The following is a 70,526-nucleotide window of genomic DNA, read 5'->3' as shown; positions in this document are numbered from 1 at the left end:
GCTTTCCTTCGTCTCCCGGCAACTATGGACTGACTCGCCCTGCCGCTTGCGGGGGGGGGGAAGGGAGCGGGTTTCATTCCTTTCCCTAAAAAAACTCCGCCGATCTCGTCCAGGAGAAAAAAAAACCCTTTAAAGCAAAATACACAACTCTAGGGAGCCTCTAAAATGTATTCAGCCTGAAGTAAAAGATCTACCACCACCAAGGAAAAGAGTAAGCAAGATTCCTTTTAATTCTTTTTTCTATCTTTTCTCCTTTTGCAGACTTACATGAATTCTCGCATTTCTAATTTGCACGCTTCCCAACACCACTGGTTATTCTCTAATGCATTCCAATTCACCTTTGGTAATTTCTGTTTTGCTCTACTGTCTAGCTTAAATTTTTACGGGAATGCTTCTTTTTCCCCATTTTTCCTCCCGGGCCGTTCTTGCTCTCACACTAACTGTCCTACCCTGAATCTCTCCCGGGTTCTTCAAGATCTCCTTCGGGGGTCCTGGTTTTAGCCAGGGCTCTAACTGGTGTATACTTGTCTGGTTTATTCTTCCACTCTTCGTTTTTCTTACCTTTCTTCTCTTTTTCTCCATAGTTTAGCATCGGTGGCCGAGGTGCGGGGTCAGGACCAGAAACGGGGGCAGGATTCCCTCTCGGGAATCTCCTTGAACGGGAGGGAGGTTTCTGGAGTGGCCGCTGAGCTCGGGGCTTGGATGGCAGTGCTAACGCTGCCCCTGAGAAGGCCGGGGAGGAGGAAGGGGTAGGGGTAGGGGCTGACAGGATGTGGGCCACTGAGCTGTGAGAGAAGTTTATCCCGTAGTCCAGTTCATTCCGTGTTTCCCTTTCTTCAGAATACAGCTTTACTCGTACCCCATACCATAACAGAACATATGCCAATTCCTCAAATTCTCTCTTTTGCTACATGTTCTCACAGAGCTTCCCACGCCCATTCGTCAAAAGTACCAAACACAGGCCATATAAGATTAGGTCCTATCTCTTTTCTTCCCCAAACATTCATACACGAATAAATCATCTGATCTTTAGATGCTCCTCTCCTAATTGGGCATTCTTGCCAACTTTGCAACAACTTTCCTAATGGACTTTTCCGAGGGATTTCAAGAGCAGCCCCCGCTGAGGTTTCTCTTAAGGAATCCTCCCGATCTCTACTGAGATCTGATCCCATACTCCCCGTGGCACAGAAGTTATGGGATACTAAAAAATTAAATCCCGAGTTTCCGAACTCGGTGCCGTTAACTTAATGATCCAACGGATGACTGTTCCGTGGATGTTCAGTTAACCGCGGGGCTCTGTAACTGCCACCGAAAAAATTGACAGACCCCACTCCATCGCGGTCAAGAAGGCTTACTCATCTCCGAACTCAAAAAGGGACGTCCTCTTTCCTCCAGGACCCCTGGTGACCCCCACACCCCATCGGGTAACACTCACACACGAAGCGAAATATCACGCGTTCTAATCGCTTCCCTGTCGGTTGGCTGTGTCCCCCGCAGGAGCAGCGGAAATGCAACCTTAAGGTCTGCTCTCGCTTCGTGATAAATCACGTCTCATTCACACACACTCACACGCACATACACGTTCTCAAGCACTTGGTCACTTCTACTCAACCACGCTATACTTACGGTCTTTTTCCTGCGTGGATTCTTCGTGCACTTAGATTTTTACGAGTGAAACAATACCGCGGTTCCAGGGGAAAACCCCTGCTGAGTTCCCGAGCCCCCCCCCAAGCTAGCTTGTCTTAATGCTTAATACTTTCGCTGTTGTGGGTTCTGGGTTCGTAAAGCCAGTTCGTTCTTCCGGACTTACCCGCTCTGCCAGGCCGCTTTTTACGGCGAGGCGCTCCCCGGTCAGAAGCAGGGATCCGTAGAATATTCAAAACTGGCCCCACGTTGGGCACCAAAATTGTTATAAATGCCAGGACAAATTTATTGCCAAATTCAATAATTTGGTTTATTAAAATTCAAATCACAAAATTTGGAATCAAATTATAACAATTTTAAGCAATAAAAACAAAACAATACGAACTCCACAAACAGCGAAACTTACTTGACCGAAGTTCTCCCGGGAAAAGTTGAGCTAAGGGTGACCCCAGATACACAGGACCTGGCAGTCGGTGTATCTAACCGGGTTCACACCTTTGCTCACCTAAAAGCCCAACTTAAATACCCTTAACTTCCCCCTCGGCAACCTTCCTCCCATTGTTTCTCTAATCATCGGCCATTAACTTTGTTTACACTAAATCCCAAAAGGGTCTCCGAGCACATTCAAATGCTAATGTCCAGAGTTAGTCCTTGCTTTGAGTAACTGTCGTAGAAGTGTGTGATGATCTTGTTGGCACGTCCTTGCTGGCATGTAACATTTGATCGTTGCAAGTCTTTGCTGGCACGTAGCATTTGATCGTTGCAAGTCCCGATGAGTTTAGCTGCACGTAGGCAGGGGTAAGTCATCAGTGCTTCATGTTCTCACCTTTTATTTTTGGAACCCGGAAGATCAGGAGAGGTGCTTTACAGAAGTTCGTGAAACATGCGGGTTGAGCAGACACACATACCTTTATACAATATATATTACAGTTCTCAATCTATAATTATTTATAGAACATGAATTAAATAACCATATTTCCCACAGGGATAATTTGTGTTTATAATGTATGTATAATATAAATCAAGTTGTTCCTTTTGAAATGGTAAAATCATATGGGACTGGGGGTGGACAGATTCGGGAATCAGAGAACGACCCCTGCCGGGATACTGGAGAACGACCGAATTTACAAGAGAAAAAGAGAGGGGATCCGAGGAAGATGGGTCCCATCTGGAGATGGGATTGCCAACGACCCAACCATTACCACCAAGATGGGCCTTGCCATCGGGGACATGCATCTCAATACGCAGTTCCCAGAAGTCCAATATTCATCTCCCCGCTGACAGCGAGGATGAATCTCCATGAATATGAAGGAAAACTGAAGGGACAAAAAAAGCATGAAGTAATGCTCGGTCCTGCTAAAGAAACTGTATGAAAATTGGACTCACAGAACCAAAAGCGTGAACAGGGGGAGCTGCGGTGCGATAGAGGCCGTAGCTAAGGTTCACCCAGTGCCAATCCTGGGACTCGACACTGATTCTTTGATTGTTGGCTTACCCGAAATTCTGTCCAATTTTTTTTTCTAAAATTAATAAAATCATTTATTAACTTGGAATAGGCTCAGCATTTATTACAATTTGGGGCCCAATGTGAGGCCAGTTTTGGGGTCTGCGGTCCCCCCTTTTCCGTCCGGGAGGCGCCCTGCTGATTCAGCGGCTCAGAGGAACGGGGAGATTTCGTAGGACCAACTGGCCAATGAACCAAATTAAATACAAGCCACAATCAAAGGGGTCAGGAAAAGCTAGCCTGGGGGGGAGCTCTTGGGAACTCAGGAAAGATCCAGGTAAGGGATCTTCGGGAACCGCGGTAAATTTTCACTCATAAAACTCGACGTGCACAAAGAATCCATGCAGGAAAAAGGAACTGGAAGTGCTGTGTGGTTGAGTGGGTTGTGACCGGGTGTGAATGAGACGTGATATTATCACGAAGCGAGTGAGGACCCTGAGATCGCAGTTCCACTCTCCCGCGAGGGAAGTGGTCAGTCGACGGGGAAGCAATTGTTGTATGTTTGTGTGAAACACCGAACCGTGGTCGGTCAACCAGGAAGCAATTGTCGTATGTTTGTGTGAAATACCGAACCTTGGTCTGTCGGGGAATCGGTCACAGAGAGGCTAAAAGGGAGGGTACGTCCTTAGGAGTTCGGGACTGGTAAACCTTTTAGCCTGCCACCAGGTAAGGTCCAGGAAAAGCAAGGGAATTGAGAGTTCATCGCCAGACGAAACCCCACTGGTCGGTCCCCTGCTGGGCTAGTTATCTGGCAATACCAAAGTTGCAACTTGAAGAATAGGGTTTTGACCAACCTCTAAGTTGTCCAGGACAAGGACAAGCCATTTCTCAGCAGTCTGGGAAAATGGGGCTGTACCAGAGCAAGGAGCAGGAAAAAGCTGCAGGAGAAACTGCGGAAGGAGGCATTCCCAAAATTCCATGGAGAAGCCCCCTGGGGTGGCTGTTGGAATGTTGGGAGGAGTGTCCCATAAAGAGGAGAAAGTCTAAGGAGAGGATGGTTAATTTTTGCAAGGAAATCTAGGGGGGGAAGGAGATAAGGAAGCATGTAACTTGGCCTGTATTTGGCACATTAGAGCAGTGGACGTGTCAGGCCTTGTGTGCTTATGTGGCAAAGAGACACAGGAGTATGAGGAATATGAGTCTACTCAGATATGGGGGTGAATATCAGGCTGTACCCAATAAGAACTGACAATCCCATAGAAACTCAGGGGGATGAATAGGATCCCCTAGATAACCTCCTTCCACTAGATTTGATACTTATGCCCTAGCCTGCACCAGCCCCGGCCCCTCCCCAGGTATCTTCAGGAGACCCACCTCAACCCTTGCAGGCAGCTCAAGCTCCTCTGGTGGCAGCCTTGGCACCGCTGCTTGAGTACTAGCCTACACAGACAGGTTTCCAACCCCCACTCATGCCCCCTCCTCCACCCAGAGATCCCCTGCCCTTGGAAAAGCCACCTCCCGGGAGGGATTCGGTATCCCTTCCCAGCCCTAGCACCTGCATGTTGTGGTGTGGATTTTTGCTTTGAGTCTTCAGGCTAGCTTTCTATTTCATTTGTGTGTTATGATTTAAATTATACATGCCGTTATGTGTCAATTCTCTGTATCCCTGCCTCTGTTTCTAGAACCTTCCTTGCCAATCTTCCTTAGCTCGATATATCATTTGCTGTTTTGTATCATTACACTGCTTCTGCTATTCCCATTGGATTTAGTTCTGTATTCCCTGCCCTAGACTCCTCCCTGAGTGCATTCTCATTGGTTGTTTGCTTTGTATCGCCCTGTCTATAAAACCCACGGCAGGACATGTGCTCCCGGTCTTTGGGGTCCAGCTTTTAGTTGTTATGCTTCAGTTATACCTGTAATAAATCTCCTTAGTTTACCCCAAGACCCGTCTCGCCTCTGATACATCTCTGCGCCCCAAAAGCAACTGCCGAGACCACCGAAGTCCAGGGCGGGGAGGAAAAGTCTCCCCAGGGGGAAATGTGTCGCATCCCATTGCTGCCTTGTGCATCCTGGGAAACGCATACTGCAACATTCTGGCGCACCAACGTGGAGCAAGAAGACCACCAAAGATCCTGAGACTACTGCACCATCAGCTCAGCACAGAAAATCGCAAAACACCGCTTTGGTACCTTCTCCGCCAGAGCGGCTGTCCTGGACCGGGGCGGACCCTCCCGAGCCACCGCGCGGAGACACCGCTCCACAAAGCCACATGCCATCACCGCCAGCCAGTGCGGGCTGCACGGCACGGCGCGACCCAAGCGGCTCCGGCGCGGCGAAGACCCGGTGGCAGCACGGCCCTGGCCCGGTAACATCGGTGCGGGGCAGCTCCAGCGCGGGGCGGCTCCAGCACGGGGTGGCGGCAGCGCAGGGCGGCCCTGGCTTGGCGCTGCACGGCGCGAGCCACAGCATCTGGAGAAGCCAGGCGAAACACCCCCCGCCCGATGGCAGCGGCGGCAAGGAGAGCCCCGCGAAAGAGGGGCTCCCTACCTCTTCGCAGCACGCGAAGAAGAAGGGAGTGAAGAACACCAGCGACACGGGACTTCTGACTCCAGAGAGGAACCGAAGCAGGAACGGTTCCAGGACTCTCTTGCGCCCGCTCCCAGGGGGAGCGTGTACCCGGGGCCGAAAGAGAAAGCTCGTCGAAAAGGCCCTCTTCAAGACGTGGAACCCTTGGAGGGAAGGTGCAAGGGCACACTGCGACGGATTGCGGAAGGGGCAAGTCGAGAAGAGAAAGGAGTCCTCGGCAAGTCTTCTGTTCATCAACACCTGCTACCCAACCAGCTGTGGGAGTCGTGGTGAGCCGAAGAGTGCTAGATTCAGCACCAGGGTGGTCCACCTGGGGGAACTAGCGTCAGCTGGACCTGCGAGAAGCCGAGGTGCTTTGAGGACCAAGCACCGGGAACGGGTAAAGCTTTGGTGTCGCGCCCCTATCTACGCAGGCATTTAGGTTCCCTATCAGCCAGGCTGGTAGGGATTCCCTTTTCCAGAAGAAAAGAGGGTGGTCGGTAGCTTGCTGTTCAGACCCTATGGGAGTCCCGTGGCAGATCAGCAGCAGCTTGAGTGACATTTAGGTCCTCACTGCCCCTGCTCGGCCCCAGTGGGGGAACTGCAGTAAGCCACGCGAGAGAAAGCTTTTGGAGGGGGAGGGTAGGCTCACCATTCCTTTCACTCTCACCCCCTGTAACCAGGAGTAAGTCGAAGGTCGCATCTCTGGGGGGAAGAGGGAGAGTGAAAGGGACAAATAAGATGGGACAGAGACTGTTAAGCAGACAGCGAGAGGTTTATGTTAGATTTAAATTAATTTTAGTTACTTGTGGGAGAGAATTTAAGAAAAAGGGATTTTTAAAAAAAGGATAATTTTGATTTTTGGGGTTTTCCCAGGGACCCCAATTGAGAATTTCTTTTAGACTGAGTTTTGGGATTTGATTTGGAAAGATAAGTTAAAGTTTGTTTGTGTTATAAGCAAAGAGACCCTTCAACACCACGCATCTCGTCGAAATTCGAGCATCGGGTCCCTCTCCCATGAATTTTCCGTTGGCTTCTGTGAAGCTCCCCTCACCCTCAGCCCCTCGGACTTTCCCAAACCCCTGCCTATCCTTTTTGCCGGCCGCCATTAACTTGGAGCGTGCAGGCTTTTCCTTCCAAGATGGCAATGCGCACACTGCTTGGAGCCCTCTTTCCCGCGCCTCTCCTTCTTTTCCGGTCCCCAGTCTGTCCCTGGTTCCACGCCTCCTTTCAGAAGCCCTGCCTTCCGTCGCTCTGAGGGTTCAGAGGGAAGAGGTAGCCCAATGTGGTCTCTCCCAAAAAGGGCCCTCCGGGGTCGGAAGAGCAAGGGGTCAGCCCCTTTGAAGGGATCCCGAACCGTCAATCCAATTCCTTCTTCCGGTCCTACAGCCCCCTCCTCTAAGGAGGGACGCTGCTCCTCAGATGGCGGAGGTAGAGCTGGAAACCCAGGCTCAGGGTTGTCGTCTTGCTCCCCCCAAGATGGCTGCGCCCAGGTCGCACCTTTTACCGATCCCCGAAACTGATTGTGACAGTTACCCAATTCCTTATTTCTTTTCTGCTTCTAATAATTCACTCATTATTCCGAATGTTTTTGCTTTTCTTTTTGAAAGGAATTTTCCCCGATTTAAAGCATCAAATTAATTTGCTTGTCTTTGCTATATTATTTCTTAAATTTAGTCATTGAAAGAACAGACTTCAGCATATGCTGCAATTACTTCATTTGTGGTAACTACACAAACCCCTATCCATTTCCTGGTCATTTCTTACCCAGTGTCCCTTTTAATTTCTTACTATTGTCATATTTATTTTTATTATGTTTATATTTGTTGTATTTTGTTATCTTCACTATATTATATTATGTTTATTAATTTAAAAATATAGACTCATTGGTCTACTCACTAAACCCTGTCCATTGTCTTTTTGCAAGGGCCCAGCAGAAAGTAAATGTCCACAGTTTGGTGATGAAAAACATTCAAAACAAGTGATACTTAGTTAATTAATTGTTTAATGACAATTAATTTCTTTTGCAACAAATTTAACTATAAAGCAATTTATTTTTATTTCTTAGAATTAGTATTTGTTTTCCAGACCAAAAGGAAGCGATTTAAATTAGATGCCTTATTTCGTAAGCTTGCAAAAATTGTTTAATTTCCCTATCCCAATTTGTTTTTCCTGTGTTGCTTTTAAACTCGAGTGTTCTCTGTGTTCCAGATAATTTTGAAATAATTTATCAAGTTGTGTATTATAGAAGGAAAGTCATGCTGTCACACCTGCACCTGCCACCTTGCACTCTGATGTTTTCATCTAAGGATTTGAGACTGCTGAGAACCTTTCTAACCAGCTGACAGTGAGAACAGCCATCAATCAGATCTGTCAAAAGAGAAGTTTGCTGCAACCTGCTTTGACTCAGCAAGTTTGTGTGTTTGTGTTGTAACTGTCAGCATCATAGATTTGTTAATTAAGAGAACTGATTCAGAGACTGAACATCTTTGTAGTTATGCTGTTCCTCAACATTCAAAGAGCAGATCTTCAGCTGTCCAGAAGAAGATCCAACACTGAGTGATTGCAGAGCAAGGGGCATGACCAATACTTCTGTTGTTTTATTTTAGTTATAAACATGATTTATTATTACCTTAATAAAGAAAACTTTACTTTGTGAAAATACAGTAACCAGGAACCCATTAACCACAAATTAAATTTGGATTTTAAAACTTAAACTTTAAGATTATCAGCTCGAACTCTAACCTCGAGACAGAGATCCCTGAAGTTTTAATTGGCCAAAAGTAAAATTTTGCAATGATGAATGCAGTTCCTGGATGCTGTAAATGCCAGTTTCCTTTAAATTTGTTTTTCCCTTTTCTTCCTTAGTAAACATTATTCTAGACATCACACTCTCTTTCTTTTAGAAAAGAAAAGGATATGTTGTGGTGTGGATTTTTGCTTTTGAGTCTTCAGGCTAGCTTTCTATTTCATATGTGTGTTATGATTTAAATTATACATGCCGTTATGTGTCAATTCTCTGTATCCCTGCCTCTGTTTCTAGAACCTTCCTTGCCAATCTTCCTTAGCTCGATATATCATTTGCTGTTTTGTATCATTACACTGCTTCTGCTATTCCCATTGGATTTAGTTCTGTATTCCCTGCCCTAGACTCCTCCCTGAGTGCATTCTCATTGGTTGTTTGCTTTGTATCGCCCTGTCTATAAAACCCACGGCAGGACATGTGCTCCCGGTCTTTGGGGTCCAGCTTTTAGTTGTTATGCTTCAGTTATACCTGTAATAAATCTCCTTAGTTTACCCCAAGACCCGTCTCGCCTCTGATACATCTCTGCGCCCCAAAAGCAACTGCCGAGACCACCGAAGTCCAGGGCGGGGAGGAAAAGTCTCCCCAGGGGGAAATGTGTCGCATCCCAATGCTGCCTTGTGCGTCCTGGGAAACGCATACCGCAACACCTGCACATGTGCTGACTTGCCTAAACCAGCTGCCACCCCCCCAGTTTAGAGGATGCGTCAGAAAGGGAGAAAAGTAAGCGAGGGAGATAGTGAAAGTTAGGAAGATAGGCATAATTTACTCCCTTTAAGGGAGGTACTGACTGCCCCTGGTATTATTGGATATGTGAATGTGCCTATTAATACCACGGATGTAAGAGCATTTAAGAAAGAGATGGGGAGGTTAATGGATGACCCTCTGGGAGTCTCCGAGAGGCTTGATGAATTCCTAGGCAAAAGCATCTACTCGTATGATGACATAATGGCAATATTACGATCATTATTTAATCATGAAGAGAGGGAGATGATCAGGCAAGCAGGGATACAGGAGTGGGAACACCAAAACCCCCAAGCCTCACCAGGAAGCTTGAAATGGCCAAGCCAAAACCCAGGATGGAACGCCCAAACTGATGATGGAATATGAGGGATCTGAGGAACATGGTGATTCAGGGTATACAGGAGGCTGTCCCAAGGGGACAAAATATTAGCAAGGCGTTCAGCGAGTATCAAAGAAGGGATGAAACACCTTCAGAATGGCTGGACCATTAAGGAAGAGCCTGCAGATGTACTCAGGGACGGACTCGAATTCCCCCGTGGGAGAAGTATTATTGAAAACACAATTCGTAGCGAAATCTTCAGAGGACATATGGAGGAAATTGGAAAAGATAGAGGATTGGCAAGAAAAAGGGTTGCAGGAACTGCTCAGGAAGGCTCAGAAAGTCTATATGATGAGGGAGAAGGCACAGCAGAAAGTACAAGCAATGGTGCTGGTAGCGGCCGTCAGGGAGATGCAGAAGCGGGAGCAGCCTCACGAGTTCGGGAGGACTGGGAGGAGCTGTACTAAAAGAGGATAGTCGCCTCCGCCGAGAAGGGACTCGGGAAAGTTGAGGGAAAACCCTAAGTGTTATTATTGTGGAAACCGGGGGCACATCAAAAGGGACTGTCAGAGAAGGATTAAAGATGAAAAGATATTTCACAACGAGGCATAGAGGTATCTGGGGATCTTTATTTTGGGGTCGAGAACATCTACGGAGCCCTTGATAAAGTTAAAAATAGGACCCCATAGGGAGGAAATATGTCCTGGTGGACACGGGAGCCGAACGCTGCACCGTCCAGAAATTACCAAAGGGATGTACAAAAAGCTGGGATACCATGACGGTGCTAGGGGCTAAAGGGGAACCCTTCAAAGTTCCAATTATTAAAAATGTAGAAATAGAATCAGAAACTAAGATTCGCTTGGGGAATTTTTTACTGGTGGAAGAGGCAGATTACAATTTGTTGGGAAAGGATTTAATTGTGGTCCTCAGGATAAACTTAATCATTCAGGGACTGAACTTAGGGGTAAGCTTATACCGGTTAACAGAGGAGGATGAAAATAAGGTAGACCCGATAGTCTGGCACACCCAAGGAGAAGGGGGGAGGATAGAAATGGAACCGATTTCTATCGAAATCCAGAGATCGGAGGAACCCATTAGAATAAAACAGTACTCTGTTTCCATGGAGGGAAGAAAAGGACTGAAACCCATAATTGATGACCTAGTGAAACGGGGAATTTTAGAACCGTGTCTGTCCAGGCATAACACCCCGATTTTAGCAGTAAGAAAGACTGAAGGAAGTTTTAGGTTGGTTCAGGATTTGAGGGCGGTGAATCAAAGGACAAAAACCAGCTTCCCCGTAGTTGCTAACCCCTGTACCCTCCTGAATCAGATCTCCCCTGAGGACACGTGGTACAACGTAATAGACCTCAAAGATGCGTTCTGGACTTGCCCCTTAGCAGAGGATAGCCGGGACTATTTCGCTTTTCAGTGGGAAGACCCAGAGACAAATAGGAAACAGCAGTTCCGATGGACATCCCTGCCCCAGGGGTTCATCGATTCCCCCAATCTATTCGGGCAAGCCTTAGGGCAGTTGCTGAGTCAGTTCGCTCTGGCAAAGGGAACAAAGCTGTTGCAGTATGTGGACGATCTATTGATCACCAGTCCCAGGGAGGAGGACATGTAGAAAGCACGATAACACTGTTGAATTTCCTAGGATGGAAGGGGTTAAAGGTGTCAAAATCGAAACTTCAGTTCACAGAACAGGAGGTAAAATACTTAGGACATTGGTTAACAAAAGGAAAAAAGAAATTGGATTCTGACAGAATTGCAGGGATTGTTGCATTGCCTTCTCCGCAGTCAAAGAGGGAAGTGAGGCAGCTGCTGAGACTCCTGGGTTACTGCAGGCAATGGATTGAGGGATATAGTGAGAAGGTGAAATTCTTATATGAGAAGTTGACTACAGATAAAGTGGACCGAGCAGGACGAGGCTCAATATGAAGGATTAAAAGGAGCTTTGGTAACAGCCCCGGTATTGAGTCTCCCTGATGTAAGGAAGCAGTTTCAGTTGTTTGTAGATGTTAGCAACCACACGGCATACTGAGTGTTAACACAAGACTGGGCAGGAATCAGGAAGCCAGTGGGGTATGTGTCAAAACTCCTAGGCCCTGTGAGCCAAGGCTGGCCCACTTGCTTGCAAGCTATAGTTGCAGTGGCACTAATGGTGGAGGAAGCTAAAAAGGTCACTTTCAGGGCACCGTTGGTGGTATACACCCCACACAATGTTAGAACTATCTTGCAGCAGAAGGCAGATAAGTGGCTCACTGATGCCAGGTTGCTAAAATATGAGGCAATACTGATCCACTCACCCGAGTTGGAGCTTCGGACAGCTGCTGCCCGAAATCCAGCTCAGTTCTTGTTTGGCGAGACATCAGAGGAATGTAACCATGATTGTGCAGAGGTGGTAGAATTACACAAAAAGATAAGACCAGCCTTGGAAAAGGAGGAATTAAGGGATGGCGAGAAATGGTTTGTAGACGGGTCCGCGAGGGTCATAGAAGGGAAAAGAAAATCGGGGTATGCAATAGTGGACGGGAAATCAGGGGCAGTCATAGAGTCAGGACCCTTAAGCGCGAGGTGCTTGGCACAGGCTTGTGAATTGTACACTGTGTTGCAAGCGCTCAGGCGGCTAAAAGGGAAGCAAGGAACAATTTACACCTACTCGAGATACGCCTTCAGGGTGGTTCACGCATTCGGAAAAAATCTGGGAGGAGGGAGAGCTGGTTAGCACCCAAGGGAAAGGGTTGGTTCACCAGGAATTAATGAGACAAATCTTGGAAGCAATAAGGGGGCCTGAGGCCATTGCTGCTGTGCATCTAAAAGGGCACCAAGTGGGTATACAACTCAGAACTTGGGGAAACAATTTGGCAGATAAGGAAGCAAAAAGGGCAGCCCTCCTCGTGGTGAGCACCCCGGAAATCAGAGAAGAAAATACGCAAGAATACCCCTCCCGTTTTTCCCCAAAGGAGATTGAGGAGTACAAGAAATTAGGAAGCCAGGGGGAGGAAGGAAAGTGGAAATTGCCAGATGGAAGAGAATTATTATCAAGGGAATACGTGAGGAAGGTTCTGAACCAGCTTCATCAGCAGACACACTGGGGAGCACAGGCACTGGCAGAACAGTTCTTGAAGTTCTTTGGATGCAAGGGGATTTATGAGTTAGCAAAACAGGAAGTGCTGGGTTGTATGATATGCCAGAGAATAAACCGAACAAGATCACGGCAGACTCCCTTAGGGGGTCGGCCCCTGGCATATTGACCATTTGGGAGAATTCAGATAGATTTTACTTAATTGCCCAAGGTAGGGAGGTATAGGTTTCTACTGGTAATGGTAGATCAGTTAACACACTGGGTAGAAGCCTTCCCTAACACTAGGGCAACAGCTCGAACAGTAGCTAAAATTTTATTAGAAGAAATTATCCCTCACTACGGGATAATAGATCACATTGACTCCGACCAAGGGACCCATTTCACCTCAAAGATTATTGGGCAATTAGCAGACACCTTAGGAATTAGGTGGGATTATCACACTCCTTGGCACCCTCAGAGCTCAGGGCGAGTAGAAAGAATGAACCAGACACTGAAGGCACAATTATCAAAGCTGATGCTGGAGACAAAGATGTCCTGGGTTAAGTCTCCCTTTAGCCTTGCTAAATGTGAGGACCATGCCCCACTCCAAGACCAGTTTATCCCCCTTCGAGATGTTGCACGGAATGCCGTACGAACATGGAATGCCTGTCGGGCACCCAAGGCTGGAGGATGGGCAAATCCAGCCTTATTTAATAGCAATAAATAAGAACCTACAGGAGCTGAGAAAGAAGGGAATAGTTATGCAAAATACCCCCCCCAGGGTTCGCAATTCACAAAATAAAACCGGGGGATGAAGTGTTAAAAAAAACCTGGAAGGGAGTTTCCCTAGCACCACAGTGGGAGGGCCCGTTTCTTGTTCTCTTGACCACAGACACAGCCATGAAGATAGTTGAGAAAGGTTGGACACACGCCTCTCGAGCAAAGAGAATTGAGAGACAAGAAGAGATGCCTGAGTGGAAAGTCACCTCCTCCCCTGGAGACCTGAAGATAAAGCTGCACCGACGCGATAAATGACTGAGGAGAACTGGATAAGGTGTTCACAACCGGGGTGTCCATGCTTTCCATGTATTAATTTTAAATGTGGTTACTGTCAGGAGATTTGGGTGGTGCATTGTAGACTGGGGCATAGACCTAGTGGATTTTGTGTTAAGTGTTAAGAAATAGAGCAAGAACTGATCAGTTTGATCTTAAGAGCTTGCCACAGATTTGGGGGTACTGGAATTAGATTCGATTGAGTGGTTTTGCATATTTCAAAAAGGGATAGGGGGAAAATTGGATTCGAGAGCCCAGGTCCTAGCAATCGAGTGCAGAAGGACCAATAAGGTACCCTGCAGCACCGATATGGTAAAGCTATCCAGGTGGGGGACCTTTAAGAGGAGGTATGCAGCTCGGCCACATTACGGAACCCCAGAAAAATTTCCCTGCTGCCTAGAAGATGGATTACCTCCCCGCTGGTGGCAACCCAGTGGGCAGAGACGTAGGCAGAGGGATACACCTATGGGGGATCCTAGTGGTCCTGAGCCTAGTCGTCTGCCCGATGGTGGGTCAGCCTCTGGGAGCTCAGCTTAGCATCCAGAAGGAGCAAAAAGCTGCGAAACCACGGCATACCAAGCCCCAGATAGCTGCCAGAGGGACGAGAGATATGAGTACTATGCCTTTAACGGCACTCAGCACCAAATGCTCACATCAGGCGGGAAAATAGCTAACCACGGCCCAAAGGCAATGCCTAAGAATGAGCGGTCAGACTTGCAACCGAAACAAAGAGACAATGCGAACCCCTTGGGAGATAACAACGAAGGAATGTGTGGCTTATCAGTTGATAAGGAATTAAAACAGGGGACCCAACAAGGGGATAGAACTCAACATTGGGGTAGCAAGGATTGGCTAACAGAAAAAATGTTACCTGCAACTTGGGTTCGAGATGGAAATGGGAAATATGAAACCTCGATCCATCTGAAAGATAGGCTCCTGAGGTTGCAAGCTGTAGCAGAAATCATTTCAAATCTTACTCTGGGTGTCCTTGAGTTACTGGCTCAACAGCATCGCAATTGGGGGTTTTTATATATCAGCACCAAGCAGCACTAAATTACTTGTTGGCTGAAGAAAGGGCTCCTAGAAAATTAAAAAGAATTAAATACCAGACAGGTGTTGGAGTCCATGTTTCCATGGATCCTCCACAGAGAGTGAAAGGTGAAGGGAATAAAACTTTTAGAAAAATTAGAATATATAAAGCCATATATGCATAAAGTAGAAATCTAAGCCTCAGTTTTAAGCTTCACATGCCCTAAGTGCCTAATTGTTAGTGTAGAAGTACAGAGCTTCAGGCCTAGTGATAGTTTAGACACAACAAAAATAGAGTACTGTTTATAATTTTTGGTATGAATTTTGCGCAAATAAGATAGTTTTTTACGTATGTTAAGATAAGAGTTTTTCACATAACAAGATAGAATTTTTACACACAATAAGATAGAACTTTTACGCTACTAAGATAGAGTTTTTGCACTGATAGATATGCCATATGCGTAGGTTTTTGATGCTGCTTTTCGTAGTTTTTCGTAGTTTTACGAACTTAGAAAATTGCACCTAGATTGGGTAGTGTGCAGATAAAGATATGAATATGCATTTGTAACTTATGGATAAAAAGCCTCTGGGTTGGAAGTGAAGGTATCGATTGATCAATCCGATCTATCGATCCAACCTCCACCTTCTGCAGCCTGAGGAAGGAGCCCTGCCAGGGAGCCGAATGGGATTCTAAAAGTACCATCTATTGTAGTCTTTGTCGCTCATGATCACGGCCCTGGGGTCCCATCCCTTCCCTTTCCCCCTGCGGCGTTTGCCCCGGAACTCTGTTCGGGGCTGCCGGGGACTCTGCGAGGGTTTGGGACCCCGGGACCCCCTTTCTGCCACTGTGACCCTGTGGCCAGGAACTCTGCCAGGTTCGGAACCCCTTTTTGCCTCTGCGATCCCCGTGGCCGGGACTCTGGAATTCGGGACCCCGGGACCCCCTTCCTGTCCCTGTGATCCCTGCAGCCGGGAACTCTGCATGGGATTTGGGACCTTAGGACCCCCTCACTGCCATCGCGACCCTGCGGCCGGGAACTCTGTGCGGGTTCTGAATCTCGGGACCTTTTCTGTCACTGTGATCCCCGCAGCCGGGACCCCTGTCTGGGATTTGTGATCTCGTGATCCCTTTCTGTTATTGCGACCCCACGGCCGGAAACCCTGCTTGGGGTCAGCAGATTGGAGGTTGTTGTTACCTGGAGGCTGTTATGTTCAATTCTATGTTTTGATTATTGCTTTACTGGAATTTGCTTGCTAAGACTTTATGTTTATAACCGATTGTAAGACTCTAAGACAGCTCATTTAAGACTCTTGCACCTTCAGATACATGCTTTCATATAATAAACAACTCTGTTTAAGACCTTAAAATGTTCTTAGACCTTTAAGACCTATAACCCGTAGAAACAGCCTCGGCAGACAGGGATTGATGGTTACAGGGTAATTGTAAGGGACCAAGCCGCGGGAATTAAAAAGGTATCAAGGTCACAGACCTTGTGGTGGGAACAACTACTTGGGGAAAGAACTTGGTGGGAGAAAATAGGACTTTTTATACTATGCCCCATTACCGGAATAATAATCTTGCCTTACATAACACCTGGCCTCACCCAAGGAATACAGGTACTAAGGATAATGAATTTAAAGGGAAAAAAGGAAAGCAGAGCAGTAACTGCATTGACTAACTTTGAGGCACGGGCAAGGACAAAAAGGAGTAACCATAGGGGTGACATTCAGCCAGGATTTTGACAATTGGGAATGGTAAGGGAAAGAGAAACACGAATTATGTGTTGAAATTATAAGGGAGGGAATTGTGATAAATTATGTGGGATAATTTGTGTTTATATTGTATGTATAATATAAATCAAGTTGTGCCCTTTGAAATAAATGGTAAAATCATACCAGACTGGGGGTAGACAGATTTGGGAATCGGAGAATGACGCTTGCTGGGAACTGGGGAATGACCGAATTTACAAGAGAAAAGGAGAGGAGATCCGAGGAAGATGGGTCCTCTCCAGAGATGGGATTGCGAACGACCCAACCATTACCACCAAGATGGGACTTGCTCTGCCATCGGGGACATGCATCTCAATACGCAGTTGCAGTTCCCAGAAGTCGCATCCAATATTCATCTCCCCGCGGAAGAACTATTCAACCGACCAAACAGTGAGGATGAATCTCCATGAATATGAAGGAAAACTGAAGGGACAAAAAAAGCATGAAGTAATGAATGATCCTGCTAAAGAAACTGTATAAAAATTGGACTCACAGAACCAAAAGCGTGAACAGGGGGAGCTGCGGTGCGATAGAGGCCGCAGCTAAGGTTCATCCAGTGCCGATCCCAGGACTCAACACTGATTCTTTGATTGTTGGCTTACCCGAAATTCTGGTCATTGATTTTTCTAAAATTAATAAAATCATTTATTAATTTGGAATTGGCTTGGCATTTATTACACACTTGTCAACTTTTAGAAGTACCAGAAGGAGTTCAAGTTTAGTCCAATGCATCTTGCAGTCCCTCAAATTCCAAGCAATACTCATAAAGTTGTTGTATGGAATTAATTAAGCTTTAGTATTTAAATAAAAACTCACAAGTTTTAGGTACATTATTTCATCATAGTAATTGCATAAATGAACCCAGAACTTAGTCTGACGCAGACAGATTGGTATGTTTCTGGTGACCAGAAAGGTAACATCTAGATAAAATATCTAGAGAGCTGGTCAAATTCTGAATGGCAATCAGAAACATTTATGATGGAAAATTCTGTGAAAACAGAGACATTGAGGAAGAAAAATAAATAGGGAGGGGGAGAAACATAAATATGAAAGTCAGTCTTATGCAATTTATAAAAACATTGCAAGATTACTACATTTCTTCTGTCCATTAGTCTGTCTGTAGTGGACAATGTTTTCCTAGTTTCAAGCTTTCATATTCAGGAAGGAAATAAATGTATAAAAATGGCTTTTGAGCCATTTGTAAGGTCTTGATTCAGGACACTTTTCATCAGAGCTGACAAAGAGCTATGACTATCTCACAACTCAGCAGAAATGTTTGCATGCAACTTGCAATACTACATATTCTGAAGAGCCAGACTTTGCTCATTGCAAAGATTTTTTTTAATGGCCACAGGTTTTCTTGTTTGTTTTGGGTTGGGGGGACAGAGGCCTTTGTGGGTAAGTTTGAGGGGGAGGGCCTTTTGGTTTTTTTTCTTGTTTGGGGTTTGTTTGTTATTAAATACATATGACAGTGTTGCAACCCAAATGGTTGAAGCCTCCATTGAAGATTCTCTGGTTCAAACTTCTAACATCTCTTAGCTTTTTTCTTTATTGATTTCATTGGTAACTCAAAAACATAATTCTGTTCCAGGCAATTACAGGCTCCATAAATAAACCTTATAAATTCCAACAACTACAGAGCCAGTTATGACAAGTGTCACTTCTATATTTCCCTCTCTGTATTTCCTGGATTTCAATCACAAAAGCTATCTGTATGGTTAAAAAATATTAACATAAGAATACTACTGCAAGAAGGCTCTAAAAAAAAGCCTTGCTACAAAGTGTTTTCTGAAAGTTAAGCTAATGAGATTCACTGGAGAAGTGATAAGGAAAAATTCTCTAATAAGGAGACCACCTCTGCTGAAAACACATCAATGCTGCATCTACATCGAGGGAGACAATTAAGATCCAAAAGTTCTAAAATTCTTAAGTTTTGCAGTGACTGAGTCCTCTTCTTTTACAAAGTGGGCCTCCTAAACTTCCCCAGTAGAATTTGTAAGAAGTCTTACCTAAAGCAGAAAAGTCCTATCCTGTTTTAATCCCTTTTTTTTTTCCAATCCTTTTCAAGGCTGAATTGAGATAGTTATAGCCTTCTTCCTACGGTTACAAAGCACCGATACAAAAATGCAAGTCCTACATCTCTGATTTAAGGTTACTATAATCCAGTCTATTTTAAAATTCAAGAAAACTCAAAAAGGAAATAAAGATATCAATAGTATTCAGATATTTCTACAGTTTTTCTTTTCCTTTGTAGGGAGATAGTAACATCCATCCCCCAACAGAATAAAACCAACCAAAAACTTAAGAATGATCTATTCAGAAATGTACAGTGAAAAATCAAACAAAAGGCTACAAAATATCCCTCTAAGGGTCCGAATTTTCTCAGGGTAGTGATGGTGAAGAAGACAACAGAAATGAATAACCTGTCAAAATAAGATGTTCTGGAATAATTGTGCAGATCACATTTAAATAAAGCTCTGTGTATTTTACCTCAAAGGCCTTATCTATACTGCAGCCACTGCAGGATATAACAATATCTAAGAAACACTCTTGTGTATTAGCTTCCAAGACAACTCGAGAACACCCAGAAGTAAACAGTATTATAGCAGGGCTTTCAACACCTGATGCAGACATTTTGTGCCTCCCTGCATTAAAACAATTCATTCTACAAAAATTCAATTTCCATAAAGCTTTTCAATATTTAACTAATCAAAAATCCTCTTATAGCCACATTTGAAGGCTTATCACTACAAATGTAATTTTAAAGGTTTCTCTGAAACACAGATTTCAACTGGGTGACAAACCTAACGCAAAAGCAAGGTTTTGCAAATGGCAAACTGAGGAGCACTTGTTAAACAATGACAGCAATTCTCCATACTCAACATGAGAATTTAGATCTCTACCTAAATCAGGACCATACACAGATGTTCAAAATGTCAGGAGTTTTTCCTCAGACTTTGACGACAAAATATCACTGAAGATGACAAAAGTCCCACTAAAGCCACCCTCTTCTACACACAAGTGGCAAATCCACACCAAGGCCCTGATATAGTAACAACTCATAGGACATAAATTCTCTTACCGAGGCTACAGCTGTAATATTATCTTCTGTTCTTGTTAACTGCTTCATCCTAACAATAATTTTCCAAGTCATATTCATATACATCTTTAACTTTTCTTTATGATATTTAAGTCTTTACCTTCAGAAAAAAAAACAGATCTCATTTGGTAAAATTAGAAACTTGCAGTTCAGTCCTCCTAATTTCCTCAAGATGAAAGCAAAAGGGAAAAATATTATATGTACAAGTAAATAAAAAAGCCAACAACATAGAAATCCTATTTTCTGAAAGGATTTTACAAGCATCCATTACTTTCATTTCTGAGCAGTTAGGAAAAGAGAAAAAAACCACAAATTCTCTGAACATACTTCTCGAGGCTAAAGCTCTGTTTATGGGACAGGGAAGAAGAGGTGACCAAAATGCTTGGCAATAGTAATGAAATGGAATAAAAGAGGTCTTTGAGCACTGAAAGCGACTTAGAGCAGTCTATAAGAGACAGATCTTACAAGGAAATGGTCAGAAATCTCATGAAGCTAAAGTTTCTTGGGCAAGTTTTTGACATGAATTTTAAAGCAATACTGCAGACAATTGCAACATGATAAAATACAAACTCAGCTAGTCTCTTAAAGATTTGTTAATCAAATACAAATTACTTAAGAGTAAAATTAGTGGATTTAAAAAAAAAACAACCCTCTTCCCACCTCCACATAACTTGTTTACTGATGTTATTCATCAAATAAGTGCTTTCAATTTTTAGATTAAAATTTCAGTGGAAAGCCTTCCAGAGAGCAGAACAGTATATAGTTGTACAGTCAAATTTAAATTTTTCTTGTAAGAAAACAGGTAAATACAGTCACCAGTAACAAGCATTATGGCCTACTGAAATATGATACACATTCATAGGTTTTCAATAAAAAGAAATATTGTTTTCAGTGTCAATGAAGTCTCACTGACAAGTACCTAAAATCAGAATGATGACTATATGGAAGCTTCTTCAGTACCAAGAGTTTCCTATGTCCTCAATACTGAATCTGAAAGCAGCTTCACACAGACCTCTTCAGAAGATAACAATAATAATAAAATAGCATCTACTGGCAACTGCCTAAAGTGTGAAAACCTCTCATACACGAGAGAGACACTTCCTCACAGAGAACTAGACTTTCAGGAAAATAACAGATATGAAATCCATCCTTCTTAATGGGCTATCTGATTAACAGTGACCGAAGACACTGAAGGGCTTTGATGAATGAAGATAAAGCATGAAGTGACAAACTTCTAAAGAGCATAGTGTGATTCAGCTCAACATTCATAAAAGTCATCCCAATCAATTCAGTATACAAAATAAAGGACCTTGTCAGAAACTGCTACTTTAAAACCCCAGTCTTAAGATATTAATTGCTGGGAAAAGTCACTGGGTTCAGGAAGCTCACTAGAAATACTGAAGTGTCATCTTAAAGAATCTGCCTTTTATTTAATGCATTAAAAAACTGAAGTGGTTCCTCTTTCTTCTTCTCCACATTGTGCATCCTAACAAGAACTTTAAGTGAAGTAATCTAACATCAATGTTTTCTATTTAAAGTGTAAGTAATTATATTCAACAATTGAGACTTCCTGTCCGTTTTTTAAAGAAATTCTCTGTTGCACCCTATAAAACCAAGGGATATGTTAATGACAGTCATGTCTTTGATGGGTTGCTTGTCAATAGAATCGCCTTGTTGCGGTTTGGGGCTTGACATGGTTTGGGGGCCACAGACCTAGGGAGAGGTTACTGATAATGGAAAAGAAGAATGCAGAATTTAGAGACCAAAAGGACATTTGCCCAAGATAAGAAGAAACTAACAAAGCCAACTCATCAACTGTACTGAATGCACAGTAGCTAATAATGAATTACAAAATACCTTCTGCAATCAGCCCTTTTATGAGTAATCAATAGTAGAGTAGTAAACACTGAATATGTAGTAGATAGGTGGAATATATTAGATTAACATCATATAAATAATGATCAAGTTCTCTGCTTTATGTGCTAACTTTGTAGATTTACCACCCAGCATCCACCCTTGTGCAAATATGAAATAAACAAATACCTTGTCTCTATGTGTGAGATTGTCTTACTGCACATCAGGTGATGAATCCCACTTTTAGAGACAATAATAGACTGGAAAAATGTAGAAAATTGCTGAAAAGTAATTTCTCTCTCATGATGCTAGTTCATAGCACAGCTCTATACTTTGTTCTGCAGTCATTGAAGAGCCTATAGGTACATCATCCTCACTCCCCAGTAAGGCATAAATCTTTTTTTTTTCATTCAAGTCAGCAGTAGGGTGCTGCACAATTAACTATAGCGAAACAGTGTTGTTAAAGGAATTTCCTAAGAAGTTGAAATGATCACCTGATCAAATTCACCACTTCTATAAATCTCTTGGATTGCTCTGACAGAGCAAAATATCAGAGAATTGAGAAGAAAAAGATAATCCAAAGCTAAACATGTAATACTGCATCTTCCAAGAATGGGGAAAAATATTTCAAAAATAAATTAAATTACCAAGATCAATATTTCAAAATGGTCCATGTCTTTGACCAAGTTAATTCACAAATACCAGAATGAGATCTATTTCCTTTCAAGCAAAAAAAAAAAAACAAACAAAAACAAACAAACAAAAAACCAAATTATAACAACACTACTGGGTATTTAATATATGATTTTATGTATTAGACTTCAGCAGATTAAGGGAAAAAGTAGAAGGCTGACAAACATGAATGATTTTGAAGAGGTGAAGGTAAAGTTATACTTTTATTTGGAAGGTCATAATGCTGAATTAGAAAAAGGAGTTTATATGATTTATCAAGTGTATATACACGTACATATACATAGAGATGTCTAGATATTCTGTTTAATGTTGAGCATCAACAGAACTACAAGTTCATATCTATTAGAAATAAACATGCCCAGAAAAGGCAATGGGATTACAATTACAGTAAATCTCTTAACCCGAATGCCCTATTTTTAATAAAATTATGCATACAGAAGAGAACACAACTTCATGATACTCTGCAAACTCATGCTTGACTAAGTAAAAATATTTTGTGTGTATGCCGAATATTTGCAGTACAGAATAAGAGCCAAAACAGGCAACAATTCTACACAGTGCAACATACAACTTAGTTTCATCACATTGCTTTACCTGGCAGTGTGTGCTTACAGCCCAGAAAGCCAACTGTATTCTGGGCTGCATTAAAAGGAGCGTGGCCAGCAGGTCGAGGGAGGTGATTCTCCCCCTCTACTCTGCTCTTGTGAGACCCCACCTGGAGCACTGCATCCATCTCTGGGGTCGCCAGCACAGGAAGGACATAGGCCTGTTGGAGAGAGTTCAGAGGAGGACCATGAAGGTGATCAGAGGGCTGGAACACCTCTCCTATGAAGACAGGCTGAGAGAGTTGAGGCTGGGCTGTTCAGCCTGGAAAAGAGAAGTCTCCAGGGTGACCTTATAGCAGCCTTCTGGTACCTAAAGGGGGCCTACAAGAAAGCTGGGGAGGAATTTTTTATAAGGGCATGTGGTGATAGAACAAGGGGGAATGGCTTTAAAATGAAAGTAGGTTTAGATCAGATATTAGGAAGAAATTCTTTACTGTGAGGGTGGTGAGGCACTGAAACAGGTTGCCCAGAGAAGTTGTGGATGCCCCATCCCTGTAAGTGTTCAAGGCCAGGTTGGATGGGGCTTTGAGGAACCTGGTCTAATGGAAGGTGTCCCTGCCCATGGCAGGGGGGTTGGAACTAGATGATCTTTAAGGTCCCCTCCAATCCAAGCCATTCTATGATTCTAATCTCTGATAAATGTATTTAGTGTATTGTGGAACAAGTCCAAAATAAAAACCTAGAAAACTGTGCAAAAATCACCATAAATCTATTAGCGTTTAAAACTAGGTAAAGCTGTTTTATCTTGACATGAATGGATGCCTACTATACATACTTTATATATGCTAAATCACATTTAATTTTTCTGAACGTTCCTCATCCAAACCTAGCTAAGTATAATCTAGTAACACATTAAAATGGACAAATACCATCTTCTTTTGCTAGTTTTTTTATAATGAAATTTTATCTGTCTTCTTTGTATTAAAATTGAAGTCTGAATGTGAATGACTCCCCCTGCCCCTTTTCTGCTATTCCTATTTAATTTTCATTTATATATATGTATTAAATTGTCTTAAAAGGGCCGGTCTGCCATTCACTTCCTAATACAACAGATGTGTTAAGAAAACAATATTTCTTTCCCTCTTCTGTTCCATCTGCTTGGAAGAAACATTGAGTTTTGCAAAATAACAATATTATCTCTCACTTGAGCGGATCCCTTACATGCAGTTGGCATAATGAGGACAGCTACAATTTAGAGAAACGTTTAATGTCCGTTATTAACTTTCACTTACTGCAAACGTTCTATCCGAAACATTTCTAAGCACAGGCCAGGTACCGTTCCTCTGTTAACAGCTATGCCGACTTCTGTTCGAGTGGCTCTTTCTCGCGGGAGTAAACAGCCGTTCGAACAAAAAGACCTGGTCTCGCCGGCACGCATCGCCCGAGCGGCGCGGCCAGCCTGCCAGCTAGACGGGCGGGGTCAGGCCTGGGGCGCTCCCGCCCGCTCCCCTTGGGATGAATCTGAGCAAAGAAAAAGGTGGGGCACAGAAAACAGGTTTTCAGGAAAACGGGGGAAACGAGACCTGCACCTAGGAAGCGCTTCGGGGCAGCCTGCGAGCACGCGTCTTGTCAGGCTGTGAGTCAGTGCCGACAGCCGCCACCGGGTGACCATGGCTCTGACCACCACGAGAACACAATACTCGGTGTGTTTCTACAGGCCGCTCCAGAGATACCCCGACTGCTCCACTCCACCGGACCGAGGCTGCCATCTTAGGTCCAGGCATAGCCCCTTTTCCCTAACGTTCCTGCCCCATACAATGGCGTGGGACCACGTGACACACACACACCCACGTGCGGGAGACTAATGCCCACTCAAGATGGCACATAGGACCTTCTGCCTCTTCCTTTCCCTCCATCCTCTGGACCCCTTTAAGCCTCTTCCTTATCCTAAATCTCTATTGCTATGAGGCCCGACGCAGACCCTGCTTACTCCGGGGGATAGAGGCGCAGCTCCTCGATTTCTCCCAGGAAGCTGAAGAGAGTCCGCATCTGCTCACTGGTCACAGCCGAGGAGAGGTTCGTGATCTGGATGACAGATGTGGGGCCCAAGGGGAAGCCTAGCAGCACCCCGACCCCTCCACTGCTCATCATGGCGGAGCCTGCACGACTACTCCGCTCGCGACAGTGCCACACAGTCGGAGAGGCGGGCCCGACGACAGAGAGAAGCGCGTGGCGCCTGCCAGAGCGTCCTAGCATGCGAGCGCTCTAGCAGCGGACTCGACTGCTCCCTGGAGGTGTTTCTGGGCGGGCAGCCGTTCTTCCCGTGCTAGCTAGGGCTCACGGTAGAGCGGGCGCCCTCGCTCCGCGCCGACGGGACTCCGAGTTCCCCTGTGTGATATATGCCAATAACTCGCTTTTTGAAATTTATGAAAATTTAATAAAGAATAAAAATTGGTTACAAAAAATTAATACAATAATAAAAGTTTAAAAAGTTTTCAGAGACAGGACAAATAATGAGGCAATAAGAGCAAAGAAAGGTAGCCCGGGTCTACCGTCCCCTCTCCTCTCAGACAAAAGCTGCGAGAAAGAAGGGCCCCGTTAGAGAGAAGCATCTCTATTTTTGAGGACAAACTTTGATGATTATGCATACTTTATCTAAGAAAAGCCCGTTTGCCAAGAGCCTTTTGCAAAACCCCTGGCGTCTTGGAGTCTGGCTTAACCAGGTGGCTTTGTGGATTCAAGGAGATATGCATGGTCTGGCTTGACCAGGGTAGATTCAAGGAGATATGCATGGTCTGGAGTGGTCAGGGTGGTTTCAAGGAGATATGTATCTTTCCCTCTGAAACATCCAAGAGGGGTTTTTAGTCTGGCTTGTTGTAATTGTTCTCTCTGTGTAGAAACCTCTGGGTTATCTTCTCTTTGCTCTTGAGCTAAGGACAATACCTTACACACAATTCTTACTTAGATTCAATGTTAAAAACTACATTTACTACATTATTTAAAATGTTAATATTGCATAACTTTTCTACCTAGCATATTACATATAGTAAATATCTGCGTAGAGCCACACACCCAATATGCCTTTTTCACACCCTGCAAGAAGGGATTGGGAAAAAACCCTCTTTTCCCTCCGGTTTCCCAAGGAGCTACCCAGGCCGCCACTGACACGTGGAAAAGACTCTAAAACTCGGAGGCAGAGTGAGTTTTAAAGTAGGTATGCAGTTTATTCAGCGCTGGGCGCGATAATCCTCAAAAGCATGCGCCTCGCTCACTTTTACGTTTTTTCTTTTGTCTTCTAGAGTGTTACATATGTATTGAGTTTCACAATACTCTCATGCATATTCATCCTTTGGCTCCCCCCCCTCCGCTTCGTATGCTAATTAGCTCATCAGTCTTTTGCGCCTGCACAGTTGTCTCTGGTGGTCGTCTCCAGGGGTCCCAGGGATGAAGGAAGAAGTCTTCCTCTTGACTCCTCTCGAGATGAACTTTTGACCCTGCCGCCTTGCGCATGCTCACCGGTGCTCTGGTCATAGTTCAAGCTGTAAGGTCAGTTTTATCTGTCCCTGGGCGTGCAAGGCGCCTGTTATCTTAGTATCTTTGGTTCACTTGCATTCTTGTCTCCTGCTTTGGTAAGCATTCTCTTTATCAGGCATCCTTGCATTCTTACATACTTCTGTTTCTCTACTTCTAAGGGCAGCAATACATCATCTGAATGCCTACTCTTTTAATGAACATTTTCTAATTTCTATGATTAATATCCTCTAATTTCCAATATCATGTTTCACCAAAACCCACTTTTCCAGTCCAAATCACAAATTTCCATCCCAAATCCCACTTTTTTTTTCCCACAAAACCTTCCCAAAGTAATTCTCCCAGGAACTCCCGCCACATTCCATAAAAAACACGGGACGAGCCCATGGGAACTGGAAAACGCCTCGAAAATTCAGCATTAAAATAAAATCAGGAAAAGCAAAAATCGGAACAAAAAATCCACACTGGGAAAAGCTCCGGAAATCCAAGGGAAAAGCCTGAGGGGTCTTCTGGGGCTACCCCACAGCTCCTCCTCGACCTGAACGCGGCTCTGACTTTAATATCAAAATAAAACAAATTCAACTCTGCTTTCACCTCATAAAATCCCTCGGCAGCTCCGACTTTAATATTTTATTTAAAAAAAATCAAAATAAAGAAATACAACCCCGTTTTTACCTCATAAAATCCCCCGCCAGCTCCCGCACCGCTCCCGCAGCTCCGGCCTAATTAGCAACCTCCCCTCAGCGCCCGCCTCTTAAAACTTCGGCCGGCTCGCTATTGGCTGAAGCGTCCGCGAGCTGGGCGCTGATTGGACAATGCGCCCCTCGGAGAAAAGCGCGGGAAAACGCTGGATCCCCTCACGTCCCTCATTCCCAATGGCGGCGCTCCGGGAATTCCGGGATCAGGTGATCAATAATTAATAAATAATCCATAATCAATACGTATTTAATAAACCGAGAGGAAATATTCTCACGTTTTTTTCTCCAGCTTTTTGCTGCTTCCCATTCCTAGATTTCCCCTGGAATTCCCGGGATTTTTTCCCCCCCCACACCAAAAATTCCAAAGGCTTCAGAATAAAATCATTTATTTGTCTTTACAGCATTTTCCAGGCTTTTTTATTATTATTTTTTCCAGGTATAAAAACATCTCCTATTTTTTAAAATATAATTTATTTACAGAATCACGGGAAATTTTTCCCTCGAGAATGCTCCTGATCCTTAAGCTTTTCCTTAAAAAACACAAAATCTTTGGAATTCCGAAAAAGTCTGAATTCCAAATCCAAAGTGCTTTTATTTTATATTTTTTCTCCGCGGAGACTTAAAAAAAGGTGGGAAAACCAAAAAAAAAGTAATTATATTTTATGAGTTTTCTGTGACTTTTTTTTTTCCCCCATTGGATTATTTACATCTGAAATAAAAATAAGGACTTTTTTTTGTAAAAAAAAAGGCATTTTTGGAATTCCCAAACCTTCGGATAAAAGTGTGCTCAGCTCCGTGGTTTTGGGGTTTTTTTAAACTATTCTTTAATTCCTCGGAAGCCACAAATCCAAAGGAAAAAAAAGTGCCTCAGAAGTTCAGAATTTTTCAAGATTTTCCTCCTTGGGATCCAAGTACCTGGAAAAGGAAAAAAAAAAAGAAATTTCTAGGGATTTTTAATGGCTTTTGAGGGGAAAATCCTGGAAAAAAAATTCTATTCTCCCCCCCTTTTTTTTCTTGATTTTCCCCACTTTTTTCCAATTTTTCCAAACTTCTCCCCATTTTTCTCCAATTTTTCCCATTTTTTCTCTATTTCCCCAATTTTTCCCATTTTTTCCCCTTCTTTCCCATTTTTTCCCATTTTTCCTCCTATTTTTTCTGTTTTCCTGCTTTTTTGCCTCATTTTCCCCGTTATTCCCATTAAATCCCAACATTCCCATTTTTTTCTGGGAATTCCAGATCTAATTTCCATTAATTCCTTATTTTTCCCATTTTTCCTTTTTTTTTTTTCTGCCTTTCCTGGGTTTTTTCCCAATTTTTCCCCGTTTTCCCCTATTTTTTTCCCATTTTCTTCCACTTTTTCCCATGTCCCCAATTTTTTTTCCAATTTTTTCTTCTTTTCCCATTTTTTCCCAATTTTCCCATTAAATCCCAGTATTTGCAATTTCCCTGGAAATTCCTCTCCTAATTCCCAAGGGTTTTCATTTTTTGGGAGAAAAAGTAGGCATTTTTCAGGGAAAAAAAAGGACAATTTTGAGGGGAAAAAATGGGAATTTTGAGGCAAAATAAATAGGAATATTTTGGTGGGAAAAAATGTGAATTATTGGAAAAAATGGAAATTTTTTTGACCAAAAAGGGAAATTTTGAGGGAGAAAAATGGGAATTTTGGTGGGAAAAAAGTGGGAATTTTTGGAGGAAAAAAGAGAATTGTTGGAAAAAAAAAAGAATTTTGGAGGGAAAAAAATGAGAATTTTGGTGGGAAAACCTGGGAATTTTTGATGAAAAATGGGATTTTTTTGAGATAAAATAGGAAATTTTAGAGGAACAATAAGAATTTTGGGGAGGAAAAAAGCAAATTTTGAAGAAAAAAATGAGAATTTTTATAAGCAAAATTGGGAATTTTTGGGAGAAAAAAAGGAGGTTTTTTAAGAAAAAAAGGGAATTTTGATGGGAAAAATTGGGAATTTGTGGGGAAAAAAGTGGGAATTTAAGAAGAAAAGATGGGAATTTTTGGAAAAAAAAAGTATTTTTTTTTCAAAAAAATGGGAATGTTTTTGGAGAAAAATTGCACTTTTTTGGGAAAAAATGGGCATTTTGGTGGGAAAAAAACCAGAATTTTTTGGGGAAAAATGGGAATTTCGAGGAGAATAAAACTATGAATTTTTTACTTGATTTGGGATTTTGTTTAGGATTCCTGCCCCTTCTCCAGCTTGCATTCCGAGGTTTTCATGGGATCAGCAGATCGGGAAAGGATGTCAGCCATCAGCGCTTCCTCGAGCTTTTTCCTCACCTGCTGCACCCGTTCCTCCTGTTTCCTGTGAGGATATTCCCAGGTTTTTCCCTTAAAATTCCCATTTTTTGCCCCCCAAAATTCCCATTTTTTCTGAAAAAAAAATCTGATTTTTTTTTAAACAAAAAAAAACTCCCATTTTTTCCCACAAAATTCTTTTTTTCTTCACAAAAAAAAACCCCATTTTTTTGAAAAAAAAAATCCCTTTTTTCCCCCAAAATTCCCATTTTTTCCCATTTTTTCAGAAATTTTTTGGAATTTTCCTTTGGTTTCCCTTTGGAATTCGGGCTTGGAGCCAGCAGGAAAAACAAGAATTTTGGGGAAAAAAGGGAATTTTTTTTTGTGAGGGAAAAAAGGGAAAATTTTAAGGGAAAAATGCAGAATTTTTGCAGGAAAAAATTGGAATTTTGAAAGGAAAACATTAGAATTTTAGGAAAAAAGGGAATTTTAAGAGAAAAAATCGAATTTTTTGGGCAAAAAGGAATTTTTGGGGAAGAAAAAAACAATTTTGAGTGAAATATGGGATTTTTCTTGGGGAAAAAATAGGAATGTTTTGTGAGAAAACAATGGGAATTTCAGGAAAAAAGAGTGGGAAGTTTTTTGAGGAAAAAATAGGGAATTCTGGTGAGGAAAAAAGGAGACTTGAGGGAAAAATGGAAATTTGGGGGTGAAAAAATGGGAATTTTGGGAAAAAAATAAGAATTTTTGGGAGAAAAACATGGGAATTTTGAGACGAAAAAATGGAATTTTGGGTGGAAAAAGTGAAATTTTTGGGAGGGGAAAATGGGAAATTTTTTGGGAGAAAAAATGAATTTTGGGAGAAAAAAATGGAATTTTTGGGGGGGAAAAATGGGAATTTTTTTGGGGAAAATGGGAATTTGGGGAAAAAATTGGAATTTTTGGGGAGGAAAATGGGAATGTTGGGAAAAAAAAGTGAAGTTCCAGGGAAAGATGGGACTTTTGAGAGGAAAAAAATGGGAATTTTGAGCAAAAACCCAGGAATTTAGGAGAAAAATGGAAATTTATGAGAGAAAAAAGTGAGAATTTTGGGAGAAAAATTGGATTTTTTTGAGAAAAAAAATTTGAGGCAAAAATTGGGAATTTTGGGGGGAAAAGCTGGGAATTGAGAGGAGAAAAATAATTGACTTTTTGTGAGACAAAAAATGAGAATTTTTTGGGAAAAAGGTAATTTTGTGGGGGGAAGTGGGGATTTTTTGTGGGGAAAAAATGAGAATTTTGGGTGAAAAAGTCAGAATTTTGAGGGGAAAAAATTAGAATTTGAGGGAAAAATATGAGAATTTTGAGAGAAAAAAGGGAATTTTGGGAGGGAAAACAAAGGGGATTTTTGAGGGAAAATGGGAATTTCAGAGGGACAAAAATGGGAATTTTGGGAGGGAAATTCAGAATTTGGGGGGAAAATTAGAAATTTTGGGGAAAAACAGGAATTTAGGAGAAAAATGGGAATTTGGTGGGAAAAAATGGGAAATTTGGGGGGGAAACATGGGGTTTTTTGTGGGAAAAGCAAATTTTTTTGTGGGAAAAATAGGAATTTTGGATGAAAAATGGGAATTCTGTGGGGGGAAAAAGTGGAATTTTTAAGGGAAAAAAAGTGGAATTTTTGAGGGGGAAAAAGTGGAATTTTTGAGGGGGAAAAAGTGGAATTTTTGAGGGGGAAAAAATAGAATTTTAGTCAGAAAAACAGGAATTTTTGAGGGGAAAAAAATGGGAATTTTGGGGGAAAAAAAACGGGAATTTTTTTGGGAATTCCTCACTCACCGGATGTCATCATCTGTGACCATAAATGCTTTGCAGAGGGGTTGTGAAGTGTTGAGCCAAATCCCAGGGTTTTTCTCCACGGCTGCTGAGTTCTGGCCCGTGATGGGAGCGGAGCTGGTGTGGAGAGCGCTGGCCACGGCCAACAGCAGTGACTCCGTGCTGGCCCCAGGGCCCACTCCTAGGAAAAAAATCCAAGGGTTTTTTTTGGCTGAATTCTGGGAATTTTTCTGGCCAAAATCCAGGATATTTTTGGCTCAAATATGAGATTTTTTGGCCCCAATTCCAGGATTTTTTCTGGCCAAATTTCAAGATTTTCTGGTTCAATTTTCAGATTTTTTTTCTACCAAAGTCAAAGATTTTTTGGGGCCAAATTCCAGGATTTTATTTTTTTGAGCCAAATTCCAAGATTTTCTGTCTCAGTTCCAGGATTTCTTTACTTTCCAAACTTCCCTTCAAGAAAAAAGGCACGGAAAAATTAAAAGAGGGTAAGGAAAAAAACCAGAAAAAAAGGGCGGGAAAACTTTTTGTGAGGGGAGACAAAGAAAGCTCTGAAAAACCCAGGATTTCTCAGTCAAATTCCAAGATTTTTTCCCACCAAATTCCAGGATTTTTTTTGCTCCAATTCCAGGTTTTCCTGCCTAAATTCCAGGAGTTTTGGCAGCCAAATTCCAAGATTATTCGTGGGCGGAATCCAAGAAATCCTGGTGTGCAGAGCGCTGGCCACAGCCGAGACCAGCAACTCCGTGCTGGCCTCACAGCCCACACATAGGAAAAAATTCCAAGATTTTTTTTCCCCCGGAATATTCTGAATTTTTTTGGTCAAAAATTCCAGATTTTCTAGCCAAAATCATGGATTTTTTGGCCCAAAATCCTGGTTTTTATGGGCAAATTACTGAATGTTTTGGCTCAATTTCAGCATTTTTTCCAGCCAAATTTCCAGATTTTGAGGGAAGAAAATTCCAGGAATTATTCCTGCCAAATTCGGGTTTCTTCTTGCCAAATTCCCAGGTTTTTTTGCTGAATTTTCTGGAGTTTCTGGCTGAATTCTACGATTTTTTTGTCATGAAGTTCCAGAATTCTTTCTGGCTCAATTCAGATTTTTTTCTCACGAAATTCCAAATTTTTTTTGGCTAAATTTCAGGATGTTTTCCTGGACAAATTCCAAGATGCTTTTCCCACCAAAATCCTGGTTTTTCTGGCCAAAATCTGAGATTTTCTGGCTCAATTTCAAGATTTTTTTCCAACCAAATTCCCAGGTTTTCCTGCCAAAATCCTGGTTTTTTACCACCAAATCATGTTTTTTTAACACAGTTGCTGGATTTTCTAGCTCTACTTCAGGATTTTTCTGGCCAAATTCCAGGATATTTCCTGGCTTAAAGAAATTTTTTTTGTCCACACTCCAGGATTTTTTCCAGCCAGATTTCAGATTTTACTGACTGAATTCAGGATATTTTAGCTAAAATTCTAGCAATTTTTTTGACCAATTCCAGGAGTTTTTTGCCTGCCAAACTTTCCTTCAACAAAATGGCAGGAAAACCTTTCGTGAGGGGAGGAAAAAGGCTCCAAAAATTCAGGGATTTCTCAGCCAAGCTCCAAGATTTTTCCCATCAAAGTCCAAGTTGGTTTTGTTTTTTTTTTCCTGAAATTCCAGGAATTTTCCTGCCAAATTCCGGGAAATTTTGGGCAAAATCACGGATGTTTTGACCCAAATACCAGGATTTTTCTGGCTCAATTTCAGGATTTTTCAGGGCAGAAAATTCCAAGATTTTTTTTTGGCTGTAATTCCAGGAAATTTTTTTTGCAAAACGCAGAAATTTCTTTGCCAAACTCCAAGAATTTTTTGGTAAATTCCAAGATTTTCTGGCCCATTTCCAAATTTTTTTGCCAAATTCCAGGAAAAATTTTTTGGCTCAATTTCAAGATTCTTTCTGGCCCAATTCCAAGATTTTTTTTAAGGGGAAATTCCAATTTCTTTTTTCAAATTCCAGGAATTCTTTGGCTACATTCCAAGAGTTTTTTCTGTCAGAATTCCAAGAGGTTTTTCGGTCAAATTCCAATATTTTCAGGCCAAATTCCAGAATTTTTTTTGGCTCAATTCTCAATTTCAAAATGTTTTTGGCTAAATTCCAGAAAAAACTGCAGATATTCCCAGGAAATTTGGAAAAAAAGTCCTGGAATTTGGCAAAAAAGCTCATGGATTTTTTGGAGCCGATTTTCCCGCCAAATTTTGAAGGAAAATCCAGAATGTCTCCCTCCATTAAATCCCATTTTTCCCTATTTTTCCAAATCCAAATTTAGTAGAAAACTTGGAATTTTCTTCTCCATTAAATCCCAATTTTCCATGTTTTTTCCAACAATTTCCCTTTTTTTCCCAATTTTTTCCCAAATTTTTCCCACCTTGGAGGCCTTTGGGAAGCTCCATGGATTTGATGATTTGCTCACTGACGTCAGAAACGCTCAGCCCTTGGAGCCTCTTCTCCCAAAAAAGCTGGAAAAAAAATGGGAATTTTCATTATGTATGGGAAAAAAATCAAGGTTTTCCAGGAAATTCCCAAATTTCTCCTTCGTTCCCTCAAAACCCTGGATATTTGGGGGGATTAAAAGGGATTTTTCCCATTTTTTACAATTTTTTCCCGAAATTAGCTGTATTTTCCCCTTTTTTTACAATTATTCCCTTTTTTCCCAATTTTTTCCAAAATTTTTCTTTTTCCCATTTTACCAAAATTTTTGCATTTTCCCAGATTTTTCCCATTTTTCCCAAATTTTTTCTAAATTTTTTCCCATAAATTTCCCTTTTTCCCCAAATATTTAGCTGTTCTTCAAATACTCCATTTTTACCCCATTTCCCCCCCCCATTTTTCTGGAATTTCCATTTTTTCTTTTTTTTAAACTTTTTTCCCAAATTTTCCCTGATGTTTCCCTATTTTCCCTTTTTCCCAAATTTCTCCCAATTTTTTCCCCATATTTTTCTTTCCTCATTTTGTTCTTTTTCCTAATTTTTCCATTATTTCCCAGATTTTCCTATTTTTTCCCTGATTTTTCCCCACAATTTCCCATTTTTTTCCTTTTCCCCCCAAATTTTCCCCATTCTTTTCCCAATTTTATCCATTTTTCCCTGTTTTTTTCCTCTATTTTCCCAAATTTCCCCTATATTTCCCCCTATTTTCCCTTATTTTTCCCCCATTTTTTCCCAAGTTTTTTTTCCCTCTGGGTTTTCCCAAATGTTTCTTTTTTGCCCCATTTGCCCTGTGCATCTAACCTTGTCGGGGTCATTATCATGCTGTCCACCCCTCCCAATGAGTACCTCCAATACCTCTACTTCCCTCAGCTGTTGGATATCTTCCTCAAGAGTCATCCAGCACATTCTGTGGTGGTGTTTCTGCATTCTTTCTCTGTGGCCAAACCTCTCCCTTAAACTCATCAAAAGCCACTCCCAAAGGGAAAGGGGCCCTGGCTCCCTTAAAAATACCTGATTCAAACCTGAGTCCTGAGTCAAGGGTCCCAAATTCCTTGCCTCACCACTGTCTAGTTGCACACCTGTGCCCATAAGGTCCCAGACCCGAAGTAACCAGGCTGTGTAAGCCTCACGTCCTCGTCGTACAATATCTTTTTGCAGATTATGGAGACTTTCATATGACAGGGACTCAGTGATGATCTCAACCTGAGGCTCCCCTGTGGATTGTGAGGACCCTCCTTTCTTATCCCATGGGAGATGGGTCCAGTCTTCCTCCAAGGATTCAGTGGAAAACCAGCTCCCTTGGTGTTTGGGATTCCTGGTTTTATCCCGGTGGAAAGGCTTTGGTTCCTCCCACTGGGTGGAGCATCTCACAATGGAATGAAGTAACCTTATCAGTCATGTGAGAGGCCTTAAATGGCCCATTCACAGGTGATGTCCCTCAGAGGAGGATGGGTGAAGGAAGAGATAAGAAGGCACTGCCTTATCTGGTGTTATCAGTTGTCCCATTAACAGAAGGCATCCGCCCTCTTCCCCCCCTAGAGTTACAAGAGATAAGGAACAATATCTCCCAACCAGCTTCAACAGATGAAAATAGAATACACATTTTTGGTTACATTTTTCAACCCAAGACACCTCTATTTTCCCAAATTTCATCCACATTTTTCTCAATTTTTTCCCCCAAAATTCCCCCATTTTTCTGTAATTTTTCCATATTTTTTTTCCTTTTTCCCCCAAATTTTTCCCTCAGTTTTTTTCAAATTTTCCCCCATATTTTTTCCATATTATCCCAATTTTCCCCCATTTTTCCCTCAAATTTTTCCCAATTTCTTCCCATAAATTCAGATTTTTTTCCCCACAATTTGCCCTTTCTTCCTTAGTTTTCCCCAAATTTCCCCCAAAGTTTCCCTCAAATTTTCCATAATTTTTTCATATATTTTCCCTTATTTTTTCCCAGTTTTCTCCCATTTGTCCCCTCAAATTTTCCCTTTTTCCCCTATTTTTCCCCAATATTTTCCCCCAATATTTTCCCCATTTTTCCTCAAATTTTTCACAATTTTTTCCTCATATTTTCCCTGATTTTTTCTTCTTTTTCCATCAAATTTTTCTCCATAAATTCCCCAAAATTCCCAAAATTTTGAGAATTCCCACCTGCCGTGGCTGCTCAGTGAGTCTGTGTGGGTCGCTTCTGACTTTATTCCCAGGGTGATTGGTGACTTTGGTCACCGGCTGCTTGAAAATCGATGCTGTTTGCCGGATGGGAAGCGTCGTATTCAGGTCGGGTTTGCCCTGGAAAAAAAATCGGGAATTCTGTGAAATTCCATGGAAAAAATAATCAGTAATTTAAGGAATGTCTTAAAGAAAAGCCAAAAAAATGCTGGAAAAAAAAAATTTAAAATTCTTTTAAAAATCCCGGAAAAGTCCCCCCAAAATCCCAATAAAATTCAAAAAAATGTAAAAAGATCCTAAAAATTTAAAAAAAACCCACCAAAAATCCCCAAAAAATCTCCCCCAAACCCCCCAAAAAATCGTGAAATAAATCAGAGAAATACCCAAAAAATCCCGGAATAATTCCTAAAAAAAACCCCCATAAAACCACAAAAAAATTAGAATTTTTTTCCCTATCTTGTTGGGATTGAGAGTGTTGTTGCGTAGGCGCTGTTTGGAACGATAAAAATCCCCAAAATGTCCTTTAAAAAATAAAAAATTCCCCAAAAATACCCAAAATATACCCCAAAATCCTAAGAAATCCCTCTCAAAATTAAAAAACATCCCTAAAAAATCCCCAAAAAGTTACAAAAAAATCCCCCAAAATTCCAGAAAATTTCTGAAAGAACCCCAAGAAAATTCATAAAACTGAAACAATCTGAAAAAATCCCTCCCAAAATTAAAAAATACTTCCTGAAAATTCAAAAAAAATCTAAAAATATCATTAAAAAATCCAAAAAATCCCCCCAAAAAACATTAAAAAAATCCTTCCAAAAAATCCCCCAAAATTAAAAAAATCCCAAAATTCTGAAAAAAAATCTGAAAAATCCACAAAAAATCTACAAAAAAAATCCCCCCAACCCCCCCAAATCATTAAAAAAAACACAAAATCCCTCAAAATCTTTGAAATTTAAAAAAAATAAAATAAATCACAAAAAAATTGTAAAAAAATCCCCCCAAAATCCTGAAAAAATCTCCCCAAATCCCACAATAATTCCTAAAATAATCCCATAAAACCCCCAAAACTTGGGAATTTTTATCCTTAACTTGTTGGGATTGAGGGTGTTGTTGCACAGGGGCTGTTTGGAATGAATGATAAAAATCCCCAAAAAATCCCCGAAAAATCAAAATAAAAAAAAAATCCCCCAAAAAATTAAAAAAAGAAAATTCTGAAAAAACCCCAAGAATAAAAAAAAATTTTAAAAAATCCTAAAAAATTCTGAAAAAATCCCCCAAAAATCCCAAAATAGCCCCTTAAAATCCCAAAAATTTCTGAAAAAAACCCAGAATAATTCCTTTAAAAAAATCCCAAAAAAATCCCAAAAAAATTCCCCCAAAATCCCAGAAAAATAATTAAAAATCATCCTTAAAATAATTTTTAAAAAACCAGAATAACACCAGAAAATTCTGGAATAAAATGCAGGGGGAAAAAAATGAAAAAAAAAATTTAAAAACCTCAAAAAATCCTGAATATTTAAACAAAAAAATCCTGAAACATTTAAAAAAAATCCCCAAAACCCTCCCAAAACCCCCCAAAAACAAACAAAAAAAAATCCTGAAAAAATCCTAAAAAAATGCTGGGAAAATCCCCAAAAATTCCCAAAAAAAACCCCCAAACTTTGGAAATATTTTTTCTACTTTGTTGGGATTGAGGGCGTCGTTGCGCAGGCGCTGTTTGTTCTTCTGCAGCTTGCTGGGCATCATTTTCCCCGTGCGGAAATCGAAGGAGCTCAAATCCACGGAATTGCCCAGGTACCGAGCCAGCTGTGGCTTGCTACGGAATTTCTTCCCACTGGGGCTGCAAAACACAGGAAAAAATGGGAAACAAATTGGATTTTGGGAAAGAAAATAAGATATTATTATTATTATTATTATTATTATTATTATTGTTTTTTGGGAAAGTTTTTGATTTTTAGGGAGTTTTTGGGACTTGTGGGGGGTTTTTAAGGACTTTTTTTATTTCTCAGGGGATTTTTGGGCTTTGGGGGGAACTGCATTTTTTTGGGATTTTGAGGGGTTTTTAGGGAATTTCTGTGAGTTTTCATAGAATTTTAGGGGAACTCCTCGGTTTTTTGGGGTTTTTTTGCAATTTTGGGGGATTTTTTGGATTTTTTTGAGAATTCTTCGGAATTTTTGGTGGGTTTTGGGGGATTTTTTGGGGGTTTTAGGGAATTTTTGAGGGGATTTTTGGTGTTTTTAAGGATTTTTTTCAGGTTTTTTGGGAATTTTTTGGACTTTTGGGGGGGTTTCAATGGGATTTTTTTGGGGGGGTTAGGGAATTTGGGGGAATTTTCATGGAATTTTAGAGGATTTTAGGGAATTTTGAAGAGGAAAATTGGAATTGGAATTCCCCAGGTACCGAGCCAGCTGCGGCTTGCTCCGGAATTTCTGCCCGCTGGAGATGGAAAACAGAGAAAAAATGGGATTTGGGGGAATTTTATAAAATTTTGGGGGGATTTGGAGGGTTTTTTTGCAGGGTGGTTTTTGTTTTTTTTTTTTTTTAATTTGGGGGGGATTTGGGGTGGTTTTAAGGATTTTTTTTTTCATGGAATTTTTGAGGGTTTTTTGTGACCTTTTTGGAGTTTTTTGGCATTTCTGGGGTTTTAATGGAATTTTGGGGAGAATTTTTGGGAATTTTTCGGTTTTTATGGGACTGTTTTGGGGGGTTTTAGGGAATTTTTGGGGTTAAGGAATTTTTGAGGGGATTTTTTGGGGGATTTTTTTTAATTTTGGGGAATTCTTAGGGAAGTTCGGAGGGGAAAAATTTGGATTGGGGTTTTTTATATTATTTTGGGGGGTTTGGGGCATTTTAAAGAGGATTTTTGCTGTTTTCTGGGGAATTTGGCAGAGATTTTTATGGAATTTGGGGGCATTTTTGGGTTTTTATGGAATTTTGGAGGGGAAAATTAGGATTGGAGGGAAAAAATTGGATTCTTTTGGATTTGGGGGGCTTTTTTGAGGGGTTTTTAGAGAATTTTGGGGCTTTTAGGGAATTTTTTGGGTTTCCATTAAATTCTTTTGAGATATTTGGGGGGTTTAGGGGGTTTTTTTTTTTTGCTGTTGTTGTTGTTGTTTTATGGAATTTTGGACGGGGAAAATTAGGATTGGAGGGGAAAACTTGGGAATTTTGAGGTAAATCCATGGATCAGAGTCTGGAATATTCCAGAATTAAAGATTTTCGGGAAAAGGGGAAAAGTGGGATTATCCCACAGTGAAAAAATTTGGGAATTCTCACCTCAACACCCCTCCTTTCATCCCGGTTTTTAAGATAATTTGGGAAAAGTGGGAAAACTTGTCCAGCAGGGAATTAAAACAACTTCATCAAATATGCAAATGATCTAATTTGCATGATGATATCATTTTCCCACTCATCCTCTCTCCAGAGGGAACTTCTGCAAGCTCCAGATCCAAGGGAATAGTTGGGAATTTTGGGATTCCCTGCGTTCTTCAACACCCCCTAAAATTCCATAAAAATCCCTAATGCAAATTTTCCCCCTCAAATCCCAGTGTTTCTCCTCCAATCCTAATTTTTCCCTTCTAAAATTCCATTTAAAAACCCCAAAATTCCCTAAAACCCTTCCAAATCCCCCCAAAATTCCATGAAACTCACCCAAAATCGATAAAAATCCCCAAATTGCAATCTTTCCCTTCCAGTCCCAGTTTTCCTCTCCAAAATTCCATTAATAAACCCCAAAATTCCCTAAACCGCCCCCAAATCTCCCCAAAATTGCAATAACCCCCCAAAATTCCATAAAATCTCCAATCTCAGTTTTTCCCCTCCAATCCCAGTTTTCCCTTCTAAAATTCCATACCCCCCAAATTCCATTAAAACCCCCCAAAATTCCATTAAAACCCTCCAAAATTCCATTAAAACCCATAAAATCCCATTTTTTTCTCCAATCTATGGGAATTTTTCCCTTTTTTTCCAACCCCGGCAGGAAAATATTCCCAGATTTTCCCCCCCAAACCCAAGTTTCGCTGTTGGACAAATTCTCTTGGAGAAAGTTCAGCAGCCGGAATTCTTGGGGATGGGCTTTCCCCCCCCCAAAAAAAACACAAAAAAAAAAGCTGGATTGGGATCATCCCAGAAAAGGAAGCACGAGATCCTCTTGTGAAAAGAACCCGGAATCCCTCTCAGACGGGGAACCGGAATCGCCCCGTGACAAAACTCCGAGTTCCTCCCGTGGGAAAAAAAACCGGAATCCCCCTCAGAGTGTGAACCGGAATCACCCTGAGCTCCCCCCAGTGACAGGAGCCCGGTTCCCCCTCAGAGAGAACCGAAATCGTTCCGTAACAAAAAATAAGACCCAGAGCGCCTCCTCTGAAAAAACACCCCGCGCTCCCCTTCCGAGAGAACCGGAATCGCTCCGTGACAGGACACAACCCTGCCAGAGCCATGGCGGAAGCGAGCGGGCTGTAACAGCCGGCCCGGCGGCGTGTGAGGACCGACGCCACCGTCCCTTACCCAACCGCGGCTTCGGGAACCCCTCAGCCCCGGCAGCCCCGCCGGGATCCCTCGGGGCCCGCTTACCTGAAGTAATAGACATCGCTCTTGCCGGCGCTCAGGCCCGATTTGCGGATCACCTCTTCCTTCTTCCAACCGGGAGGCAGCGCAGGACAATCCATCCTGCCGGGTTTCTCCATGCGCCGGGCCGGCTGGACGGGGCTGCTGGGGACCCGAGGCTGCCGGCCCGGCTCAGTTGTTCGTTTCTACCGGAGCCGCTCGCTGTTGTCGGCCCGGCTCGGGACGGGGCCAGGACCCCGCGGCGATGGCGGAGCGGGCGCGCGGCGCCAGGAGCGCGGGCTGCGCGCGCAGCCGCCGGGGCGAGCCCGGCCCCGGCCCAAGCGCGGCCACCGAGCGGGGCAGAGCGGCAGCGTCGCACCACAGAGAGAGAGCGGGGGCGGGACCGCGGCGGCTGCCGGGGCTCGGAAAGAGAGCCATGAGGGGAAAGCACGGCGGGAGCCCTAAAGGGAAACCGGAGTGAGACCCCTGAGAAGGAACGACCATGGCGGCACCCACGGGGGACAAGCACCCCAGGGTGCTGCTCCAACAGAAGCCGAATTCCCCATTTCCCTTCCCCGGTTTATCCCGCGGGATCAATCCTGGCTCTCCCACCCTCCCGCACTCCCTCAGCCGCCGGCGCTAGGACCCAGCCCCGGCCACCGCAGCGCTCAGGGGCGGCCATTCCTCGTCCGGCCGCCTTCCCCTTCCCATTTTCGCTCTTGATCCCGGCCACATTCCCGGGATCGATTCCTGGGAAAACCTCGGGATCCATGGAGGAGCCATTCCCAGAGGAGCAGGACGAGGAATAGCCGCGGGGTAAGCGGGTAAGCGCGGGAAAAGGGGGAGGAGGGGCGCTAATCGCGCCGGCTCTGAGGGGAAGCCGCTGTTTGGTTCCTAAGTAATCTCAAAATTCAAAAAAATCCCTGGAATTCTCGTTATGGTTTTGTGTGGATTGCGAAAGGAAAAGACGGGGAATGTCGAACGCGTTGGTTTAGTGCTGTTGCAGGGGGCAGAGTGATCGTGCACATCAACCTGGATTGTTTTTATGCTCAAGTGGAAATGCTCTGCAATCCCGAATTGAGATCCAAGCCTGTAGGTAGGAATAGATAACTTGCAATTTTTTTGGGGAATACTGAGGCAGCAAAAATTCAGGAATTGCATGCTAGATGATGCCAGAAGGAATCCAGACTCAGCGAGTGAAAAATTCACATCCACCGGGAATTCCGGCAGCTCCCAAATCACCCGGGAATTTGGGATAAAACTCCACTCCTGGCTAGAAATAATCCTGAATTATTTGAGGGGGGGGATAATTCCATAATTTCCCAAACAAATCCCGATTTTTGTCCCTTGGAAATTTGGATTTCAAGAATGGATTTTTCCAAGGTGTTTTTTTTTGTTTGTTTGTTTGTTTGTTTCTGTTTTTTTCTCCCCACAAAAAAACTGGGATCTTCTCCCGCTTTCGGTGGAAATCAGCAGCGCGAATCCTGATTGGTGGAATTCCAGAATCTGGGAATTCCCCCCAAAAATAAATAATAATCTCAATTTTTACATTTTATGGGAATTCAACAGAAATCCGTTGTGATCACATGTAATTACGAAGGCAGGAAATTTGGGATTGGGAAATTGATGTCGGTCAATGAAGCCAAAGAAAAATGCCCTGAACTCATCCTGGTGAACGGAGAATATTTAACTCCTGTAAAGTCACGGGTAAAAAAATCCCCTTTTTGGGGGAAGAAAACCCATGAATTTTATGGTTTTCCAGGGTTTTTTTTCTGCTTGCAACTTCCAGAATAATTCCTGTGGGGAAAGAGGGGATTAAGATCTGGAATTTCCTAAAGAAAATCTTGGAGCCGGAATTCTTTGATCCCGCTAAAATATTTGGGGAAAAAAAATCGTTCCAGGTCAAAAATTCCCAATTTTTGGCGGAAACCAAGAATTTTATGGTTTTCCAGCTAAAATCTTGGGGAAAAAAGTCGTTCCAGGTCAAAATTTGCCAGGGTTTTTTTTTTGGGAAAAAACACAAAAATTGTGATTTTCCAACTAAAATATTTGGGGAAAAAATCTGGAATTAGGGAAAAAAACCTGGAATTTGTGAAAAAATCCAGGAATTAACGGAAAAAAATCATGATTTTGGGGAAAAATACATGGAATTTGGGAAAAAATTCTTGAATTAAGGGAAAAAATAGAATTTGGGAAAAAATTCTGGAATTTGGGGTTTTTTTTCCTTTTTAGAACTCCTGGGAGAATTTTGTCCGCTGGTAGAAAGACTGGGCTTGGATGACAATTTCTTGGATATCACGGAATTGGTGGAGAAAAAACGCTGGGAGTCGGAGCCATATTCCCAAATCCTGATTTTTGACCACATCTACAAGGAAGAAAGTGAAAAAAAAAGGATTTTTTTTGTGAAAAATGAGAATTTTATGGGGAAAATTTTGGGGGAGAAAAATGGAAATTTTGGAACCAAAATTAGAGATTTGGGGGGGAAATTGGGAATTTTGGGGATAAATTGGATTTTTTGGAAAAAAATGGGAATTTTGAGAGAAGAAATGAGAATTTTGTGGGAATTTGGGATTTTGAGGGGAAAAATAGGAAAATTGGGAGATGAAATGACAATTTTGGGGGGAAAATTGGAATTTTGAGGGGAAAAAATGGGAGTTTTGAGGGGAAAAATGGGAATTTTAGGGGAAAAAATTCCAAATCAATGATTTTGATCCAGAATTTTCTTTTCCAGCTGTGAATTTCCAGGATCTCACCTGCATCCGACATTCTGGGCTCCGGAATTGCTCAGGAATTCTGAGATCTCCTGAAATCCCATCTGGGAATCACCGGATGCTCCAAAATTGCTTCCAGGAAATTCTTGCCCAAAATGATTTTGGGAATTTTCAAACCCGATCAAAAAATGCTGCTGCTGCCGAAAATCACTGGGAATTCTTATCCAGCCTGGATCACATCCAGAAAATTCCAGGTAAAAGCAAAATAATTTCTCATTTCCCTCAAAAATTCCCATTTTTCTCTCCCAAAATCCCAGTTTTTTCCCCAAAATTGCTGTTTTTTCTCCATTTCTTCTCCCAAAATTTCCATTTTTTCCCCAAGGGGGTAAGCAGGGAAAAAATGAGGGGAAAAAAGGAATTTGGGGGGAAAAAAATGGGAACTTTTGGGAAAAATGGGGGGAAATGGGGAAAAAAGCGGAAAAAAGAGGGAATTTTGGGGGAAAACAAGGAATTAGAGGAAAAAAAATCCCATTTTTCCCTAAAATTCCCACATTTCCCCCCAAAATGCCAGTTTTTCTCCCCGGGATTTCTAAGGACGGGAGGAAATCTCAAGATGCTCAGGTTGGGAATCCGAAAATTCCCCGGGAAAAATTCCAAGCGGGCGTTTAGGCAGTGCCCGATCCCCAAAAACCTCTTTTCCAAATTTGGGCAATGTGAGGTAGTTTTGGGGGAAAAAATGGGGATTTTGGGAAAATATTGGGAATTCCAGGGGGAAAAAATTGGGAATTTGGGGGGGAAAAAATTGGGGAATTTGAGGGAAAAATTAGGAATTTGGAGGCAAAAAAATGGGATTTTTGGGAAAAAAGGAATTTTGGGAGGGAAAAATTTGGGAATATTTTTGGGAAAATAATGCAAATTTCAGGAAAAAATTGGCAATTGGGGGAAATGGGAAAATGGGGAAAAGGTGAAAAAAGGGGGGGAAATGGTAATTTTGGGAAAAAACTGGAAATTTTTGTTTTAAAATAGGATATTTGGGAGGGAAAATGGGAATTTTGGGGGGGAAATTAGGATTTTTGGGAAAAAAGTGTGATTTTAGGTTAAAGAAAGGTAATTGGGGGGGTAAAGAGGGAAAATGGGAATTTTGGAAAAAATGGATTTTTTTTAGAAAATGGGAATTTTAGGGAGAAAAAAGGAATTTTTGGGGAGAAAGAATTGAGATTTTTTGGGGGAAATGGGAAGTTCTGGGAAAAAAAAGAATTTTTGGGAAACATGGGTATTTTTGGCAAAAAAAAAGGAATTTTAAGAAAAAATGAATGTGGGGAGAAAAAAGATATTTTTTAAGGGAAAAATGGGAATTTTGGGGAAAAAGGGATTTTTTTGAGGAAAAAATCAGAATATTGGGGTTTTTTGGGAAATTCTGAGATTTTTTAAATATTTAATTTTCCCTTTTTTTTCCTTTTTTTTTTTCTTTTTTTTGTTGGTTCTTTTTGTTGTTGTTTTTTTCCCTAAATATTTCTTAATTTTTCCAGGATCTTATTCCTTATTTTTTCCCTAATTTTATCCCATTTTTTCCCTGTCCCCCCCCATTTTTCCAGATTTTTCCCAGCTTTTTATTGATCCCATTTCCCCCCATTTTCCAGGATTTTTTCCACATTTTTTCCCATTTTTTCCCTTTTTCCCCCATTTTTCCCCCAAGAAATTTCAAAAATTCTGGATTTTCTTTCCCTGCAGCTCCATGGAAAATCCGGCCTTCAAAATGTACAGTGGGAGTGTTCCTGGATTATCCCAGAGCAAAGAAGTACCAAAAATTTCAAAAAAATTCCCCAAAACTTCCCAAAAAAATTCCCCCAAAAACGAATTCCCAAAAAATTCCAAAAAAATTTTTTTAAAAATTAAAAATATTAAAATTTCCAAAAGTTCCACCAAAATTCAAAAAAAATCTCCCCAAAATAAAAAAGCCTCAAAATTTCCCAAAAATAAAAAAAATTGCAAAAAAATCCTTAAAAAATCCCCCCAAATTTTGCAAAAAACCTCACAAAATTTTAAAAAATTCCCCAAAATTCTGAAAAAATCCCAAAACTATTCCCCTCAAAATCCCAAAAAAATTCAAAAAAAATCCCCAAAAATTCAAAAAATATTCTGTCCAAAATTCCCAAAATCGTCCCCCCAAAATAGAGTGGGAAATGGGAAAAGATTGAGGGAAAAAGGGAAAGAAAAGGGAAAAAATGGAAAAAATAGGGAGAAAATGGGAGATAAATTGGAAAAAAAATTTATAAAGAGAATAAGAATGAGATAAAATGGGGAAAAAAAAGAGGAAAAGATGGGGAGAAATGGGAAAAAGGAGGTTAAAAGCTGGAAATCGTATAAAATTAAAAAAAATGGGATTAAAAATGGGAAAAATGAGAATAAATTGTGAAAACCAAGAAAAAATGAAGAGAAATGGGAAAAATGGGGGGAGAAAGGGAAAAAAAGGAAAATTTGGAAAAACTCCAGGAAAAAAAAAAAGGAAAAATTGGAAAAAAACCTGGAAAAATGAGGGGAAAAGGGGGGGAAAATGGGATTAAAAATTGGGAAAAATGGGGGGAAATCAGGGAAAATGGGAAAATATTGGAAAAATCGGGGAAAATGGAAAAAATCAGGAAAAAATAGAGAAAATGGGGAAAATGGGAAAAAAACAGGACAAAATGGGGAAAAAAATGGAAAAAATGGGGATAAAAGCTAGGAAAAATTAGGGGGAAAATGGAAAAAAATGGGGGAAAATGGGATGAAATCCTGATAGCTCTTGTCCTCTGGGAGTCCAGTGGGTAAGGGCTCCTGTGCTGTCCCAAATCCCAGATTATATCCAGGTGGGAATGCTTGGCTCCTCCCCCTGGGTGGAGCATCTCACAATGGGCTGATATCATTCCATGAGTCATGTAGGGGTCCTTGATTGCCCATTAAACAGAGATAGCTCCCAGAGGGAGTTACCTATGAGTCATGGGCAAGGCCTTGATAGCCCATTAACAGAAGATAGTCCAGAGGGAAGGCAAGGGAAACACTGCCCCACCTAGTTTCAACAGCTCCTGAAGGTGGTGATAGACTACATACTTTGGACATATCTTACATTATAACCTAGGACAGGGAAAAATGGGAAAAAATGGGGAAGAAAATTGGAAAAAAAAATCAGAAATCAAGAGAAAAGATGGGGGAAATTGGGAAAAATGGGACAAAAAGGAAAAAATTGGGGGAAAATGGGGAAGAAATGGGGAAAATGGAAAAAGATGAGAAAAAATTGCAAAATTGGGGAATTATGGGGAGAAAAAAAAATCTGAGAAAAATCAGTAAAAACACGGAAAAATGGGGAAAATTGGGGGGAATAGGGAAAAAAGTGAAAAATGAGGGGAAATGGGAAAATTTGGGAAAAAAACTGAAGGAATGGAGAAAAATGGAAAAATGGGGAAAAAATGGGAAAAATTGAGGAAAAAATGGGAAAAATTGAGGAAAAATGGGACAAAATGGGACAGAAAGGGAAAAAATGAGGAAAAATGGGAAATGTGGGAAATAGGGTTATTTAATTCATGTTCTATAAATAATTATAGATTGGGAACTGTAATATATTGTATAAAGGTATGTGTGTTTGCTCAACCCGCACGTTTCACGAACTTCTGTAAAGCACCTCTCCTGATCTTCCTGGTCCCAAAAATAGAAGGTGAGAACACGAGGCACTGATGACTTACCCCTGCCTACGTGCAGCTAAACTCATCGGGACTCTCACCGATCAAATGCTACGTGCCAACAGGATCATCACACACTTCTATGACAGTTACTCAAAGCAAGGACTAACTCTGGACATTAGCATTTGAATGTGCCCGGGGACCCTTTTGGGATTTAGTGTAAACAAAGTTAATGGCCGATGATTAGTGAAACAATGGGAGAAAGGTTGCTGAGGGGGAAGTTAAGGGTATTTAAGTTGGGCCTTTAGGTGGGCAAAGGCGTGAATCCGGTTAGATACACCGACTGCCAGGTCCTGTGTCTCTGGGGTCACCCTTGGCTCTACTTTTCCCGGGAGAACTTCGGTCAAGTAAGTTTCGCTGTTCGTGGGGTTCGTATTGTTTTGTTTTTATTGTTTAAAATTGTTATAATTTGATTCTAAATTTGTGATTTGAATGTTAATAAACCAAATTATTGAATTTGGCAATAAATTTGTCCTGGCGTTTATAACAATTTTGACGCCCAACAGCGGGGCCAGTTTTGAATATTCTACGGATCCCTGCTTCTGACCGGGGGGCGCCCCGCTGTAAAAGCGGCCTGGCAGAGCGGGTAAGTCCGGAAGAACGAACTGGCTTCACGAACCCAGAACCCACAACAGCGAAGGTATTAGGCGTTAGGACAAGCTAGCTTGGGGAGGGCTCGGGAACTCAGCAGGGGTTTTCCCCTGGAACCGCGGTATTGTTTCACTCGTAAAAATCTAAGTGCACGAAGAATCCACGCAGGAAAAGGACCGTAAGTATAGCGTGGTTGAGTGGGGGTGACCAAGTGCTTGAGAACGTGTATGTGCGTGTGAGTGTGTGTGAATGAGACGTGATTTATCACGAAGCGAGAGCGGACCTTAAGGTCGCGGTTCCGCTGCTCCCGCGAGGGACACGGCCGACCGACGGGGAAGCGATTGGAACACGTGATATTTCGCTTCATGTGTGAGTGTTACCCGACGGGGTGTGGGGGTCACCAGGGGGTCCTGAAGGAAAGAGGACGTCCCTTTTTGAGTTTGGGGACGAGTAAGCCTTCTTGACCGCGACCAAGTGGGGTCCGTCAATTTTTTCGGTGGCGGTTACAGAGCCCTGCGGTTAACCGAACATCCACGGAACGGTCATCCGTTGGATCATTAAGTTAACGGCACCGAGTTCGGAAACTCGGGATTTAATTTTTTAGTATCCCGTAGCTTCTGTGCCACGGGGAGTATGGGATCGTATCTCAGTAGGGATCGGGAGGATGATTTGTGGGAAGACTCGGCAGAGGTGGTTCCTGAGATCCCAAGGGGAAGCCCCTTGGGATGGATGTTGGAATATTGGGACGAGTGTCCTGGAAGGAGGGAAAAATCTAAGAAAAAGATGGTTTACTTTTGCATGGAAGTCTGGGGGGGAGAAAAGATCGGGAAATATGTGGTTTGGCCGATGCTTGGCACATTCGAGCCATGGACATGCCAGGCCTTGTGTAAGTATGTAAAGGATAAGGAGGATAGGGAGATAGATGAGCTAGAGTATGCACGGTTGTGGGAGGGACCCCGGATTGGGATGTACCCGATGAAAACAGGGAAAAAGGAGGAATGGGACCCGCTGGACTACCTTCCACCCCCCTATACCCCTTCGCCAGCACAAGTCCCAGCCTCAACACGGGAACCTGGTCCCGACCCCAATCCACAGCCCGCTCAGGACCGCCTGGTAATAGCTTCAGCACTGCCGCTGGAAACCGGGGTTCTGGGGGCGGAGGCTCCTGCCCCGCCGCTTGTCAGTCACCTTGAGGTCTCACCCCTCGAGGAAAATGCGATCTCTCTCCCCGGCCCGAGCCAGCGTCCGCGCCCGGAGCAAAAATCCGTACTACCCTCCGCGAGTAGGAAAACTAGGTGGAGAGGTAGGAAAATTGGTGAAGAAGATAGCGAAACAGAAGAAGAAGGTAAGAGTCTTTACCCTTTGCGAGAAGTACCCACCGCCCCAGGGGTCATTGGTTATGTTCATATACCTATTAATTCTATGGATGTGAGAACTTTTAAGCGAGAAATGGGAAAACTGATGGATGATCCTTTGGGGGTTGCGGAAAGGGTTGATGAGTTTTTGGGAACTAGTATATATACCTATGATGATATCATGGCAATTTTGAGAATCTTGTTTAATCAAGAGGAAAGGGAATTAATCCGACAAGCGGGGATGCGGGAGTGGGAAAGGCGGAATCCTCAGGGAACCCCCGGAGACTTAAAGTGGCCCAGCCGTAGACCGGAGTGGGATTCCCAAACAGAGGGCGGGCGGAGGAGCATGATGGATCTAAGGAGTATTGTTATACAGGGCATTAGGGAAGCGGTGCCTCGGGGGCAGAACATCAGTAAAGCTATGAATGAATGCCAGGGTAAGGACGAGGCGCCGACTGAGTGGTTGGAAAGGTTAAGAAAGAGCTTACAGATGTATTCAGGTACGGATCCTAATTCCCCTGCGGGAGAGATGTTGCTAAAGGTTCAGTTTGTAGCTAAGTCCTGGGAGGACATCAGAAGGAAATTGGAGAAGATTGAGGACTGGCAAGGGAAAGGTTTGCAGGAGTTGTTAAGGGAGGCTCAAAAGGTGTATATGCGACGGGAAGAGACGTTGCAAAGGACCCAGGCACACGTTTTGGTGACGGCTGTGAAAGAATTCCAGGGCAAAGGACCAGCACAAAGGTCTGAATTTGTGGAAAAAAACGGCGTTAAGGAAAAACCGGGAAGGTTTCCCCTGGGTCGACGAGAGGTCCGTAAGGAGGCTCCTCGGTGTTTTTACTGTGGGGAAAAAGGACACTTTAAAAGGGAATGTGTTAAGAGGAAGAAGGATGAAAAAATGTTTAAAAGTGAATAGGACACCCTTGGGCTTTTTTTTCTGGGGTCTGGTCCATCTAATGAGCATAAGGTAATATTGAAAATAGGCCCCTACGGAGAGGAGGTGGTGTTTTTAGTTGATACGGGAGCTGAACGTTCTACGGTGAAGAAATTACCAAAAGGTTGTTGTAAGAGTAATGGTATGGTATTAGTGATCGGAGCTAAGGGAGAACCCTTCAGGGTTCCTATAATTGAGGAGGTGAAGGTGGAATTAGGTGATAAAGCATGTGTGATTGATTTATTGTTGGTGGAGGAGGCAGATTATAACCTGCTCGGAAGAGATTTAATAGTAAGGATGGGAATAAATCTCATGGTAAAAGGTATGGATATTGTGGTAAAGTTGTGTCTGCTGACTGAGAGGGACGAGAGACAAATTGATCCCTCAGTATGGTATACTCCAGGCAAAGGAGGAATTATAGACATGGATCCGATTGAAATAGAAATACAAAGATCAGAGGATCCTATCAGGGTGAAGCAATATTATACCTCCCTGGAAGGGAGGAAGGGATTGAAACCTATTATAGAAGATCTACTCAAAAGAGGTGTCCTGGAACCCTGTATTTCTAAACATAACACTCCTATCTTGGCTGTAAAGAAACCTGATGGGAATTATCGATTGGTCCAGGATCTGAGGGCAGTAAACCAGAGAGCAAAAACTAATTTTCCCGTCGTGGCAAACCCCTATACCTTGTTAAACCAGATATCTCCTGAGGATGTTTGGTATAGTGTGATAGATCTGAAGGATGCATTCTGGACATGTCCTCTGGCCGAAAACAGTAGGGATTTCTTTGCTTTTCAGTGGGAAGATCCGGACACAAATAGAAAGCAACAATTGAGGTGGACTACCTTGCCTCAGGGTTTTACTGACTCACCAAACCTGTTTGCCCAGGCTCTGGGAAAATTACTTGATCAGTTTGTCCCCGTAGAAGGGACAAAAATTTTGCAATATGTAGATGATATATTGGTTACCGGGCCGGAGGAAGGTGGAGTCAGATTAGGTACAATAAAGCTTTTGAATTTCCTAGGGGAGAAAGCATTAAAGGTGTCTAAGTCAAAATTACAGTTCACAGAGCAGGAGGTGAAATACTTAGGGCACTGGTTGGTAAAAGGGAAAAAGAAGTTAGACCCAGAACGGATATCAGGAATTATTGCTATGCCACCGCCGCGCTCGAAACGGGAGGTCTGACAATTGCTGGGACTCCTAGGGTATTGTAGGCAATGGATTGAAGGGTACAGCGAGAAGGTTAAGTTTCTTTATGAGAAGCTTACCACAAATCGGGTAAAATGGAATACACAGGATGACTTAAGGTTAGAGAACCTTAAGGGAATATTGGTGTCAGCCCCGGTGTTAAGTTTGCCAGATATAAACAGGCAATTTCAACTATTTGTGGATGTTAGCAATCATACAGCGTATGGAGTTTTAACACAGGAATGGGCGGGGGCCAGAAAACCGGTGGGGTATGTATCAAAGTTATTGGATCCCGTCAGCCGAGGGTGGCCGACATGCTTACAGGCAATTGTGGCCGTGGCTTTAATGGTGGAGGAAGCCAAGAAGGTAACTTTTGGTGCTCCCCTGATAGTATATACTCCTCACAATGTCCGGAGCCTATTACAGCAACAAGCCGATAAGTGGCCCACAGATTCCCGATTGTTAAAATACGAAGCAATCTTGATTAACTCCCCCGAGCTAGAGCTCCGTACAGCCGCAGCTCGAAACCCCGCCCAGTTTCTGTTCGGGGAAGGGTCCGAAGAATATAGCCACAACTGCTCTGAGATTGTTGAATTACAAACAAAAATACGGCCTGATTTAGAGGAAGAAGAGCTGGAGGAAGGCGAGAAGTGGTTTGTAGATGGATCTGCACGGGTTGTGGATGGAAAGCGGAAAACGGGGTATGCTATTGTCGATGGAAAGACGGGAAAGGTTATTGAATCAGGACCTCTGGGTGCTGACTGGTCAGCCCAAGCGTGTGAAGTGTTTGCGGTTCTACAAGCTCTAAAAAGGCTTAAAGGGAGAACCGGGACCATCTTCACTGATTCTAAATACTCTTATGGAATAATACACACTTTCGGAAAAATCTGGGAAGAAAGGGGGCTGATCAGCACCCGCAGGAAGGGATTGATACATGGTGAATTGATTCGGCAGGTTCTGGAAGCAGTCAGGGGACCAAAAGCAATCGCGGTGGTGCATGTAAGGGGCCATCAGACTGGTGCTCAGTTTAGGACTCGTGGAAACAATTTGGCAGATCATGAAGCAAAGAGGGCAGCTCTCCTCTCAGTAAAGACCCTGGAGATAAAGGAAAGTAACCCTCAAGAATACCCCTGTCGGCTATCTGAGGAGGAGGTTAAGGAATATAGCCGACTGGGAGCCAAGCAGGAGGAGGGGAAATGGAAGTTGCCTGACGGGAGGGAATTGATATCTAAGGAATATACTAGGAAGATATTGAATAGATTACATGCCCAAACTCATTGGGGCTCACAGGCACTAGCGGAACACTTCTTAAAATTCTTTGGCTGTAAAGGGATATACGAATTAGCAAAACAGGAGGTACTGGGCTGCATTGTATGTCAGAGAATAAACAAAACAAGGTCCAAACACCATCCTTGGGGAGGGCGACCTTTAGCTTACCGCCCTTTTGGCAGGGTGCAAATAGATTATACCAAACTTCCAAAGGTGGGAAGGTATAAATATTTATTAGTAATAACGGATCAATTCACTCGCTGGGTAGAGGCTTTCCCGAGTTCAAAAGCCACTGCCCAAGTAGTGGCTAAGGTAATCTTGGAAGAAATTATTCCCCACTATGGTATTATAGATTATATAGATTCAGACCAGGGCACGCACTTTACTTCAAAGGTTATAAGGCATTTGGCTGACGCTTTGGGAATACGGTGGGATTATCACACCCCTTGGCATCCTCAGAGCTCAGGGAGAGTTGAGCGAATGAATCAGACTATAAAGGCTCAGTTAGCTAAGTTAATGTTTGAAACAAAAATGACCTGGATAAAATGTTTACCTCTAGCTTTACTAAATATAAGGACGATGCCAAATTCCCAGGGAGGGCTATCCCCATTTGAGCTGCTATACGGGATGCCCTATGAACATGGTATGCCAGTGGGACATCCTCAAGTGGAGGACTCGCAGCTGCAGCCATATTTGGCTGCTGTCAATAAAAATTTACAAGAACTGAGGAAAAAAGGAATAATTCTACAGAGTACCCCCTTGGGATTTGCTATTCACGATATACAACCAGGAGATAAAGTACTGATAAAAGCTTGGAGGACGGTGTCACTAACCCCTCATTGGGAGGGACCCTTTCTTGTCCTTTTAACTACAGATACAGCCATCCGAACAGCTGAAAGAGGCTGGACACACGCCTCCAGGGTTAAGAAACTAACAGCCCCGAGGGAAAACCCCGAATGGAAGGTCATCTCTTCCCCCGGAGATCTGAGGGTCCGGCTGCACCGAGGATGCCAACGCCCTGGAAACATTAAGCCGCAGCCTAAAGGAGCCTCAAAAGAAACTTAAAAACCACTCGACAAGGAGGACTAAGAGAGGGAAGGGTAACCAGAAGGAAGGTATTTCTCCTTGGCCATGCAATCTTAGAAATTATGGTCTGCTGGGAATAGTGTGGGTTAATCTGGCAAATACCTGGAATTCGGCCGGCGGGGGGGGTAGAGTGCAAAAAGCATAGAAGCGGAGAAATAGATCCAGTGAAGCTCCTATTGGGACAAAGGGCAACTCAAGCTGTCCAGGGAAAACAACCCAGCAGAAAATGAAGGAAGGAACAGGAAGGGGGTCCAGGCAACCTGTCCCTGCTGTAAGAAGAACCCTACACCGGCCGTTGGTTGCAACCCAATGGGCTTTGGTACGAACAGAGGAACTTGTTTGCGGACCTTCCCTACTGATCATAAGCTTACAAAGAGTCAGTACTATGAGACTGTACTCAGCCGGTGGATTCCTGGAAAGGACGGTCTTAAAGTTGACATAATGTCTAAAATGGAGCACCCTAAAAGGGAATCTGGATGAGGGAAGAAAATTGGTTAAAAGAAACTTCAGCCCACAAACCTTGTCTAAGATTTATGGCCAGAAATACTCTCTTCCTTCAAGAAGGACCCTCCCCTCAGAAGGAACCCAGAAGGGAGTGGTAATCATATGCAACCTGGCTCAAATAGCAAAAAGCTGGAATGAATTTCTAATCAGGTACCATCTGGGAAAAGGATGTAAATAAACAACGATAGAGGAAAACAATTAGGCTAAATACAAAACATGAATTAAAATTGTTGACAAAAGAAAAGAAATGGGGGAGTTGTGGGAAATAGGGTTATTTAATTCATGTTCTATAAATAATTATAGATTGGGAACTGTAATATATTGTATAAAGGTATGTGTGTTTGCTCAACCCGCACGTTTCACGAACTTCTGTAAAGCACCTCTCCTGATCTTCCTGGTCCCAAAAATAGAAGGTGAGAACACGAGGCACTGATGACTTACCCCTGCCTACGTGCAGCTAAACTCATCGGGACTCTCACCGATCAAATGCTACGTGCCAACAGGATCATCACACACTTCTATGACAGTTACTCAAAGCAAGGACTAACTCTGGACATTAGCATTTGAATGTGCCCGGGGACCCTTTTGGGATTTAGTGTAAACAAAGTTAATGGCCGATGATTAGTGAAACAATGGGAGAAAGGTTGCTGAGGGGGAAGTTAAGGGTATTTAAGTTGGGCCTTTAGGTGGGCTAAGGTGTGAACCCGGTTAGATACACCGACTGCCAGGTCCTGTGTCTCTGGGGTCACCCTTGGCTCAACTTTTCCCGGGAGAACTTCTGTCAAGTAAGTGTCGCTGTTCGTGGAGTTCGTATTGTTTTGTTTTTATTGTTTAAAATTGTTATAATTTGATTCTAAATTTGTGGTTTGAATGTTAATAAACCAAATTATTGAATTTGGCAATAAATTTGTCCTGGCGTTTATAACAGGAAATATGGGAGAAAATAAGAAAAATTGGGAAAAATGGGAACAAAAATTGGGAAAAATCAGGGAAAAATGAGATTAAAAGTGAAAAGACAGGGAAAAATGGGAAAATCCCGGAATTCCGGGATTCTTTCCCACTTTCTTTTCCCCCTGGAATTTTTCCCAGCACGAGAACATGCTGACCTTGGCCACGCTGCAGATTTTTGGGAATAATTTGGGAGTTCCTCATTTCCACTTCAATGCCAAAGAGATGGGAGTGGTGGTCAGCGGCTGCGGGCTGGTATAAATTGGGAATTTTTCCTGGAAAATCTGGGAATTTTGGGGATAAAATTCCAATTTTTCCTAAATTTTCCACATTTTTCCTATTTTTAGTGTCATTTTCCTGGGGTTTTTTCCTGCTTCCCCCCCTTTTTGGCAGTTTTTCTTTTTTTCTGATTTTTTTTCCAATTTCTTCTGATTTTTCCCATTTTTTCAAATTTTTTCAAATTTTTTGATTTTTCCATTTTTTTTCCTGTTTTTTCATTATTTCTTTCCTTTTTTTCCCGATTTTCCCCTAAATTACCCCATTTCCCCCCTGTTTTTCCTGATTTTTTTCTCTGATTTTTTCCTGATTTTTCTCTATTTTTTCTCTGATTTTTGTCCTGATTTGTGCTAGATATCTTTCCTGATTTTTCCTGATTTCCCCTGTTTTTTTCTCTTTCTTTTTTCCCCTTTTTTTCCAGATTTTTTGCATTTTTCTAAATTTTCCTTTTTTTTTCTGGTTTTCCTTTTTTTTCCCAGATTTTTTTACATTTTTCCTGGTTTTTTTCCCCTTTTTCTTCATGCTTGTTTCCCCAGATTTTTTCCTGATGTCATCTCATTTTTTCTGTCTTTTTCCTGATTTTTTCTCTGATTTTTTCCTGATTTTCCTGATTTTTTCTGATTTTTCCCTATTTTTTCCCTGTTTTTTTTCTGATTTATCTTGGTATTTTCCCCGATTTTCCCTGATTTTATCCTTTTTCTCAATTTTTTTTCTTTTTTTCCCCAATTTTTCCCCATTTTTCCCAATTTTTCTGGGGTTTTTTCCTGATTTTTCCCTTTTTTCCCTTTTTACTTCCCCCATACACAGATTTTCCCTCATTCCCTGAGTTTTTTTCTCTTCATTCCCTGATTTTCCCATTTTTCCCTATTTTTTCCCAATTTTTTTCATTTTTCCTTTTTCTTTCCTATTTCACTATTTTTTCCCATTTTTCTCCCATTTCCCCCATAAAATCCCCATTTTACCCCCTAATTTTTTGCCCTCAAATTCCCATCTTTCTCCTCCCCTAATTCCAGGGGGTTTTTTGAATTTTTCACTCCCAATGGGAATTTCGAATTCACCATCGGAGTCGGTGACGTCGTTTTTTTCCCGGTGGGATCCCAACATTTCATACAAAGTTTTTGCCAGGAGGATTTCCTCCTGGTGCTTGGCTACAGCACTGGGAAATGGGATGAGAATTCCCTAAGTTTTCCAGGATTTTTCCAGCATTTCTTTCCCTGAAGTTTATCCCAATTTTTTTCCCTTTTTTTCCCTTTTTTTTCTGTTTTTTTTTCTGATTTTTTACCATCTTTTTTCTGGTTTTTTTCCCAGTTCTTCCCAATTTTTTTTTCCTTTTTTTTTATTTTCCATGATTTTCCCCTAATTTTTTTTTCATTTTTCATTTTTTTCTGATTTTCCTTGATTTTTCCTTGTTTTTTTCCCAATTTTCCCAGTTTTTTTCCCATTTTTTCCCTTTTTAAAAACAGTTTCCATGATTTTTCCATGACTTCCTTCCCTGAGGTTTATCCCAATTTTTCCCATTTTTCCCCATTTCTTTTTGATATTTTTTTCTGATTTTTTCCCGACGTTTTTCTGATTTTTTTCCTGAGGTTTATCCCATTTATTACCCATTTTTTCTCCTTTTTTTAAAATTTTTTTTCTGATTTTCCCCTGTTTTTCCCCTGATTTTTTCCCTTTTATTTTCTGATTGTTTCCCATTTCTCCCTTTTTAAATTTTTTTCTGATTTTTCCCCTTTTATTTTCTGATTGTTTCCCATTTCTCCCTTTTTAAATTTTTTTCTGATTTTTTCCCTTTTTTCTTATTTTTTTCCTGATTTTCCCCTGATTTTTCCCTGATTTTTCCCTGATTTTATCCCATTTACCCCTTTATTTTTTCCAATGTTTTCTGATTTTTTCCCCAATTTCTCCTGATTTTTTCCCTTTTTTTGGTGCCCTTTACCTGATTTTTTCCTGATTTTCCATGATTTTTTCACTTTTTTCCCCTTTTTTTTCTCTTTTTTCGATTTTTCCATTAATTTCCCCTAAATTTTTACCCATTTTTTTTTCTATTTTTTCCCATTTTTTCTAATCTTTAAAAAAAAATTTAAAGATTTTTTCTGGTTTTTCCCATTTGGATCCCAACATTTCATCCAAAGTTTTTGCCAGGAGGATTTGCTCCTGGTGCTTGCCTACAGCACCGGGAACAAGGTGAAAAGTCCCAAATTTTTCCAGGATTATTTTTCCCTATGTTTATCCCAATTTTTTTTCTTTTTTTTTTCTGATTTTTTTCCTTTTTTTTTTTTAATAACTTCATCCTATTTTCCCTCCTTTTTTTTCCTGATTTTTCCCAGATTTTTTTCCCCTTTTTTTTTCAATTTTCCCAGGATTATTCCCTGATTTTTCCCTGACATCCCTTTTCCCCCCATTTTTTCCAATTTTTAATTTTTTTTTATTTGATTTTTTTCTGATTTTTTCCAGTTTTTTCCTGATTTTTCCCTGGTTTTATCCCATTTCCCCCCTTTTTTCCCCCTCATTCTTTTCCAGTTTGTTTCCCATTCTCTTCCTAATTTTATCCCATTTTTTTTCTGGTTTTTTTTTTTCCCCTGATTTTATCCCACTTTTTTTCCTTTTTTTCCCTGATTTATTTCCTGATTTTCCCTGATTTTATCAATTTTTTTCTGATTTTTTCAATTAATTTTTTCCCTGATTTTTTCAACCAATTTTTCCCCAATTTTCCCCAGTTTTTACATTTTTAAAAGATTTTTTCTTTTTTTTTTTTTTCCCTGATTTTCCCCTGATTTTTTTCCTTTTTTTTTCAGATTGTTTTCCTTTTTTATACTTTTGCCTGATTTGGGGGGAAAAATGGGAATTTGGGGGCGGAAAAGAGAATTTGGGGGGGAAAATGAGAATTTTGGGGGGAAAAAGGGAATTTGGGGGAAAATTTGGGATATGGGGGAAAAATGGTAATTTGGGGAGGGAAATTTGAAAAAATGGGAATTCTGGTGAGAAAAATGGGAAAAATGGGAATTTGGGGGAAAAAATATGATTGGGGGGAAATTGTATTTTTAGGGAAAATAAATTGGATTTTTGGGGAAAATGGGAATTTGGGGGGAAAAGAGAATTTGGGGGGAAAAAGAGAATTTTGGGAAAATCAATGGGATTTTTGGGGAAAAAATGTGATTTTTTTGGCAAATAAATGGGATTTTTTGAAAAAAAAAAGGGATTTGGGGGGAAAATTGAGGTTTTGGGAGGGAAATGGGAATTTTTTTTGGTTTTCGTGGAATTTTTCCCAGAATTTTTCTAGCTCTTATTCCCATTTTTTTCCCCGTTCCCAGCTGGAGGCTCTCTGGATGAATCAATATTTCCACGGAACAGCCGATCACATCCTGGCCCAGCTCTTTTCCGAGGATCAGGCAGAATTCCAGAAAATTCCCAAAACATCCCAATAATTCCCGGGAATTCTGGGAAAAAATCCTGGGAAAAATCTAAATTTTGGTGCTTTGGAGATGAATAAAAAGTGATTTTTTTTGATGTCTTTATCCCGTTTTTTTTTTTGGGGGGGGGGAATGGGGGTGAGATTTAGGGAACTTTTGGAGAATTTGGGGGGATTTATGGGAATTTTTTGTGATTTATAGGATTTTTGGAGGATTTGAGGGAATTTTTTTGGTGTGTATGGGAATTTTTATTGGGAATTCCAGGAAGAAATTTGGAATTTGGGGGGGATTTTGGGGAGGAATTCCTGGAAGAAATTTGAGGATTTGGAGGATTTTTTGGGGTGAATTGAAGGAAGAAATTTGGGAATTTTGGGGACTTTTTTTGAGGGGGAATCAAAGGAAGAAATTTGGGGAATGTTTGGGGGCAATTCCAGGAAAAAAAAAAATTGAGGATTTTGGGGATTTTGTGGGGAAGAATTGAAGGAAGAAATCTGAGAATTTTGGGTGTGGGTTTTTGTGGGTTTTTTAATTCCAGGAAGAAATTTGGGATTTTGGGGGACATTTTGGGAGTATTGGAGGGGGGCATTTCAGGATTGTTTGTTTTCCTGGTTTAGGACAAATTAGGGGAAAATCTCCAAAGGAGCCCCTTAAAGGAAACAAACCTCCACAACTCCTCCCTCCCACCACCACCGGGTTCAGGAGGAATTTCCTCGGAGGAAAAGTGGAAAAAACTTGTTTATTAAGAAACAACAAAAACCACTCCCCAACACACAAAAAACAGCCTGAGATGACAACAAACGTTTTCACCAGTTCAAGAGAGGCTGAATGGCTTGGGCAGTCTGCTGGGGAGGGTGCTGAGCTTCTCTCAGATGCAAACTCCGGGGGGGTTCCTTGACGTTCCCGAATCAAGGTCCGAAGCAGGTCCAGTGTCTTTAGGGAAGGGGAGGAAGGAAAGAAGGGGAAAAACAAAAACAGAAAAATGGCAAAAAGCAAGCAAAAAAGCAGAAAGCAAGAGAGCAAAGCCAGCAAAGCGAGCCTAAAGCTAGCAGCAAGCAAGCCAGAGCAAGCAGCCGGGGGAGGGGTGCAGCTATAGACAAAACAAACCGAGAGCACGGGAACAGAAACACATGATTGGGATACTAAGCATGAAAATGTCCTGTCGCCCCAGGACATTTGTTTATTTGTTTCATTTGTTTATTTGTTTTCCTGGAATTTTTGGGAAGTTTTTTCCAGCTCTAATTCCTGATTTTTCCCCAAGCCTGAAAGAAAGGTGAGAAAACCTAAAGAAATTTTTTGGAATTTCTGGTTTATAGTAGGATTTCTGGGGGTTGGGGGGGGGGAGTTTCAGGGTTTTTTTGTGGTTTTTCTGAAATTTTGGGGAGGTTTTCTCCCTGATCCTGAGGGGAGCCTGAGCCTGAGGAGCCATTTTTGTATTACCCTGAGGGGAACAGAGCCGCTGCTTTCTCCAAGCAGAGGATTTCTCTCCTCCTGCCATCTCCCTCTGCTCTTCTCTGCCAGGAGCACGAGGTTGAGGCCGGTGGAGCCGCTGGATATTCATGAACTGCTCCATGAGGGCTCCTGTCCTGCCCTGAAGGAGCTGGCGCCATCTTGGGACCATGTGTGAAGAACAGGTATTGGCCGCTCTTTTTTGTCTTTATCCCGGGTGTGTGTGGGGGTTTGTTATAAATGCTCAGGCAATTTTCCAACTTAATAAAGTAATTTTATTAATTTAAGAAAATATAGAACAAAATTTAAACATACCAGCAATCAAAAGGACAATGCCGATTACCCGGGATCAGCACTGGGTGAACCTCTGTCACAGCCTGTCGCACCGTGACCCCCTGTGAAAAATGTGAAATGATTAATTCATGTTCTTATGGTTAATGATAAATTGAAAACTATAAAAACTGTATATATGTGTGTGTTGTATGAAAGTATAAGTTTCAGGACACCTTGTAACATTTTGTTAAACCAAATTATGAAAAGGCAGGCACCACCCCAGAAGATCACATTCAGAAATAGACAAGAGGTTTACAGGAAAACCGGCAGTCTCCTCAATCACCGGGAGGAGACCCATCAAGATAAGGCAGCAGGGCCATCAACACCACCAGCCAACACCCTAACCGAGCATCAAGCATCATCATCCATATCTCGACCATTCATCAGCCATGAGGATCTATAGAAACTGGACATTAACATATGAACTGAGAGAAAGAACTCTTTTCAGCCTAGCCGGAGACACCCTTGGATTTGAATAGCTAGCTGGGACACAAAGGGAAATATGGGGAAATATTGCCAAGGGCAGAATAAAGTGTATAAAAACCAAGCCCCGAACCGGGCAAATTTGTGAACCTAGGGGGAGACAGCAGACGGCCAGGTTCTGTGTCTCGAGGTTCACCCTTGGCATTTTCCCGGGAAAAAGACTGTCAAGTATCTCCGCTGTTGGTGGGTTTACCGAAATTCTGTAATTTGATCTTTTGTTAATAAACCAAATTATTATTTTAATTGGAATATTGTATTGGCATTTATAACAAACCATAACAATCCTTGGGAAGTGGAAAACCATCAGCAGGTGGTGTTTTTCCAACGTGTTTACTGGCAAGGATGTTTACAAAGAGGTGTAGGCTCTAATGAGCAACCATATGAATTGTACCAAAGTACTGTATAAAAAGAGAATTTAGAAAATAAATATTGCTCTCATTTTTGCTCTACGCTGAGAATCATGTCATTACTCCCATGCTGTCTTTACTCGGTAGCGACAAGACACAGAGAGATTATCCCTCATGTTGGCATCAACCACTAGCGTGGATTATTTATAGGGAAAATATGCCAGAGTGGTATCAGCTGTTCTGTGACTGTCAGTCCAAATGTCATGATATCAGGATTGAACCTGATACCCAGAAACAGGGAATGGACACAGGGAATGGCTTCCCACTGCCAGAGGGCAGGGTGAGATGGGATACTGGGGAGGATTTCCTCCCTGGGAGGGTGGGCAGGCCCTGGCACAGGGTGCCCAGAGAAGCTGTGGCTGCCCCAGCCCTGGAAGTGTCCAAGGCCAGGTTGGAGAACTTGGAGCAACCTGATATGGTGGTCCTCTGATGCTTTTGTGGTCTGCACTGGGCTCCTGGCAGATCATCAGTCCCCAAAGAAATCACCCAGGTGGAGGGAACAGATTCTCCTGGAATGACTGAAATGTGGGTGTAGCTATAGATGAACAAGCCAGATAAATATGGATTTTCCTTCAAGGCAGAGCCAACACAGTCACCAAGTTTTCATCCTTGAATCTTCATCTCCCTCTGAAGCAAAGCCCCAAATCCCCTTGTCTTGATGCTGACCTGAACTTGAATTATTTCTGGGAGGGCTGAACAGAGGATGTGCCTGCTCAATGGGAGCAGAAGATAGAAATTCCTGGGAGAGAAACAGAAATTACAAAGCCAGCCCAAATGTCTGATGATAAGGGGCAAATATCAGCATTTAGTGTCTTCCTGCTCTTTTCTGCTCTGTCATAAATCCCTGGCTGCAGCAGCTTATGTGTGGGATTGCATTTTATTGAAATGGTTTGCTCTTGTTCACTCCTGGAAAATGTATGGTTTATCTCAAGTCTGTACCCTCCCTGCCGTATCATGTATCTGTAACTCTATTGGCTGGAGAATGTTACCGCGCCCCTTTGAACCTCTGTGTTAAGAGTGTAAACGCAGGGGTCTCGCCCTCTTTGCCCCTCTTCCCCTGGAGGCCTCCAGACGCTCCCCTTCCCTCTCCTCCCTTCCCCCTCTCCCCTTCCCTTCCTCCTCTCCCCTTCCCTTCCCCCACTCCCGCAAGACCATGCTCCCTGCCTGGAGTAAGGCTCTGAATAAACCCTCATCTCATCAGCACCCCACCGGCGTCTGAAGTCTCTTTGCCTGCTAGCACGGGAACAACCACGACCCTAAGACCCAGGGGTCTCCCGGGGGGCACTCCCCGGGGACCCCCCCAAAATTTAAACAACAACACTTATGGAGTGTGACCCTGGCTGAGAGGAGCCCAGCCACAGGACAGCACCCACCTTTCCTGCTGGACAGATGTGGAGGTGACACCTTGGATCATTCAAGGATTGTCAGGGACTCATGGTCCTGCCTGATGCCTGAGGAGAGTATCTCAGAGTTAGTGTTGTGTCTGAATCCACCTTTTAGAGGATTTTTTTGCAGCTGACCCTCCCTGTATATTTCTCTGTCAGATTTGTGCCCAGAGAAGCCCCAGGCTCACTCTGGTGCCACTATCCTGCCCCAGCTACCTCAGCAGAAAAGGACAGGGCTTACAGGAATTCCACCAAAAGAAAGAAAAATTATGAAAACGTGTATTTTCTTCTAACATTTATCTAAAAACCTCCCTGAAAACGCTCTTGCTGTGTTTAAGGTGCACTTGGGGAGCAGTTTTCCAGGGCTGCAGTTCATCATGCCCTGAAATACTGTTAATTTTGGTGTTCAGTGAGTCCGGCAGGCCTGGGCTGTGGAGTCATTTTGGATTCAATCACTCACTTCCATAGCTCCTCAGCACCAATTCCTCAACCAACGATTGATGATTCCTCATCATTTGTGAGCTGTAAGTGAATTACTCTGGGTAACCCAATCCCAGGAGATGCTGGGCAGGAATGATACCTTTCCAGGGCTGGGATTGGGGCTGGGGCTGTGTCCACAGGTGCCTCCCTTTTCTGGAGTTTTAAATCATGTACAATTCAACTTGCATTAAAAGAAGAAGGCGATTATTTAGGAATAGCTTTCCCAGGGAAATGCCCAGTGTCCTAAGCAGATGCTGCGGAGCTTTTCCCTCAAGCATATGTCCTTGGAAGCTGTGTTTTCCTGCTCTTTGCCCTCTCACTTGGCTCCTAAGCCCCTCTCCATGGACACATCACAGCAATTCCCCTCCTTTCCAGCTGCTGCATCCCGACCAAAGCAGGATCACACAGCTCCTCCTGCTTCCTGTGCCAGGAGATGTAAGGCTGGGGCAGCTCTGACACAGCTTGGAGGACACAGCAGGATCGAAATCCCACTAGAATGTGTGTTTTGGAAAGCCCAGTTGTCGCTATTGTATTAGAAACAGCAAGAATAACAACACGACTCAGGTCTTCTGAAAGACAAGAGCAAATCTTTATTGTACAGTGTGCTTTTTATAGACAGTTCCAAGAGAACAAGACATGATTGGTCCTCAAACCAACACTTCACCATCATTGGCCACTCTGGAACAACACCCTTCGAAAACCTTGCAAGTAAACAGCAAGTCATCAAAACAGCACCTGCAAGGACTGTTTTGATTCTCCCTCACAATTTCTCAGGCCAGTGTAGGAAAGTTATGTGACATGCTGTCACGATCCGCTAATACAAGCAAGGGTTGTGATGGTTTGTTTGTTGATCTCAGAGTGCAAAAAGACAGAGGGGATTTTGGTTTAAATCAAAACAATGCACCTTTATTAAGTGCCCACAACACAAAATGCAACAGAGGAGGGGGGGAGAGACACAGAGACATAGAATAGAGAGAGAAAGAGTGGAGGGGGGGAATAGCTACCAACAGAAGAGACAAAGGCCTTGTGGCCGTCTGCCAATAGATCCGTCTTCTTCCGTGGCAGGATCTCAAATTTCGGTTTACTTAGGGAGTCTCTTTATAGTCTCTCCAAAGCAACAGGCAGCTGGCCAAAAGGTGGGGAGATCTGTATGAGGTCTGTTGAGGGGAACAGGTAAAGGACAGGCCATTCTGCAGCAAGCACAGCCAGTACAGCGTGACCTCCCACTGTCCCTGCACGGGTTATACTGGTTTTTGGTCCAGCGAGCACACCTGCAGACAACACTTGGCAGACATCCCACCTCAGCCAGGCCAGAACTTCTGTGTTAGGGTTTTAGGGTTTTAGGGTTTCAGTCTGTCTTTTAGTGACGGTTGTGAGGCAGATGAGGGATCTTTGGACTGTCTCTTACACATGGTTTCCCACAGACTTGGCTGCTGCGTGATCTCTCTCTTTGACCAGGCTTTCAGCATCCACACCCTGCTCCTCCGACTGCCTCTGCTTGAACATGGAATATTTTGGTTCAGCTGAGCCACAGAGCCGAGTCAGAGGGGTTTCCCTGGATGCATCCTTGCCTTGTAAACCTTATCTGCCATAGAGGTCAAGGCTGCTCTGTTACATTCCCCTGTGGGAATGGTTTCTCCCCCCTCAGGGACCCCTAGAGCTTGTACCGTGTAGTTTGACCCTTCCTTCCCTTTCTGACCCCATTGGCTGTGTCCCAAGGTGCCCCTCCCTGGCAAGAGCTGAGAAATAACCCTGTTCCTCTGTGCACGCCCTCTTTCCCTCTGGAGACCACCTGGAATAAACATCTTGATCTGCAGCTGAGGGTTAGAGCCTCTTTTGGGTCCTTTTTCCTGTCTATGAAATATTCCTCCAGAGCCTGAGAAGGCCTGAGCTAGCTTGGAACTTTGGAGGGGTTAAAAAGGAGGATTTATTTCAATTGGTGCCCAATTGGGTTTTTATGAATTTCTAGAAGCCCACGTGTGAGCTGGAGACCCCCAAACAGGGTCTCAGAAGCTTTTGGGAAGATCAATTCCCCTACGGCATTTTTGGCCCCATTCTGTAGCTATAAGTGCGTAGGGATAGAGCTCGTAGCTTGTGTTATGGCCCAATCACGAGTGAGCTTAAGACAGGACCTTTGATTGCTCCTGGCTCAGCACCACACTCCCACAGATCAGGTAAGTACCTCTGTTTGGCTGCTACCCCAGGAATAACCTCCAAACTGGGAGGGAGTAACTTCTTACCATCAGGACTGTGGTAGGTGGGCGGGCATTAGGACCCTGCGGCCAGAATCGCGGTTGTTTTTTTTCTTTTTTTTTTTCTGCCGGTCAGAGCCTGCTGGCCCTGGAGCGGCTCCGCTCCAGGGAGCCGTGCTTTTCGGGGAACCCCTGGCTCGGGCAGGTCCTCCACAAGCCAGGCAAGGCTGCGGGACCCCCCTGGTGCCACCGGAGCTGAAAAAAGCGGCGCGAAAAAGCGATCTCAGCCCCAGAGTTTCCCTGCCTGTATTCTGTGTATCTAGGAGACACAGGACTGTAGAGCCAGCCTTACTGCATCCAGAGGGTGGATTCTGAACAAATAGCTTTCAGAAATATCAGAAAATGGGCGTTCGGTTATCTGTTCACCAAAAGAGTGTATTAAAACAGCTTCAAGATATTTTAATTAATGTTAGAATTTCCAAAAGGCTGCAGAAAAAAATTCATTCACTGGCTAGAAAATGAGTTTCCAGAAGCTGACCTCCTGCAAATAGATAGTGTATCATTCTGGGACAACGTTGGGGGTATACTCACAAAACAAGCGGAAGAAAAACATGAATTAGCTTCTTTATTTATTCCCATATTTTTGCAAGTGCTCAAACAGCTTCTGGAGTTCCAAAAAAAACAGCCATCCACAGAAAACCTCCCCATGTAACCCCCTCTCCGACCCTCCCTTATACCCTGGTTTACCATCCTCGCAGTACCCCTTTAACACACCAGGTTATTCTCCGGCAGACTCCTCCAGGGGTGGGATACCTCTCCAGGGCTCTGGCCATGCTGCAGGTCCCCTGGAAGCCACACTCCACGTGCCGGACAATAATGGCAGCGGCCATGTGCCCAGTCCTTCTTCCCATAACCCCTTCTCCCCCCGATCCCCGCCCCCACTCCATACCCCTTCCCCAATCCCTTTGTCCCTTCAGCAGCCCCACCCCACGCCTCCTCTTCCTGCCTTCCTCCCGGCTGCCGCAGCAGCAGTGAAGGGAGCGGGCCCCGTCTCACCTTACAGCGGTGAGTGTGATTACCTTGCAGCGGGGGGAGGGGAACAGCCTCTGCCTCTCAGGACAGAGAGAGAGCGCCTCTTTTTCCCAACCCCCAAGGGACTGCAAACGCTGTACCTCCTATATCCCCAGGCACTGGGAGACCAGCAGAAAATTTAAGACCTTTGGCAAATGTAGATGAAAGCATTTTCTCTGTCGCTCCTGTCACATATGTGGGTAGAAAGCATGGAACCAGGCAATACCAGCCACTTTCCTACCAGGATAAGAAAGAACTTTGCAAAATTCAACGTGAATTTGGCAGATCTAGTGCAATATTTAGGGGCATGTTTTGAGCCACATTTAATTCTAATGAAATGGTGCCCAGTGACATCAAAGACTTATTTAGATGTCTGTTATCTCCCTGAGAGTATGATCTGTGGGACAGTATGTGGAAAAGAGCTTTAAGAACATTATTACATGAGATTCATCAAACCCCTAATGCAGCTAAAGACACTGAGGGACATGACATTACACTTGAACATCTGTGTGGTGAAGGTGCCTGGCATTGCCCAGAAAAACAAACTCGAGTGTTATCCAAGCCAATTTTACTTAGGATTGGTGCTGTAGCAGAGAAAATGTTTTATCAGCTGGTGCTGTAGCAGAGAAAATGTTTTATCAGCTACCAACAAGGGAAGGGAAGGGCAGCTATGTCAATATTAAACAATTTGCTACAGAGAATTTCTTGCAGTTTGTTGATCGTCTGAGGACACAGGTGGAACAACAAGTACAAGACCCCGTGGTGCAGGCAGAACTGATTAAGGAGATGGCTCAAAGGAATACTAACTATTCTTAGCCTTCCCCTAGAACCTCCGCCTAATCTTTCCCAGATGATAGAGGCTTGTTCAAGCAGGGAGGAAATGTTCTGCACATCTGAAAGAAATCCAGAACCTGCACACCCACAGCCTACAGCACCTGCAGTACCAAACCCAAACAGGCAACCAATGTCACCAGACCAGCTGCAGTGCATCATCTGCCTCCACTGCAAGAAACCAGGACACTTTGTCAGAACCTGCCCTCAGACCCAGAAGCAGAAGAAATTCAACAAACAAAAAACCTGAATTTACAGCGTGTACCCACTGTTGATACTACAATGCGCAATGATATAAATATAGCGGGACTCACACTGGCAAAAGCCTCTCTCTTAAAAAAAAAGGGGAGGGTGGGTTGCATGGTGTGGGGGTGCAGAAAAATGTAAATGTTAAATGTTCAGCTAACAAGGTTTGGCAGCCACTAGGCTGATTCAGGCTTGTGACTACCAAAGGTTTTAATTTTAGATCTACTGAGTGGATGGTCATAACAGTGGACCTGTCTAACATCTCACAGGACCTGACAGTTTATCACATGGGATTGGACAGTGAGTATTTTGTTATTGGGGACACAGCACACACACCCTTGGAAATTGAGATAGCTCCCATGACCATTAAGGGAAAGATAATAGGCCTCATGTTGTTGGCACGCTGCATGCACCCACCCTTTTATCTCGTAGAGGGGCAAATTCTTGCCCAAGCCATTCCGGTTCCAGCAGAGATCACAGCAGATGGAAAATCACCAGAGGTCTACTGGACAGAAGTGGTGGGAGAACCTAAACCCTCCACGGCATGCAACATTGCTTGAGGGTCAGAACGCCTCCTAGTGGCATGAGTGCTCGACACAGGCGCGGACATTACCATATTCCCTCAAAGCATGTGGCCATCAAACTGGGAATTACAGCCTGTGGCTGGCAAACTTCAGGGCATAGGAGGAATCACAATGGCAAGGATTTCAAAAAACGTCATGCAAATTGAGGGACCTGACAGAAATGTGGCGAATGTCCATCCTTTCATAGCAGATTATAAGGCCCCACTGTGGGGGAGAGACACCATGTCCCAGTGGGGAGTCCAATTGGTCATTCCTAAGACACCCCAGGATTTTTGTAAAAAGCCACTGTGGAGCGCCCTACCCAAAAGTTAAAGTGGTTGGAAAACACCCCCAGATGGGTAGCACAGTGGCCTTTGAGTAAAGAAAAACTCAAGGCGCTTGAGGAGCTCGTGGAAAAGCAATTGGCTCAGGGACACATTGTGGAGACAACAAGCCCCTGGAATTTCCCGATCTTTGTAATAAAGAAACTGGGGAAGGACAAGTGGAGGTTGCTCCATGATCTACGAGAAATTAATAAAATTGTAGAAGACATGGGACCTCTCCAACCAGGGATGCCCACTCCAACAATGCTCCCCTGAGATTGGCAATTGGCTGTCTTAGACATCAAGGACTGTTTTTTCCAAATTCCATTGCACCCTGAAGATGCACCACGGTTTGCATTCTCAGTTCCCACTGTCAATAGACAGGCCCCAATGAAGCGTTATCACTGGAGGGTCCTTCCCCAGGGTCTCAAATCGAGTCCTTTCATATGCCAACAATATGTAGCCTCATTACTGTCTCAGATATGCGCACAGAGAAAAGAAGCCATCATCCTTCACCATCATGGATGATGTGCTAGTGTGTGGCCCCAATGACTCTACTCCAACACACGCTTGACCTAGTGGTTAAAGTTTTAACCTCTGCTGGATTTCAATTACAGGAAGACAAGGTTCAAAGGATGCCACCTTGGAAGTACCTGGGTTTGCAAAACACTGCAAGGACTGTTGTTCCCCAGAGCCTAGAAATTGGTTGCAATCCAAAAACTCTAGCAGATCTCCACTCCCTGTGTGGGTCTTTGAATTGGGTAAGACCCTGGCTAGGCCTCACAAATCAAGATCTAGAACCCCTCTTCAATTTATTGAAGGGGGAGAAGGAGCTGATGTCTCCCAGGGAGCTGACCCCTGAGGCGAAGACAGCAATCGAAAAGGTACAAAAAGCCTTGTCAGAGAGGCAGGCTCATCGATGTGAGCCAAAGGTGCCTTTCCAGTTCATTGTTCTAGGAAAGCTGCCACATCTGCATGGTTTGATCTTTCAATGGATCGAGGAAGAGAGAGATTCACTCTTGATCATAGAGTGGGTCTTCCTCTCTCACCAAAGATCCAAGACCATCACAGAGCCACAGGAGTGGATAGCTCAGCGGATTCGGAAGGCCAGGGTAAGATTGTGTGAATTGGCAGGTTGTGACTTTGCATGTATTCACCTCCCAGTCAGACTTTCAGAGGAGGGAAAGAACTCTCCTGAGAGATTGACCAAAAAGATGTTTGAGCATTTGCTGCAGAGCAATGCCAGTCTCCAATTATCTCTGGACAGCTACAGGAGACAAATATCAGTCCATGCCCCGTCCCACAAGTTGTTCAGTGAGGAATTCCACCTCATTCCTCATGAGAAAAGGAGTCGGAGACCACTCAAAGCTCTCACAGTCTTCACAGATGCATCGGGGACTTCCAACAAGTCGGTGATGACTTGGAGGAACCCACGGACTCAGCATTGGGAAGCTGATGTTGAGTTTGTGGAGGGATCCCCCCAAGTGGCTGAACTGGCTGCAGTGGTGTCATGGGTTGGCATTGGCCAGATGTTAGTGCACCCATGAATATATGTTTTTTCTCTAACAACTCCTGTGGGATGTGATCAGGAACAGAGCAGAGCAGGCTTAAATCTTGAAAACAAAAAAAAACCCACCAAAACTTTATTAATTACATAAGAACAGGGACAGAAATACTCTTAAACACACACAAAGACAGAAATAAAAACTTCTTAGAACATTTCTTCTCCCAGTTTCTACCTCCCCACCCATCACTCTTCACAGACCAACCTTTGGGTTTTAGATCAAACAATCACCACTCAAAAACAAACTAATCTTCAATTCAGCAAGGGAGAGAGGAGTCTCTCTCGCACCACAGACTGTTCCTCAGAAAACACGGGTCCACCCCTTATGTGTTTCCATGTCACCCATAGCACCGCCCGGAGAAGTCTGCTAAGGTGACACTCTCTTTTTCCTATGTCCAGCGCTCTCACCGCTGTCTCATAGGCCAAAACTGCATACAGGGCTTTTTAAGGATGCTGCATGCCAAGCTCTCCCCCTTTTCACCCAGGGGCCGGGGTTCCAGGAGCAGGTCTGCCCTGAGGGCAGAGGGTGCCACCTCACCCTCCCCCTCTCTTCTCTGCTCGCTACTCACTTCAAGTGCCAGTCACTGTAGCAAAAGCAAGGGGCAGCTGTATCCACCCAAAAATGCAGTTTATGTTCAAAAGAGACTCAAGTTCAGTCCATGGCTGACATTATGCAAGAAAAGTCCAGCTCCAAGGCTACTCCTCTCATTCTTCCATCGAGTTCCTTCCAATCATGCTTTATCATCTTGGTCCCAGGCCGCTTCCCTCTCTCCGAAAACCACCAGTCATGAGAATCAATGTCTAAGAAAAGTTTCTTTCTGCCAAGCAAGGGTTAACAGTTTCTTCTCAGCAGGGTGCTGCAGGCGGAGGCATTCCCAGGCTCGGCAAACCCCACGTGGCTGAGCACCTTCTCCCGGAGTTTGGGGGGAAGGAGGGGGGTGAGAACACACAGAAGGCACTTCCACAGTTTTCCACCCCTCCATCCTGGACGGGGCAGCTCAGTTCCAGTCCTGTCCATTCTCTTCTCCCCCCCGGGCCCCAGCTTACTTTAGTTTCACCGCGTGGTTGTCTTGAGCCTGGCCACGTGGCTTCCCCCTCCCCCACTCAGCCCAGAGCTGAGCAGGGGAGAGA

At 42.9% G+C, this 70,526-nt stretch overlaps 2 protein-coding genes and 1 long non-coding RNA gene across 11 annotated transcripts; 2 read left to right on the top strand and 1 right to left on the bottom strand.

The window, feature by feature from the left end:
• Positions 1-27,225: 27,225 nt before the first annotated feature.
• Positions 27,226-40,247, bottom strand: LOC134564894 (methyl-CpG-binding domain protein 2-like). Of its 2 annotated transcripts, XM_063424179.1 has the most exons (7): positions 40,114-40,247; positions 37,221-37,380; positions 35,526-35,663; positions 33,317-33,407; positions 30,920-31,097; positions 29,022-29,168; positions 27,226-27,771 (listed from the first exon to the last, which is right to left on the bottom strand). In XM_063424179.1, exons 1-6 carry the CDS (start codon positions 40,224-40,226, stop codon positions 29,039-29,041), a joined length of 810 nt encoding a protein of 269 aa, XP_063280249.1. In that variant the 5' UTR covers positions 40,227-40,247; the 3' UTR covers positions 27,226-27,771; positions 29,022-29,038. The 2 variants fall into 2 exon arrangements, with proteins under 2 accessions (XP_063280249.1, XP_063280250.1); XM_063424180.1 differs by lacking the exon at positions 29,022-29,168.
• Positions 40,248-40,762: 515 nt separating this feature from the next.
• Positions 40,763-58,131, top strand: LOC134564893 (protein NYNRIN-like). Of its 8 annotated transcripts, none has more exons than XM_063424174.1 (4): positions 40,763-40,902; positions 42,319-42,465; positions 42,818-43,051; positions 44,529-54,343. In XM_063424174.1, exon 4 carries the CDS (start codon positions 50,924-50,926, stop codon positions 52,910-52,912), a length of 1,989 nt encoding a protein of 662 aa, XP_063280244.1. In that variant the 5' UTR covers positions 40,763-40,902; positions 42,319-42,465; positions 42,818-43,051; positions 44,529-50,923; the 3' UTR covers positions 52,913-54,343. The 8 variants fall into 8 exon arrangements, 6 of the variants coding, with proteins under 6 accessions (XP_063280244.1, XP_063280246.1, XP_063280243.1 ...); XR_010083697.1 differs by lacking the exon at positions 44,529-54,343 and adding an exon at positions 57,973-58,131 and having other exon boundaries at positions 40,771-40,910; XR_010083696.1 differs by having other exon boundaries at positions 40,771-40,910; positions 52,722-52,858.
• Positions 58,132-58,204: 73 nt separating this feature from the next.
• Positions 58,205-60,770, top strand: LOC134564896 (uncharacterized). The gene is made up of 3 exons (XR_010083698.1): positions 58,205-59,341; positions 59,590-59,702; positions 60,058-60,770. It is a non-coding gene; the product is annotated as an uncharacterized LOC134564896 (long non-coding RNA).
• The last annotated feature ends 9,756 nt before the right edge of the window (positions 60,771-70,526 follow it).

Source organism: Prinia subflava (genome assembly GCF_021018805.1).
Source record: "Prinia subflava isolate CZ2003 ecotype Zambia chromosome W unlocalized genomic scaffold, Cam_Psub_1.2 scaffold_22_NEW, whole genome shotgun sequence".
NCBI classification, from domain to species: domain Eukaryota; kingdom Metazoa; phylum Chordata; class Aves; order Passeriformes; family Cisticolidae; genus Prinia; species Prinia subflava.
This window is presented reverse-complemented; position numbering and strand designations above follow the sequence as displayed.

Coding starts and splice junctions, on each gene's coding strand:
- LOC134564894 (XM_063424179.1), bottom strand. CDS start 40,226: ATGGAGAAACCCGGCAGGATGGATTGTCCTGCGCTGCCTCCCGGTTGG. Junction 37,381..40,113: donor AGCGATGTCTATTACTTCAG/GTAAGCGGGCCC, acceptor TGTGTTTTGCAG/CCCCAGTGGGAAGAAATTCC. Junction 35,664..37,220: donor ACGCCCTCAATCCCAACAAA/GTAGAAAAAATA, acceptor TTTTTTTTCCAG/GGCAAACCCGACCTGAATAC.
- LOC134564893 (XM_063424176.1), top strand. CDS start 50,924: ATGGTGGAGGAAGCCAAGAAGGTAACTTTTGGTGCTCCCCTGATAGTA.